Source organism: Capsicum annuum, chromosome 11 (genome assembly GCF_002878395.1).
Source record: "Capsicum annuum cultivar UCD-10X-F1 chromosome 11, UCD10Xv1.1, whole genome shotgun sequence".
Lineage (NCBI taxonomy): Eukaryota > Viridiplantae > Streptophyta > Magnoliopsida > Solanales > Solanaceae > Capsicum > Capsicum annuum.
In genome coordinates, this window is record NC_061121.1 from 223,777,749 (window position 1) to 223,849,837 (window position 72,089).

Consider the following 72,089-nt stretch of genomic DNA (forward strand, 5'->3'; position numbering starts at 1 on the left):
GTCCTTGAATAAGACTAATTAAGCTGAGGATACTGAGGAACTGAAACTATGACTGGCATGCACAACTGAAGCATAACTAAACTGATTTGCAAATGCAAGAATTATCAAGAGAGTGACTATATAAAGATGAAACTTGGAATAAAAAGAGATGATCTGAAGAAACTTGTTACCATGAACTGAATCTGAATTTGCAAAGAAGAGGTGAAGATACTTGGTACGCATGTCTGCTTCTACATCCTAAGTAGCACCCTAAAGGGACTAATTTTACCATAGAACTTTGACCAAGGGAACTTCTTTGTTTCTTAGTCTACAGGTCTGATGATCAAGAATCTCTACTGGAATTTCTTCGTATGAAAGGCTATTATGAATTCCCGTGCCTTCTAGAGGGACTACAACAGCTGAATCATCCATGCACTTCTTCAATAAGGACACATGGAACACTAGGTGAACTAAAGATAAGTCTACAGGTAGCTCAAGCTCATACGCTACCTTCCCCACACGACTCAAAATCCTATAGGGACCCACATATCAAGGAATAAGCGTACCCTTTTTGCCAAATCTCTTCACCCCCTTCATGGTTGAAACCTTCAAATACATAAGATTATCTACTACAAACTCAAGATCTATCCTTCTTACGTATGCATAAGATTTCTGATGACTCTGTGCTGCTTTCAATCTCTGTCGAATTAACTGAACTTTCTCCATGGCTTCAAACACTATATCTATCCTAACCAAAGCGGCCTAACCCACTTTGAACCAACCGATTGGTGATCTGCATCTCCGCCCATACTGAGCCTCAAACAGGGCCATCTGAATGCTAGACTGTTATTGTAGGCAAAATTGATCAACGACAAGTGGTCATCCCAACTTTATTTGAAATCAAGAACACATGCCCTCAATATATCCTCTAAGGTCTTAATGGTCCTCTCTGCCTGACCATCTGTTTGTGGATGAAAAGCTAAATTGAGATGAACTTGGGTACCAAGACCCTTTTGAAAGGCTTTCCAAAATTGAGAGGTAAATTGAGTACCCTTATCTGAGATGATGGACAAAGGAACTCCATGTAATCTAACCCACTCTCTGATATATAGCTTAGCATAATTATTAGCTGTGTAGGATGTGTGAACTGGCAAAAAATGGGATGATTTGGTCAATCTGTCTATAATAACCCAAATTGAATCATGTTGACGACACGAATGGGGTAATCCAGCCACAAAGTATATATTCACCTCTTCCCACTTCCAAGTGGGAATACCAAACTCCTGCAAAGTGCCACTAGGTGTTTGATGCTCTACCTTAACCTGTTGACAAGTCACACACTTGGCTATAAATTTTGTGATATCTTTCTTCATACCACTCCACCAATAGACTTCTCACAGATCATGGTACATTTTAGTGGCTCCTAGATGAATGAAGTAATGCGCACCATGCATTTCTGCTATAATTTTTTGCGTCAAATCATCAACACATAGAACACACAATCTACTCTGGTATCTCAACACACCATCTCCCCCTTGGAAGAAAACCTCTAGCTTTTGGTCTTTAACTGAACCCTTCAGTTTGACAAAAACTGAATCCTTATCCTGCTTCTCTTTCACTTCATAAACTAGAGAAGATTCTGAACTACTCTGAACCCAAATATTTCCTTCAGCTGAGTCAACTAACCTCACACCCAATCTAGTTAACTTGTGAACTTCTCAAACTAATTTTTTCTTATTATTCTCCACATGAGCAACACTGCCCATAGACAATCTATTAAGGGCGTCAGCTACTATATTGGCCTTGCCGGATGATACAACACACTCATATCATAATCCTTCAACAATTTTAACCACCTTCTCTGATAAAGATTCATATCCCTTTGAGTAAACACATATTGCAAGCATTTGTGAGCTATAAACACATCAACATGCACCCCATAAAGATAGTACCTCCATATTTTCAATGCAAACACCACGACAGCTAGCTCAAGGTCGTGGGTAGGGTAGTTCGTTTTGTGAGGCTTAAGATGTCTAGAGGCATAGTCTATAACCTTACCTCTATGCATTATAGAACACAACCCAATCTAATTCAAGAAACATCATAATAGACAATGAATCCATCTGTACCATCAGGTAGCACTAAAATAAGGGCCGAAGTGAGCCGAGTCTTCAACTCCTGAAAACTCTTTTCACAGGAATCTGACCACTGAAACTTAACTTTATTCTGAGTTAATCTATACAGAGGGGATTCAATAGAATAAAAACCTTCAATAAAAAATCTATAATAGATAACTAAACCCAAGAAACTTTGGATATCTGAAGGAGAGATAGGTCTAGGATATTTATTACTGCTTCTGTCTTTTGGGGATCAACCCTAATGCCATCATTGGAAACAATATGACCAAGGAAAGCTACTGATCTTAGCCAAAATTCACATTTCCTAAATTTGGTGAACAACTGGTGATTTGTAAGAGTTTGCAACACAATTCTAAGATGGTTTTCATGGTCATCCTCACTATGAGAATAGACAAGAATATCATCGATAAAGACTATGACAAACATGTCTAAGTACTGTTTGAACACTCGGTTCATTAAGTCCATGAAGACTGCTGGGGAATTTGTAAACCCAAAGGACATGACTATAAACTCAAAATGACCATACCGAGTTATGAAAGCTGTCTTTGGAATATCACATTCCCTTACTCTAAGTTGATGATAGCCGAATATAAGGTCCATCTTAGAGAAATAAATTGCACCTTGTAGATGGTTGAATAAGTCATCAATCCTAGGAAGAGGATATTTGTTTTTGACTGTGACTTTATTCAGCTGACGATAGTCAATGCATATTCACAAAGAGCCATCTTTCTTTTGCACAAATAGGATAGGAGTGCCCCATGGAAAGACACTGGTCCTTATGAAACCTTTATCTAAGAGGTCTTTAAACTGATCTTTAACTCTTTATGCTCGGCTGGAGCCATTTAATATGGAGGAATAAAGATAGACTAAGTATCTGGAAGAAGATCAATACTGAATTCTATTTCCCTATCGGGAGGTACCCTCGATAAATCCTCGGGAAAAACTTTAGCAAACTCATTGACTACACAAATTGACTAAACTTTTGGAGTCTTAACTTAGTGACTTTGACTCGAACTAGATAATAGATACACCCTTTTGATATCAACTTTCTGGCTTTAAGATAGGATATGAAATGACTCTTGAGAGACACTGAATTACCTTCCCACTCAAAGACTGGCTCATCTAGAAACTGAAACTTCACCACTTGGGTGTGATAATCTATGGATGCATAACAGGAATGAAGCCAATCTATGCCCTGAATAAGGTCAAAGTCAACTATATCCAAATCTATTAGATCAACTAATGTTATTTTATGAAGAATAGTCATAAGACACTTTTTATAGACTCGTTCGGCAACAACTGTCTCACCCATTGGGGTAGAAACCAAGAAGTGATTAGGGATATTTCCAGGTCCTATTTAAAAATATACTACAACTAGTGGGGTCACATAAGAGAAATTTAACCCAGGGTTTAACAACACAGAAATATCAAGATGAAAGACACGAAGCATACCAATGACAATATCTGGTGAACTTTCTTGCTCCTGATGGGATGGTAAAGCATAAAAATGATTCTAGAACTGACCGTCATTGGTACTGAGTGATGCACCCTGAGGAGGGACTGGGCAACCTGGAGGAGCTGGTGTGCTAGTAGCTTGAGTTTGGAGATGAACATCCCTATTTCCCTGCCTAGTATGAGGACACTCTTTGATTCCATACCCTAATTTACCACAACCATAACAACCTTTCTATCCCAAAAAATACTCACCAAGATGATTCTTAGCATACTTAGCATATAGAGGATAACTGGGTTTTCCACTCATGCTATTTTGTGATTTGGACGTAGAAGTCTTACCCCACTGCTCTTGTCTAGCTCTGAGGGTAGGAGCACTAGCTGGAGATGGCGCTGGCATAGATGAATGATTCTGGAATTGCAAATAATTTCCCCCTCCAAAGTTTATCTGGCCATACTCAAAATGACTGATTCTAGCCTTCTTATTTACCCCCTCTCTCACCTTTAACTTTTTTTGCCTTAATCTGTTGAGCATGGATCATCACACTAGCAAGATCCATATCCCCAATAAGCATGGAAGTCCTACACTCCTTTACTACCAAACCAAATACTCCAATAACAAACTTACTCATACTCTCCCTAGGGTCAGCCATCGTATCAGGGGCTTATTTAAATAACTGGTTGAACTTAAGGTGGTACTTCTTCACTGTTATTGAGCCCTACCTCAGGTTTACAAAGTCTTCTACCTTAGTTTTTCTCATTTCATGGAGAAAGAATCAATCTAGAAATGCATCCTGAAACACCTGGCAACTTATAGGAGTTGCATTCTCACCTTTACCATTCTTCCACATAACTACCCAATCATACGCCACATTCTTCAGACTATTGGATGCCAACTTTTAATGACCTGATTTACTGAACCGGAATGCTACACAGTGCTCATGACCTCAAAGGAACACAAGCTAACCCATGACTAGTATTTGTACCTGTATACTGCATAAGATAACTTAATAATGCGGAACATGCACTGAAAGGCCATAAGATTCAATACTGAACATAACTGAATAACGTAACATCTGTGTGGGGTAATAGAATACCCAAAAAAATTGAAGTCTAAAATATGATAGTCTGTATCTAGTCTGCATCTAGTCTGAAAGCCTCTACTGTCTGAAGAATCTGAATAAAGAGTTGATGGGACATATCCCCAACTAACTCCAACTAATAAGCTAATCAATGAAATAATGGAAAATCATTATGTCCTCGAAGGATGAGGACTCACTTCTACTCTGACTATTGAAACTGGAGTCTACTGCTGATCTAGAACTCATGTCTTTGAACCTATGGTGTAACATAAAAAGAAAGCACCATAGCGCAAATGCGTCAGTACAATGGAATGTACTAAGTATGCATGTGAGGTAGGCTATATGCAAGGGGTCACATGCATGATTAATCTAACTAACTGTTTAACATGAACGTGAGAGTGCATACATGAATACGTAACTATAACTGACAATATGATAACATGATACTGATATCGTGATAGCATGACTACTGAGTCTGGATACTAATAACATGACATAATTGATAACTGATATGACTGATAACATAAAATACTATATCTGAATAATACTGATAACATAGGTAACTGTACTTGATAGTCCTAAATCTGGTGAAACTATTTAAGTTTCATACTATATCTGAGTTGATTGTGCCTGACAGTCTTGATTTTGTAACATGAAACTGTGGGAAGCAGTATTTAACCGATATGCCCTATATATGCTATTATAGCTGAGCTGAGGTCCAATCTATGCCCTGATTGGAAGGGTATCAATACCCGTGCCACTGGTAAGGACAACATGTGAGTAACCCTCATATAACAGGTAACTCTAGCAAGAATAGTGGGAACCCTTATATAACAGGTTAAGCCACCTCATATACCCTCATATAATAGGCTATGATGTCTCAACCTATGTTGGCTATATAGTTCTAAAATGCAAGGATTGCTTCTAAGAATCACACCCTCATATAACAGGTGAGTTCACATCCTTGGGTTCACTCAGTGCTAATTCCTACTCCCATCTGAATAGACACTGATCATGATTTACTAAACTGAACATGGACTAAATTTACTAAATTTTTTTGACTTACAAAATACTTCTGATATCTGATAACTGACTGAGTTCATGAGATCATAGAGATTTTTCCTTAGTCATAAGACTATCTGAAGTCTAAGAGTTCATAGGTTAACTAATAGTATCATGAAAACATGACATGGATCTAGGTACACAGCTAATAGTTCGAGTACAAGTACCCCCAGGACTCCATAGAAGGAAACTGACATGACTTGATATTCTTGACTACATGATAATCACCACAATACATTTATTGAAGCATATCATCAAATATCTAATGGACATAAGCTTGTACATTTATGGGGATTTTCATGATATCATGCTAGTTAGGTAAATTTCCTTCATCTAGGCATTTAATCAAACATATGGCAGGCATAGTACATGTAAACATCATGGTATAGCAATTAAACATCAGGTTCAATTCCAATTTTATCATATAAGGTTTTAGTCATGAGATTTCATGAATCTTTATCTATACTAATCAACCCACATGGAATTTATCATCAAATTATGGAATAGAAATCAGTTCCTCATTTATCAACATGAAATAGAACATACGAAGCATGAAAACATGAAGAAAATCCATAACTTGTAGTTAAAAAGGATTCTTGGACTTCATGGATGAAAGGTGTCCATGAATGAATACTATGCATACCTAAGATCATGATTTTGTGAAGATTGATGGTGAAACCTTCCTGAATTTGAATCCCCAATAAAAACCCTAGCTTGTTCTTAAGATAAACTTGAGAGAAACTAATATATTTTGGGTGAAAAGTGGTTGAATCATATGTTAAAGGGATTATATAGGGGTAGAAAGTTGACCCTTTTAACCCTAGACACGTCATTAAATTTTTAGTAAAATTTCCTGAGTTGGGCCCTTGGCGCGATGTGGTATTATCACGTTGTGTCACTGGAAATTGACAATTGGGAAACAGCATAATGGTGCGACACGGAGCTATCGCGTTGCCACCTTGTCTACGACCTAGAAGTTTGGTGTGATGCACCAGTATCGCAGAGCAACACTGGAATTTGGCAATTTCCATTTGAGCTATCTCCGCGACGCGCTGACGGCTCAGGTCAAACACTGTCTCACTAAAAAGGCTATAAGTCTTCGGTCGGGTGTTGGATTTGGGCAAATTATATATCGATGGAAAGCTTATTCAATTTCTCACGTGATAGAAAGTGAAAATTATGAAAGTACCATATGTATAAGAATAAATTATTATTTCAAATCAAGTTCTAACATCCTTAAGAAGATTTTCAAGCTAAGAAAAAGGCATCGGTATTACACAACTCTACACTCTTCTCCTTAGTAATATGCATATTATGAGTGATATTTATTATTATATCTAAGTAAAGCTATAGGTATTCACCTACTTTTAACCTAAAGAACTTAGACGGATTCATTCTCGTCAAGTCACGAATTCTGGCTCCTACTAAATCCCCATTTTGCTGAAGTGGGATTGTCGCCTGATGGTTGCCCTAAATAGTGGCAGTCACAGCTTGGGATAACGCCTGAAAGACAGCCCAAAACTCAGCATGAGATACATTTTCAATCAGAGGATCAACGAGCTGGGGTGGCTAGTTAGTATTTCTATGTGCATTAGCTCGGTGAGGAGGCCTATTCAACTGTCACGTAAGATCATGAGTTAAAAGTAGATAGAGACACTGTAAGCTTGATAGATCATGAATAAAAGAGATGATTTCTTAAAAACATCTCATAGCCTCTTCTTTATAAGCATGATGCACTTCATACCCATGATCAAGACTCTACGTAACACAACTTGTCTGACTCCCTAGAACTCTTTGAACCTTAGTCTCTGATACCAAGTTTGTAACACCCCCAAAATGGATCTGAGATGTCACACGGTGATCAAGACTATAAGTAGCCTTAAGCTAACCCTGTAAGCCTTCTACTTAATCTAAAGATCATAATAAAGGAATATAGATATATAATAAAAGATAAAATATGAAACTCTATCTGAGCTAAGCTGAAATTATCTGAACATGATATCTAAAAATACTAGACTTAAAAGTCTGGACATTCAACACTGGACATCTGAATCATAACTAGCAGTCTGACAAGCCTCTACTACTAATAACTAGAGAGTCACTAGGACAAGCCCCCACCTGACTCAAATTGACTAAAAATACTGAATCAACTACTATGATAAGTAAGATAAAAATTGAATAACTAGGTCCCCGAACTATGAGGACTCACCAACTGTCGGGATGTAGATGGAGATGCTCAAAATCACTCATGCTGCTAAAACTAAGCACCTGAACCTACATTATGAGATAATGTAGCACATAGACGTATATATGGATCAGTACTTCTGGAATATACTGAGTATATGAGGGTTAATCCGTAAGTAAAATATATATCAACATTAGTGTAGATTTGCAAAAGAATGCATTCTAAGTATAGATGGCTCACAATAGATTAGATAACTGAAAATTGAGAATCATGATCATGAATAATAAAGCCTGTTGTATAAATCTAGTGAGTCACAACACATAGTTCTAAAAGTTGTACTTGTATTCTATCTTGAAATCATACCGTCTAAGTGTAGAAAGGACTCACTTTTATATCTGTCAACTGAAAGTTGAAATCTTAGAGCCAATGTATTATATAAAGCAATATCTAAATAAAATTGTGAGCCTTTACACTTAGCTTCTAAAACCTATTCTGTTATTCTTTTCTGCAGTCTTTTATATTAGGGATGTTCTTCTAACTGACATACACTATGTGAGCCATCATAGTGTCCAATGCCTAGTTCCCTTATAGAAAAACCTCACATTGAGGAGAGGTGTCATACTCTTGCCAAGGAGTATAACCTAATCTAAGTGATCACATCTATAACTGTCATTCATATAGAAATAGGAAAAATTTGATAGTCTGTACCTACATTGGCTCATAGTTTTGGGGCATATAAATATACCCAATGGTGCTAAATACTACCCCTTTAATCTGCATGCTCATTCTGTAGTAAATTTATTTTTAAAACTAGTATAAGGGTTTACAATAAAAACCTCTTGTGAATTTATTTACTGTAAACTATAGTTAAATTTGTAAAGTGGATTCCATATCTAAGCTGAGATCAAAAGATCAAATCTTTTTTCAAAATCTGAATATAACAAATCATATGATGCTTAAAAGCATAATCTTCATGAAATAAAAATATTCAAACTAGGGCTAATAACCCATGCATTTATTTCATGTCAAACCGTCATAAAGTTCATGCTTGATAATGAAAATATGGATGATTCAATTCTAAATCTGGAAATTACTGTAATATGCATAAAAATATGAAAGTAGACATGTAATTCAACATCTAAATCTCTCAATATCTCATAATTCTTCAAATAGTAATAAGTGGGTATGAACTCTAAACTGAAATTCATATAATTTTTAAAACTAATTTTGGGCACAAGGATGAAAAATTATCCTTGTTGAAAACCCCGCATACCTTGTTGGAATAATTGAATGTCAAAGCTTGAAATTTTGAATCTCTAATGGTGTTCTCGAAGCTTCTTCTTAAAGTTCTTGAACTCGGAAGCTTGGATTATTGACTTTCTTGAAGAAGGAGTAATAGGTTGTTCTTGATTTCTTAGAGCTAGTTTTTTTTTTAGAGAGAAATAAGATAAATAATGATGTATCTAGGCTATTTGGGGCTGAAATTATGTGTTTAGGATGGTTTTGATGTGGGACAAAAGATCTTATTATCCCCCAACACGCAGAGTCAAAAGCTGAAAAATTCAGGAGCGTGCATCACATGATCTGGAGCTACGAAATGGAGTGTGCACTGTATGCTCTATCGCATGCTTCCTAAGGGTAGACTGGAGCGTACGTCGCACGCTATTCGGACGCAACTACTGTTTTGGGCTTTTAAACATGGACTTACGCTTGTCCAAAAGCTCTGAAACTCACCCGAGATGTACTACTTACTACCACGATCAAGAATCAACTTTAAAATCAACCATACGATCTAGAAAAGGTCAGAAATAAGATCATCAAAGTTTAAGGGGTCAAAATGAGACTAAGTCTCCAACACTTAGTTTTATTTTAGGTTCTAAGTGTCTTAAGCACGCACTATGGGCTGAGTTGGGTTACGAAAGTATGGGGTATTACATTTAATTAATTCAATCTCAGCTACTCAATAATGGTACTAAGTTTTGCTTAAGGAATTGTATTTTGTTTTTATAAACAGGCTACAATAAGGTATGAAAAAAATACCTAAAAATAAAAGCTACTATGAATGTCCGAAAAGTGGGGGACTATATATATAAAGGAACTAGAATCCAACTTTGACATCCTAGTGTATAAAAAGGTGATACACATCAGTCGAGGTCAATTTAAGTCTAGCTCAACACACCCAAGTTGGGGATGACCTAATATGAGAAAATTACTCTTATCCGGACCATGATGGACGCCTGCCTTGCTCCTGAGCTATAAGCTCGGAGGTTTGATTCGGGAGTCTCTAAAATAAATAAAGCTCGCCAATAATTGCATTTTGACACTTCAAGATTCTCTCCAATATGCGACATAAAAGTTCCCACACGTAGATAATGCGCATTAGGAAATTCACACAATACGTTTCCTAGGGTTAGACTATACTTCTTCTGGTCAGTGGTCACCTATATCCCTTTTGATTTTCATCACAAGAATGACATTATTCTTTGTATTGTAACTCAAGTTCTCAAGATCTCACTTCTCAAAAGAAATTATATATATATGGACAATCACGACAGAGATAGCTTATTAAGATTCAAACTTCTGTTATTTTGGGTACACAATCTGTATATTTGCACAAACACTTCAACTTTTGTTCAAGACAATTTCAAGAACACCTATGAAGTTTTAACACCTTCAACACAAGTTAATCAATAACTATCAAAGAAGTATGTTATTTAATAGAAACAACATGAAGAAGAAATAAAGCCAAGTCCTCCTACTTCACGCAATGTCCTTAAGGAATTAATTCCCCTCAAGTATCCGAGGTTGCAAAATTTTTCCTCCCAAGATAAAATGTCTCACAATCAGACAATAGAGGTACCTTAAACCTTCTGATTCTTCGAATACACTCAACGACTGATGATCATAAAGAATTTTTTAAAAGTAGAAGAGTGTTTTCAATACTAAATTTTTTTTCATACAACCTGAGGAAAAAGTGCAGGTATTATAGCCATTAGGTACCCCTTTGAAAAGGAAGCAACGGTTCATCAGAAAGGTGTATCACTTTAGAACAGTCATGTCTATCCACTCTGAAACAGCGTGTTTTTTCTGAACAGTCACATCCGACCAAACAGTCACCCTTTTTTTTTAAATAGTGTGCTATTTCCTCGAAGAGTTTCATCCCTTTTGAGTTACATTTCTGCATGCATGTTCATGGAGAAAACATTTTTCATAGGATTTTAAATCAACTTTGTCTAAAAAATTAATCTCATTGAGCAATCATTTGACGAATCTAAATTCGAGCCTAGCAACGACGATGACACGAGGCACCTCTTGGTTCTTGCCTCACTATCCACTTGAATGAGTGTTTCTTAATAAAAATACAATAAAGTTGCTTTCTCACACCAATGTAGGAGAAATATACATTCCTTTAGTGAGTACACTTTCTTTTTAAGTGTGTGCTTACTTTCTCTCTAAGAATTCCCTCTATTTTTCATTCACACATCCTATTGAACCCAACAATCCCCACATTAATGGAGAATGACTACTTTTATAAAACTTTACGGACAAGTATGTGATCACCAATAAAGACTGGTTGCATCTGGATAAGTGGGTTTTCCTTTAAACTTTTCGTAGTGAACATGCATCGGATGCGCTTGGTCAATCGATGGATTTGATATCTTTGAACTGTTGAGCTTTAATGTACACCTAGATAACACATGTCACATAACCAACCAACCTTTTACAATTTAGGGTTCTCACAATTTTGTTTGTTTCAGTCATGAACACGTCCTGGTTTCATGAGAGCTTAAATAATAGGCCTTTACTAACATTCTCCTTGAAACGGCTTCCACTTCACCCTCACATAGGTGATTTCTAAATATTCAATTCTATAGATTAAACTATTTGGTCAAATCTGCTAAATTTAGATGATCATTAAAAGGCTTTACCCCATAAGCCTTATCCTTATTTACTAAACATTGTCTACATCATTAAATGGGTTGGGTATATTGACAATGTTGAATCTATCAGTCACAACTTTATTTGATCTTCTTGAACCTATCTCTTGGGATGTCTAATCTGCTAGGTAGAGTTACCGCCATGCTGACTTGTCCTAGGTCGTAAACCCATTCCCTTGGATATTCTCTTAACTCTCTCTCTAGTTAGACCTTTTGTAAGTAGATCCAACACATTATCATATGACTTCACATAGTCAACAGTGATAATTCTACTAGAGAGAAGTTCTCTAATGGTATTATGTCGCTATCTTAAATGATGAGATTTTTTGTTATACATCATGCTCTCTACCCTACCTATCATTGCTTGGCTATCACATATATTCATACCGATGCCAATGGTTTAGGCCAATAAGGAATATTTTCCAAGAAATTTTGGAGCCATTCAGCTTCTTCACCGGCTTTATCTAATATGATAAATTCAAATTCCATTGTAGAGCGAGCAACACATATCTACTTGGATGATTTTCAAGAGACTGCTCCTTCACCTATAGTAAATACATATCCACTCATGGATTTTACTTTATTCAATCTGGTGATCCAATTTACATCACAATATTTTTCAATTACCGTTGGATATTTATTATAATGCAAAGCATAGTCTTAAGTGTATTTAAGATACCCCAAAACTCTTTTCATTGCCATCCAATGAGTTTTATTGGGATTAATCATGTACCAACTTAGCTTACTAGCTAATAGCACATGCTATGTCTGGCCATGTACAATTCATGATATACATTAAACATCCCAACACTTTTTCGTAGTCCAACTGTGAGTCACTTTTACCTTCATTCTTTTGAAGTGCAAAGGCCACGTCCAATGTAGTCTTCGCAATACCAAATTCCAAATACTTGAACTTGTTAAGTACCTTTTTGATGTAATAATACTGTGAAAATGCCAACCTTTGTGGAGTTTTATGGATTCTTATTCCTAAGATTTCCAAGGACTTTCATATCAAAATTTCTCTCAAGCATTCGTTTTATATCATTTATGTCAAAAATGACTCTATTGATGATCAACATATCATCCACATACAAACAAATAATGACCTTATGATTTAGAATGTCTTTAATGTAAACACATTTATCACATTCATTTATCTTAAACCCGATTGCCAACATAGTTTGGTCAAACTTTCCATGCCACTATTTAGGTGCTTGTTTTAGTCTATAGAGTGACTAAACAAGTTTGTACACCTTCTTTTCTTTACTAGAAACCACAAAACCCTCGGGTTGTTTCATGTAAATTTCTTCCTCCAATTCTCTATTTAGAAATGTTGTTTCAACATCCATTTGATGAATTTCAAGATTATATACCATCACCAAGACAATTAACATCTGTAACGATGTTGTCCTTATTACAAGAGAGTATGTATCAAAGTAATCAAGGCCTTCCTTCTATTTAAAGCATTTTACTACAAGTATTGCCTTGTATTTGTCAATAGTACCACCCACTTTCATTTTCCTTTTGAAGAGTCATTTAGAACCTAAAGGTTTATTACCTGGAGGAAGATCAACCAACTCCCAAGTATGGTAGCCCAAGATTGATTCAATCTCACTATTGACTGCCTCTTTCCAAAAGGATGAGTTAGAAGATGACATCAATTCTTTAAATATTTGAGACTCATTTTCTAAGAGAAATGTTACAAAATCTGATCCAAATAAAGTTGTCATTATTTGACGTGTACTACATCTTGGATTCTCATCATTATGTACATCCTTGCTTGGTTCATCTCAAGGTCATTTAGACCCTCCATTAGACTGTTCATGTCTAGTTTTATACGGATAAATGTGTTCAAAGAACTCAGCATTATCTGATTCACTACGTGGACAAGTAATATTGGACAAAGGGGAAGAGAGTATCTTCTACCAGAAACAAATGGTCTTACAAGTTGTTTCACTACATGGTATGCCCACGAAATTAATAATAGTTAATACTATTAACTATCTCTTTGTTGCTGTCTTTCCCACTCATTCTTAAACCCCATAACTATAAATACTCACTTTCTTATTCTTCATTCTCATATCCTTTCGTCTTTCAAGAGCTTTTCCAAAATTTAGTTTCCCAAGTTTTATTTGTTTCATACATTAATCATTTACTTTACATCTCAAAATTTCTTGGAAAGAAAGTACTTATAAGGTACTTGTAAACATACATCATATGTTTGACGTCAGTTTCTGTTTCCACTACTAAAAAAAATCTTTTTTTCTCAAGATTATAGAATAGGGTTGTCCTGAAAAAGGCTACTACTCATAAGGAACAGAAGAGTCTAACAACAACAACAACTATTACTAATACTGATCCATTTTCATTGAGTAATAGTGATAGTAACTATAGAGGTTATTTATGTATGAAGGCGGTAGGAGGAGTGCTGATGGAGAAGGAGGCAGAAGTGGCAGTGAGGCTATTAAATTCTGATGGGGATGGGTTATTAGGGTTTGAGGATTTTACAAAACTAATGGAAGGTATGGAGAAAGAGAGGAATAAAAAGAGTGAGTTAATTGGAGCATTTGGAATGTATATTGGTATGGAAGGTGGTGGATACATTACTTCTAAGAGCTTGAAGAGGATGTTGAGTAGACTTGGTAAGTCAACTTCTATTAAAAATTGTAAAACTATGATTAGTAGATTTGATATAAATGGATATGGAGTTCTTAGCTTTGATGAGTTCAAAATTATGATAACAAATTAGAAGTTTAGTAGTACTCTTTTGATAATGTACATATGAAATTCTTTGGCCATGAGCTAATTCCATTCAATTATTGAAAAATTATGCAGGATATGCATCCGTTATTATAATTTCTCTGTTTGTTTTGTTACTATACACTATTTCTTTCTTTTTTTAAGAATATTTTGGCTTAGTTTTCCTTGGTTCGCAGGTTTATCAAAAGCAATTTATTTATATATGAAATAGGGGCATTAAGGTCAACGCATATTATATATCTTTCTCAAATTCCACTTTGTGAGATTATACTGGATGTGTTGTGATGGATTTTAGGCATTTTAATATTTTCATATATGTTTCACATTGATTTTTCTTAAAGTGCCATCACTTTAGAACAATGTTAATGGCAATGTTAATGACAATTACATGCTTGAAACTCCTCACACTTGAATGGCACTTTACTGCCTTGCGTTAGTAGTGGATTAATGGTTGGATGTTACAAATTCATTTCATAATGATGAATTTTGCTACTAATATTAGTGGCTGAAAATAGTCTTTATTTCCATTAAAATTATTATAGCCTACAACAATTTATTTGTCCACTATCTATCTCTTTATGCCTAGTAACTTGTGTAACTTCTAAGTCATTATTCTTTCCTCTTAATGTCCACTACTTCTTCATTTACTAAATGAAAAAAATATACACCTACATAAAGGATGTCTTCTTCATTAGTGTAGATATATGAAGAGAGATGACTTGTAGTATATTGTGATACATGAGGAGAAATGATAAGTGTTTAAATTATATTAGTGAAACAGAGAGTTGAGACAAAGAAAATATTCGAAGTCTTTAACTATATTCACTATACAAGAGAGTAAATATATATTGAAGGAAGGTGTTCTTATGGTGAAGCTTTGGACTCTTCAACTAACCCGGAGTTGTTTGAGTTGTACATCGTTGATGGGTTGTTGTATCCTGGAGGGGACAAGTCACGAGATATACTGCTGGATCGATGTAGATTATGCTGCAGTGAGCTTGATTCTCCTTAAAGAAAGAGAGATATCTGCGTCTCAACCAAGAAGAATATTATCTAATTTTTTTTCATTTTGTTCATTTTATATTTTCAACTGTAATTATTGTAATTTATGGTATATTACACTAGCAATTTTAAGGAGATTCATTTTTGTTACTGTTTGAAAAATAGCGGATATCAAGATGCATGGGGATCTCAACATCACTATTATCTTCAAGATATGAAAAGCAAGAGATAACAAGCAAAGTATCTTTCTACTTGCTCAACTCAAGGGAATAAAAGGTAAAAACTTTTCTACTTATTGTGGAGAAAAGGTAAAAAATTACCTAGTGTTTATTATGAATAAAATGATACTACTTTTCATAAACATAAAGTGGTATTTTGAATTCTCAAAATAGTGGGGGCTAATAAAGTGAAAATATCATCATGAAAAATGCGATGTTTGCACTTTTGAGAATGTGTAAAAAGAAAGTGTTACATGCAAGTGCATATTAACTTGGAAAATCACATGTTACTGTTTATATATGACTTGATGTCATTAAATATTGGCTTTAACATATTATTAAAGAGAGAATAAAAAATGTTGAGTAGACATTTGACATTAAATATTTGGGTGAGATAAATTTCATTCTTGAAATAAAAAATAACTAAACTATGTGATGAACTTTTCCTTGACATGTCACATTATGATGAAAAAGAAAAATTGTGAAATACATTTTATGAGCCATGCAACTTTTTTTTATTCAAATATGTGAAAGTGGTGTGGTAAATAAAAAAGAACTTTACTAGCCTAATCAAATATGAGATATATGGCTAGTTGCACTTGGCTGAAATTGTGTAAAAGTACTTAAACAGGTTATCACAAGAAAATCAGGTACATTTACTTAGTTAAAAAAAGTTATGGCTTGTTTTATTAAAATAAATCCTGATGTACTTAAAAATGTTTGTGAGGCAAAATGAGAAAAAAAATACTTGGTGCTATTTACTGAAATGAAGAAATAAATTATGATTTTGCTAACTCATTATGGAGGTTGAACTAACTATTTTAGCTTCAACTAGTGAAAAGGTGAATTGATCAATCACTTTATGTTGAGAAATTGATTTCTCTAATTTTGAGTTATTGTGATAGCACCAAAAATATATTGGTAGAATATAAATTATTATTATAATGATAAATTCAGATCATAAGGAGAAAACAAAATATTGTGAGATCATATTGATCAATGGTATATCAATATTAATTGTGTTAACTTTGCGATAATCTTGCAAATTCAAAACTAAGGCCTTTGCAAGAAAATGGTCTGAATCACATTGAGGGGGAAGGAACTGAAGCTCAAAAATCTAAGTCATATATGAGGAAACCCAAACTGGGGACTAGAGATCCTATAATCATGTTCAATGGGAAGAACGAATCGTATGATGACTTGTTGTGAATGCATTATTATTTTATCCCCCCCTATGGTGTGAGTGCATTGTTCCTGTAATGATTTGTGAAGGTTGAGTCAAAGAACTCTTAATGAAATTCTGTATATCGTATAAGTGGGATGTCGATATTACAGGACCATCCTTGACAGATTTTACCTATGTGAGTGTGGAAGTAGGCCGTTTCCTATGAGAATGGGGCTTATTTTCAAAAACGCTCATGAAAAATCGAAATAGCACATGGACATAACGTGCTGGCTATTAAAGCTTATTTCAACACCTTGATTGTTGTGTGTAAGCAGTAATTTCTTATTTTTCTTAAGCAGTCATAGTTCAAGTCTGAGACCACTATTGACTCTGAAGTAAAGTTTACTGTTTTACTAAGTGAAGGTTCAATGCAGAGCACACCTTCATTATGCACAATAATCTTCCTTCAATTAAATTGGTGAACTCTCTTATATTAATATTAAAATGAGTGAGAAATTGATGGATTTTAGGCATTTTAATATTGTCATATATATTTCACATTGATTTTTCTTAAAGTGCCATCACTTTGGAACAATGTTAATAGCAATGTTAATGACAATTACATGCTTGAAACTCCTCACACTTGAATGGGACTGTACTGCCTTGCGTTAGTGGTGGATTAATGGTTAGATGTTACAAATGTAATTCACAATGATGCATTTAGATACTAACATTAGTGGCTGAAAAATGGTCTTTATTTCCATTAAAATTATTATAACCTCCAATAATTTATTTGTCCACTATCTATCTCTTTATGCCTAGTAACTTGTATAACTTCTAAGGCATCATACTTTCCTCTTAATGTCCACTACTCCTTCATTTACTAAATGAAAGAAAAATACATCTATATAAAAGATGTCTTCTTCATTAGTGTAACGATATGAAGACAGATGAGTTGTAGTACATTGTGAGATATGAGGAGAAATGATAAGTGTTTAAATTATATTAGTGAAAGTTGAGACAAAGAAAATATTCCAAGTCTTTAACTATATTTACTATACAAAGAGAGTAAATATATGTTGAAGGAAGGTGTTCTTACGGCGGAGTGTTGGATTCTTTAACTAATCCGAAATTGTTTGAGTTGTACATCATTGATGGGATGTTGTATCTTGGAGGAGACAAGTCACGAGATATACTGCTGGATCGGTGTAGATTATGCCGCAGTGAGCTTGATTCTCTTAAAGAAAGCGAGATATTCGCGCCTCAACCAAGAAGAATATTATCGAATTTTTTTTCATTTTATTCATTTTATATTTTCAATTATAATTATTGTAATTTGTGATATGTTACACCGACATGTTATTTTTGTAAGTTGTCGGGTATAGCCTGGAACCATCGCGCGAGGGAAATGCGTGGCTACATAGCAAGTGGCAGACAGGTGATAAGTGAGAGACGCATGCCTTGGACATTTAAGGCCACGCAATGAGTTCCTTGGAACTTCGAAGGTGTCAGCGTTCCAGGGGGCGGACCAATAGACAAACATTTGGTGTTTCAGCATTCATTAAATTCGATGTAGATTAAGTATAATTATATAAAAAAATGTATAAAATTTGGTATAATAGAAAAGTATCCAGTACTAAGCCAAAAAAACAGCTGAGTGTTTTAGTTTCCGGATAGAATCTTAAAGCTTAGAACATCAATATGTATGTTTGAACCCTCCATGCATCCACCCCTAAATCTTGAGTTGTTACCACAACTTTCTAATATTGAGCTCCAAATTAATCACGTGATGATTCCAAGTCATAGTAGTTGGGCTCATTTGAATCAATTACTACTATAAATGTGGTACCATGTGATCACATTATATATACAAATTATTTCACCCATCAAATATCAAATAGTTTATGAATAAAGTAGCATTATACTTCCCATTTAAAAATCAGTCAAGTATGCAGCTTCCAAAAACACTAAAAGGTATCAGTACGAAGAATTCTTCATTAATTGTCGAGACCAATTAAAGTAATTAATGTCCCTTGACAAATATTCGTAAGTGTTAGTTGCTCCGCATTATCTTTATTTGTTAATTTTTTTATTTTGAGATGTTCAATAATATTTGTCCAGTTTATAAAAATTAAAACATTATTTATTGCATTTTGATAGCAAGAAATTTAATATATTCAAAGAATGATATAGTAAAATCACCATCTATTAATATTTGTCAAGTTAAAAGTGGACAAATAAATATAAACAGAGGGAGTACTAGTAATGTTAACTACAATGACATTATACGACACTTCCTTTTATTAATGTACCAATATCACTTTGTATTGATCCTTTTTTTACCTTTCCCTAGGATGGGAGGTCCCACCTTTATTTGTTCTCTTCATGAGTCAAATTTACAAATTCATAAGTTGAAAGTGAGACGATTATCATCCGAGCAATTCTCTCTTATCTGTATTGATCCCTTGAATTCGTTTTATGTCTAATTTAATATTAATCTTTCTTTATGAACCCCCCTCCCCCCTCCCCTCCAAAATAAAATAAAACAAAATAAAGTAGTCTAAATGGGAATTGCAAAAATGATAAATTCCAAACTTGAGATATGTTCCACCTAGTGTACAAAATTTTTTATTTTTTTCGAAAAATTATTTTACTTTCATGAAATACTGTCACGATCCGAATTGAGGCCCTGGCCGCGACGAGCATCTCGAACCATGAAAGCCCAGTTGCCCTTTTCTAACTGGCAATCATAAGCATAATTCATATACTATAAAAATGCGGAAAAACAAACGGAATCGTGGTGCCCCTTAGAAATGCCATTTTGGCCACTGGCGTGATGCGCCAATATCGCGTCGGGCTACTGAAAATTGATAATTGAGAAATTGGCCCTTTCCGCGACGCGCCAATATCGCATCGGCCTATTGGAATGGAACAATTGGGAATTTGGACTTCTCCGCGATGCGGGGCTATCGTGGAAGGCCACTAGAATTTGACAATTATCATTTTACCCTCCTCTGCGACGCGCCGAGTGCCCAGGTGGCACACTATCACTTAAAAACTTCATAATGCCTTTACCGAGTGTCGGATTTAGGCGAACTTGGCATTGATGGAAAGCTTATTCAGTTTTCCACACAATAGAAAGCCTAAATCTGGAAATTTCTATATGAAATAAATGTTATTCATTTTGAAAGCTATCCCTTGACATTCTAAGGACGAATTCAAGCTAGGAAAAGTACGGGGTATTACAATATCTCCCTCTTAGGAACATTCGTCCTTGAATATGGCTATTTAAGCTAAGAATACTAAGGGATCTGGGGCTATAAGCTATCATGCACAACTGAAATAAACTAAATAACTGCATCTCAAATATAATGAGCTACTGAACTGATCTGTAAGTGCATAAATTCTTATGAAAATAACTATATTGCTGAATCTAAGAATGGGAAAAGACTGAATGAAGGAAAACTATTACCTTCAGCTGAATCTGAGTTCGTGGAGAAGAGATGAGGATACTTGGTATGCATGTCTGCTTTTGTTTCCCAAGTAGTGCCCTCAACGGAATGATTTCGCCACAGAACTTTGACCAAGGAAACTTCTTTGTTCCTTAGCCTACGAATTTGATGATCAAGAATATCCACTAGTACTTCTTCATAAGAAAGGCTATTATGAATATCAGTACTTTCCAGAGGAACTATAACGGCCGAATCATCCATGCACTTCTTTAACAAGGATACATGAAATGCTAGATGAACTGAGGATAAATCTGCAGGTAGCTCAAGCCCATACGCCACCTTCCCAACACGACTCAAAATATGTAAGGGACCTACATAACGGGGACTAAGTTTCCCATTTTGCCAAACTCTTCACCCCTTTCATGGGTGAAACTTTCAAATACACAAGATCATCAACCTCAAACTCAAGGTCTCTTCTTCTCACATCGGCATAGGATTTTTGATGACTCTGGGCTGTTTTTAATCTCTCTCTGATCAACTGAACTTTCTCCATGGCCTCAAACACCATGTCTGGCCCAATCAAGGTGGCCTCACCTATTTTGAACCAACCAACTGGAAATCTACGTCTTCGCTCATAAATAGCTTCAAACGGAGCCATTTGAATACTAGTATGATAATTGTTATTATAAGTGAACTCAATCAATGGCAAATGCTCATCACAACTTTCTTTGAAATAAAAAACACATGACCTCAGCATATCCTCTAAAGTCTGAATGGTCCTTTCTGTCTGACCATCTGTCTACGGATAAAAAGATGAACTGAGATGAACTTGGGTACCAAGACCCTTCTGAAAGGCTCTCTAAAACTGAGAGGTAAATTGAATACCCCTATCGGAGATGATAGATAAAGGAACTCCATGCAATCTAACCATCTCTCGGATATACAACTTAGCATAATCTTCAGCCATATAAGATGTGTGAACTGGCAAGAAATGCACTAACTTAGTTAATCTGTCTACAATAACCCAAATCAAATCGTGTTGATGATGCGAATGGGGTAAAATAGTTACAAAATCAATATTCACCTCTTCCCACTTCCAAGTAGAAATTCCAAACTCTTGCAACGAACTACCATGTCTTTGGTGCTCTACCTTAACCTGTTGATAAATTGCACACTTGGCTACAAAATCGGATATATATCTCTTCATACCACTCCACCAATAGATTTCCTGCAAGTCACGGTACATCTTGGTAGAATCGGGATAAATACAATAATGCGCACCATGCGTTTTCGCCATAATCTGATATCTCAAATCATCAACACAAGGCACACATAATCTACTTTGGTATCTCAACACACCATCTCCCCCTTGAGAGAAAACCTCTACTTTTTGATCTTTAACCGACTCCTTCAGTTATCTTGCTTCTCTTTAACTTCTAAAACTAGGGAAGATTTGGAACTACTCTGAACCCAAACATTCCCTTCAGCAAAATCAACTAATCTAACACCCAATCTGGGTAATCGATGCACTTCTCCAGCTAAATTTTTCTTATCATTCTCCACATGAACAACACTGCCCATAGACAGTCTACTAAGGGAGTCTGCCACTACATTGGCCTTGCCCGGATAATACAACACACTTATATAATAATATTTCAATAGATCTAACCATCTTCTCTGCCGAAGATTTAATTCCCTCTGAGCAAACACATACTGCAAGCTTTTGTGATCCGTGAACACATCAACATGTACTCCATATAAATAATGTCTCCAAATTTTCAAAGCAAACACAACAACAGCTAACTTAAGATCATAGGTCGGGTAATTATTTTCATGAGGTTTAAGTTTTCTAGAGGCATAGGCTATGACCTTACCTCTCTGCATCAAAACACAACTCAAACCAACCCTAGAGGCGTCATAATAAACCACAAAACAATCTATACCATCAGGTAATGCTAAAACTGGGGCTGAAGTGAGTCGAATCTTCAACTTCTGAAAACTCTTCTCACAAGAATCTAACCACTGGAACTTAACTTTCTTTAGGGTCAATCTATACATAGGAGACTCTATGGATGAGAAAACCTCAACAAAACATCTGTAATAACCAGCTAGACCCAAGAAACTCCTAATGTCTCATGAAGAGATCGGTCTAGGATAATTCCTTACGGCTTCTATCTTTTGGGGATCAATTCTAATACCCTCACAGGAAATAATATGACCAAGGAAAGATACTGACCTTATCCAAATTTTGCACTTTCTAAATTTGGCGAACAACTGGTGATCTCTAAGGGTCTGTAACATAATGATAAGATGGTCTGTATGATCATCCTCACTACGAGAGTAGACAAAAATATCATCGATAAATACTATGACAAACATGTCCAGATACTGTTTGAACACTCTGTTCATCAAGTCCATGAAGGTTGCTGGGGAATTAGTTAGCCCAAAGGACATGACTAGAAACTCAAAATGACCGTAACGGGTTCTGAAAGCTGTCTTTGGAATGTAATATTCCCTTACTTTAAGCTGATGATAGCCGAATCTAAGGTCTATCTTTGAGAAATAACTTGCACCTTGGAGTTGATCAAATAAATCATCGATTCTAGGAAAAGAATATTTATTTTTGACTGTGACTTTATTCAACTAATGATAGTAAATGCACATACGCAAAGAACCATCTTTCTTTCACACAAATAGGATGGCAGGGCCCTATGGAGAGACACTGGGCCTTATGAAACCTTTATCTAAAAGATCTTTCAGTTGCTCTTTCAACTCTTTAAGCTCGGCAGGAGCCATATAATATGGAGGGATAGAAATAGGTTGAGTATCTGGAAGATGGTTAATACTAAATTCTATTTCTCTATCGGGAGGTACCCTTGGAAAATCTTCGAGAAAGACATTAGGAAACTCATTCACTACACTGAATGACTAAACTTTTGGAGTCTCAGGCGTAGTGTCTTTGAATTGAACTAGATGATAGATACACCCTTTGGAAATTAACTTTTTTTGGCTTTAAGATAACATATGAAATAACTCTTGGGAGACACTAAATTACCCGACCACTCAAAGACTGGATCATCAAGAATTTGAAAATTCACCATACGATTGCGACAATCCATAGAAGCATAACAGGAATGGAGCCAATCCATACCAAGAATAAGATCAAAGTCAACCATGTCTATCTTTATCAAGTCTGCTAACATGATTTTATGAAGGACAGTGATAGGCCACTTTTTATAGATTTGTTTAGCAATAAATGACTCACCTACTGGGGTAGAAATCAAGAAGGGCTTATGGATTTTTTCAGAACTTATCTCAAAATTTACAGCAACTAATGGGGTCATATAATAAAAACTCAACCCAAGGTCTAACAACACATAGATATCAAGATGAAAGACACGAAGCATACCAATAACAACATCTGGTAAATCCTCTTGCTCCTGATGGAATGGTAAAGTATAGAACCAATTCTGACGCTCACCGTCACCAGTACTGGATGATACGACCTGAGGAGGGACTGAGCGACCTATAAGAGCTGGTGCACTAGTAGTCTAAGTCTGGGGACGTTCATCTCTATTTCTCTGCTTAGCATGTGGACAATCTCTAACTCCATGACTCGACTTTCCACAACCAAAACAACCCTTTTGTCCAGCCTAGCACTGACTAGGATAATTCCTACCACACTTAGCATAAGAAGAATAACGACGCCTTCCACTTCTACTATTTTGAGATCTGGACATAGAAGACTTACCCCACTGCTCCTGCCTACCTTTAGGAGTGGGAGCACTAGCTGAAGATGGTGCTGGCATAGATGAATGATTCTGGAAATATAGATGATTTCCTCATTGAGACCTAGCTGGCCATACTTAAATTGTCCTGTTCTAGCCTTTTTACTTCCTCTCTCTCTTCCCTTCAACTTCTCTACCTCAATCTACTGAGCATGCATCATCAATCTAGAAAGATCCATACCTCCAATAAGCATGGCAGTCCTACACTCCTTGAATACCAAGCTAGACACTTCAGTAACAAACTTACTCATACTTACCCTAGGATTAGCCAACATATCTGGGGCATACTTAGCCAACCGGTTGGACTTAAGGAAGTACTCCTTGTCATCGAGCCCTACCTCAAATTCACAAAATCCTCTATCTTAGCTTTCCTCATCATACTGAAATACCTGCCAACTCATAGGAATTGCATTCTCACTTCTACTATTTCTCCACATAACCACCCAATCATAAGTTATATCCTTCAATATATAGGATTCTAACTCTACACTATCCTCCTAAAAAACATGCATAATTTGGGTGATCTTCTTCACCTCATCTAAGAAAAGTTGTGGGTCCTCACCGATTTTTCACCCAAAGAACTCTAGTGGATTCATTCTCATAAAGTCTCTGATTCGAGCTGCTGCTAAGTCACTATTCTGCTGAAGTGGGACTGCAGCCTGATTTTGATAGTTGCCCTGAACATTGGCAGTCACAGCTTGGGCCAATGCCTGAAATGCGGCTCTAAACTCAACATGGGATACATTCATATCCAAAGAATCTGTGGGATGGGGTCGTTGGTTACTATTTTTATGGGCATTAGCTGGACGAGGAGGCATATTTAACTGTCACATAAGAGCATGAGTTAAAAGCAGATAGAGATATTGTAAGCACAATAGATCATGAAAGAAAGAGATGATTTCCTAAGGACGTTCCGTAGCCTCTTGTTCATAAATGTGCCGCGCTTCACACCCATGAGCAATACTCTACGTAACGCGACTTATTTGACTCTCTAGGACTCTTAAAAACCTTAGGCTCTGATACCATGTTTATAATGCCCCAAAACCTGGTCCCGAGATGTCACACAGTGCTCAAGACTAGGAGTAGCCTTAAGCTAACCCTGTCTGCATACTACTGAGCCTAAAACTCATAATGATGGAAATATAGATATAAAATTCATGCTAGAATGCAAAAACTATCTATAATATTTGAGAATAATATCTGAAACATCAATACTGAATAATCTGAATCAAAACTGGCAGTTTGACAAGCCTCTACTACTAATACTAGAGAGTCACTGGGACAAACCCCCAGCTAACTCAAATTGTCTGAAAGGAATGCTAAAATCTCATAATCTGATAAACTGCAAAATCTGAGTAATAAGTTATCGAACTATGAGGACTCACCAACTGTTGGATGTAGATGGAGATGCTCGAACTACTCACTTTGCTGATACTGAGCACCTAAACCTACATTATGAGACAATGTAGCACATAGACGTATATGTGGATCGGTACTTTGAGGATGTACTGAGTATATTAGGGTGAATGCATAAGTAAGACATCATCTCATAATCGTCATTTATAAAACAATGCATGCTAAATGTAAATGACTCACATAAGCTGGAATATCTAAAGTACTGAAATATGTAGCAATAGGGAGTAAAACACACTTTATAAATCTCGTGAGCCATAACATTTAGTTCTTAAAGCTGTACTTATATTCTCTCTTTAAATCATACTTTCTAAGTGTAGAAAGGACTCACTCTTAAATCTGAGATCTGAGAGCTGAAAATTGTAGCTAAAGTCTTTCTGTAAATCATAGTTTGAATAAATTTATGAGCCTTCACACATAGTTTTCTGAAAGCTTTTCTGCTATTCTTTCTATTAGAGAAAATACTATATCTTAAGTGAGGTTCTTCTAACCGATATAAACCATGTGACCTACATGGAGTCCAACGCTCGTCTTCCTAAGAAAGAAATCTCATGTTGGGGAAAGGTGTCATAATCTTGCCCGGGAGTATAACCTTATCTCAAGTGATCACATATCATCCCACTAAGGGCACTTAATCTCAATTCTATGGTGGCACATAGTTCTGGGAATGAGACATTGGAATCATACCCAACTCGGTGCTAAATACTACTCCCTTTTTATTTTCTACGTTCATCTTATTGGAAATCCACTTTAAAACAAGCATAAAGGTTTATACTGAAACCAGTTATGCATTTATCTGAATCAATCTGTAAATGAAGCTATTTTTCCTTCTATAATCTGTAATAAATCTATAAAGTGGATTCCAAAACTTATGTGAGGATTAAAAGATTAAAACTTTATTGTAAATCTGATATAATCAGCTCATAAAATGCTTAAAGCATCATCTTTCTCAAAATCTCAACACATTAACTTGGGGATTAATAACCCATGTATCAAACTTATGTCAAAACATCACAATAATCATGCTTGATAATGAAAACAATGATAATTCATCTCAAAATTGTTAATTTACTGCAATAGGCATGAAAAATATAAAAATAGGCATGCAATTCATCTTCAAAATATCTCAAAAACTCATAACTTCGCAAATAGCAATAATGGGTATGAACCCTAATTTAAAACTCATGTAATATCATTCAAAATCATATGAATTTAATGTAAAAGCTTGGTTTTGGGCACAAGGATGGAAGAAGATCCTTGTTCATAAACCCCACATACCTTGATTGATGATTAGATGGAGATTCTTGAATTATTGATTTCTATTTGAGTTCTTAGGGATGAGTTCTTGATTATCTTGCCTTGGGAAAGCTCAATTTAGAGCTTTCTTGGAGAATCTATGGAGGATTTTAATTTCTCGGAGCTTTAGGGTTTTGCTTTGGAAGAGAATGGATAAAATTGGGCATAAAGTCCTTAGAATGGGTTTAATTCCTTGTTTTGGATGAATTGGGGCCGTAAAAATTGACCAAATTGCCCTCTTTTAACTTCTGGATAGAACTAAAAATGTAACATTTATTCGATTTGGGTGGCCACCGCGATGCGCCTCTATCGCGGTGGCTTACTGGAAAATAGACGAGTGGGTACTGGATATTCTCCGCGACGCACCACCATCGCGGTGCCCCTTAGAAATGCCATTTTGGCCACTGGCACGATGCGCCAATATCTCGTTGGGCTACTGGAAATCGACAATTGGTAAATTGGCGCTCTCCGTAATGCACCAATATCGCGTCGGCCTACTGGAATGGGACAATTGGGAATTTAGGCTTCTTCGCGATGCGGGGCTATCGTGGAGGGCCACTAGAATTTGACAATTATCATTTTACCCTTCTCCGTGATGCTCTGAGTGCCCAGGTGGCACTATCAACTTAAAAATGTCATAACTCCTTCACCGCGTGTCGAATTTAGGCGAACTTGGTATTGATGGAAAGCTTATTCAATTTTCCACATAGTAGAAAGCCTAAATTTTGAAATTTCTATATGAAGTAAATTTTATTCATTTTGGAAGCTACCCCTTAACATTCTAAGAATGAATTCAAGCTAGGAAAAGTACAGGGTATTAAAGAGCACTTCATAAAACATGTCATCATAAAACATTTTAAGTACATGGGCAATTCCAATAGACTTAAAAACATTTCTATAAATCTCAACTCTTTGCCTTACTTCTGAGCTAGGTGGTACACCCTACATTTCTACGACCCCATGGGCTATATGGAGTCCGCCCTTAACTCGGCGGCCAAGCCCTCAACCCAAGTTTGCCGCAAGAGTTTGAGTTTCAAGTTCTGATATGCCAAAAGGCAAAAGTCCAGCATATAATTCCCTATTTGGGACATAGTAAAACCCGTATCGAAAAAACATGATTTTGGGCAATGAGTATCTAAACTCATGCCTTCTTCGGATAACTGCCTAACTCTTTTTAAGCCCAGTTTTAACCTTTTCTAAACATGCATAATTCTAAACTCAAAATTTGAAAATCTAAAAATCTATATTCTGGTCTGTTCTGAGTTTATTATGGCATTATCTGTTTTGGTATCATCATACCAAGACTTGCAAGTCATACATCAAAGCCATATAATGTTCTGCTTTAGATTTTTCAATCAACTCAATCATTTGACCACCAAAAACATTATATCATTGAAAAGGATTCATAATGCATATTATTTAAATTATTCTCAAAACCCTTCATGAATATATGATTTCATAACTTCAAAACTTACTAAAAATAAATAAACTATGCCCATGAAGTTTAGGATAGCCCCACGTACCTTAAGTTCCTTAATTTGAAGAATTAAACCCTAATCTTGAGTCTTTCTTGAAAGTCTTGAACTTGGAAGGATTAGATTCTTGATTTCTTGTTCTTGGGGAAAAGATAGGGTTTGCTTGAGAGAAAAATGGGAGAAGATGGGCAAATAATACCCTGACTGGTGATTTAAGTCGTGGATTTATGAAGTGGATTGAGGGGAAAAGACACAATTGACCCTTAGGCAATTTTAAACTCGTAATTGCATTTTTCAGGCTCACCGTGATGTAGTCTTATCGCGGTAGCTTACTGGATTATAACTTTTTGCTCGGGTATCGAATTAAGGCAAAATTGGTATTGTTGGAAAGTTAATTCAATTATCTACAATTTGTTGGGTCTTGAGATGAAAATTCCACATATATAAAAAGTTATACACGTTCAAAGTTGACCCTTATGGAATCGAATACCAAACTTTAGACAAATCAAAGGCTCTTTGCTCAACTTTGCCCTAAGTGATTTCTATGAACGTTTTTCACCTAATAAGCATTTTCGACACTACGATAAAGATCGTGACACATGCATTTAACTTATAAATCAAGAACTGGATGAAAACACCTTCATCGTGATGCGGTGAACTCCTTATTGCTATACTCACCGCGACACGATGCAATCGTGGTGAGGTTACGCGACCTAATCCTTATTCGAAAAATCCAAAACTTCCCCAAGACATGCCTTTTAAATACCTGAACATGAATCAACTCAAAAATCTACGTCTCGAAGTTGGAAAGATGAAATTAAAAATCATCGAAGTTGAGAGGTCTAAAATATGTCCAAGTCTCCCAACACTTAGAAAAATTTTAGGTGCTACACTTTCCATGTATGCAACTAAGAGTTAAATCAAGCCAAGAATTATACGGGGTGTTACATTATCTCTCCCTTGGGATCATTCATCCCCGAATGATGGGTAGGGACTTGTTGAAGCTCCAAATATATGTAATAAAGGACGTAACCTTACTCTAAGAATTTTCTCTAAAAGAAACATACATAGACCTCAAGAAGAGCATTCATGATGTCACCAAGTAAATCGTGTAAGCACGAAGCGTGAGAGGATAAGAATTGACATAGAGATGATCTTGCACATGAATTCTATCTATTATAATCATCACAACATAATACATGAGTTAATTTGGTGATAATAGACCTGATTTACGTCAGTAAAATCATGAGATGAGATTTCGTGGGAGATAGGGATAGAAGAATTCTCTACCTTACATGATACAATGAATAGACTTAAACTTAAAGACACTTCTTAGCTATGCCCCAATATTAAATAACATGCTTCATCATATCCAACTTACAATTCTTCCATCACAAATCTAACCACAAGAGATCGAGTCTCGCCTTATGATACATCTATGTTGAAGCCTAACTCGGAGAAAAGAGGTGCTAGCTTAAGCTATGGGAATCCATACTCTACATCCCTTTAAGAATATTACTTCACCTTATCACTACTATTAAAAAATCTAAGATTTTAATTCAGGGAGTACTAACAACATAGTACATGGGTTATGTTTTCGTCAATCACAATATTCAAGCATATCATTACTACATCCACTTCATGGATCTCCCCACTAAGACCAACAATTTCAATCACTCTCACTAATATTTTTGCTACATACCTCCTTCCCAACTATTTCACATAACAAAAGTCCATCTCCTTCTTTCTCCCATCACCTATAACCTTAGTTAAGGAAATCACATCAAATTTTCACATTCGTGAACATCTACTCCCCCTTCCTAAGTTACTACTACTCTTCCATAACTACTATCATACTATTATTCGGAGAGTCATTGAGAGACTCGACCATGAGCATGAAAGGGAGTAACACTATTCAATTATAACTCATACTTGTTGCACTACTCAACATGGGACATAAGGTGAAGATACGACACAATAGACACAAAGTTCTTCATATATCAAGTGTCTGGATCATAAGTAGAGAGTCTTTCATCATAAACACAACACAAGTTCTTAGGAATGGGCACAGTGAGAAACATGTGAGCATATATCATGAACGATATAGCATGAAGGTGTAACTCAAGGGGTCAACGACTGAGACAAGGATTATCACTTGAAGCTATTGCTTCTTATTTCAGAGCTGAGATAGTCATGAGTTTGCATTAACTTTATCACTTTGGCTAAACCCGACATAGAATAATTCGGTGACATATAAAAATATATTTTCTTAGGTCCAAGCATGATGTGAGACATGGATTTTTATGGATCATGAGCAACATAACATAGTGCTTGAATACTTGAAAGATTAGGTTACTGAGACATCATCGCTTCTAGTTTGGAGGTCAGATCATAACATAAGTTGCATAAAAACTCGGACCTTGGGCATGGGCATGACTTCAATACACAAGAAATTAGTAGAATGTCCTCATTAAATTGAAGTAGGAGGAGTTTGCTTGAATAGGAATAGATTTTATTATGACTTTTTCTTGAAACTTGACACCTCAAGAAAATTGGGGAACTACCTTAATACATTATCTCCCCCTTAGATTAAAGTCACAATCCTAGACTTGAGGACATATATTCTCATTAAGTCTATAAGCACAACCCTCAACACAATAGGGTATCACCATACACATAAACGCTAAACTCTCCCTAATAAACTATACTCTGAAAATGTTGTTTTCCAAAAATTCTACTCATAACTTTCGCTAGACTCTATAGCCATCACCCTATCACTCCCACTCTCATGAGCATACACATCCACACTCTTTATCACATAATAAATCATCCTCCACTACTTAATACGCCAACATTAGACCTCTACTCATATACTTACAATCTTAACAAAATTGGTAAAACTATTCCAAAGGTGCATATTGCCTACCTAAATTTCCTCAGTTTAACTATAAAGAACACTATACAACAACTCCCCAAACTTCTCCATACTGCAAAATTCAAGAACGTGAACTACGTACACATGACACTCATACATATAAAACCTTATCTATCAACATGCTACCTAGGGGGTGAACTTATCATTATATACCTACACCCTTATTCTCTTAATAACTTAACCACAATTCATCATCTTACTCTTGTTCTCATGTCTATATATACACATCACAATTGTCCACTCATTATTCCACAAGTTTCCAACCACAATTCATCATCTTACTCTTGTTCTCATGTCTATATATATACATCACAATTGTCCACTCATTATTCCACAAGTTTCCAATCTAGGCTATTGCACACATCAAACCAAGCCTACTACTTACTCCCACAAGACATGCATCATTAATCTTAAGCTACTATTTTTATCACCACCATCCACATCTAAAGCTCAAGCCTATAGTCTAGCATCTATCATGTACCACCAATGAAGCATGCCAAATATTATATTAGTCCATCGAATTGGGAAAATCAACCCAAATACCTCATTTTATTTAACTACAACCTACAATCACATCCCTTCCATGACATTACTACTATATCTCAAAATAAACTACATACCTTCTCATATGTAGTACTAGTTTACAACTACTAATGAAAAGAAAGTCAAGGGAGTAAAGTCACATAATAGACGTAGTCGACCTTAATCTTATATTATAACCCATTACGGTCTTATCTACACATTCTACTTTCTCACATCATATTTACTTACCCAAGCATATATTTAGACTACCTTCAAATTCCACTTATGTCAATGAATCTATACCCATAACTTGTTGACTAATCTACCCCTTTCCATTCACAACCTTTAAATAATTTCTACGACCATCACAACTATCCATTCTGAGATCTTTCCCTATTTTGAATAAATAATAATCATAGCCAGACACTTCCTCCACAGACTACCATACACTCTAAAAATTTTGCTAAAATATTGGTCAATCACCATAAGAGAGCAACCTACCCATCAGTCAAGGGTTATACAACTCAAACTACTTATTTACGCAAAATCCACCCTCACCCTAATTTTTAACCTTGTGACTTAATATCACTAACTTTGGAATCATATAACTACCAATAGGGTATGACACCTTAACACATACTACTACTCGGGTGAAATATTGTTCCCACATTCTATCATATATCACTACCCTTAAGCATGACATCTGGAATAAGAATTTTAAAAGGGACTGAATACACTTCATACCTCAGGCTCAAACACACGGTTGATGTAGATAGAGGTATAATCTTAAATCAATACACTTTACAACACTTATGGACTCATCTGAAGTCCTTGTGCAATTTCATAATCTTTTATGATTCAATTAGAAGGGACCACCTTATTTAGCTCTAAGATTCTACACCTGAATCGACTCAACAATGAGATATGTTAATAAAATTAGAGTAAAGAAGGAATTTGGATAACTTCCAAATGGACAACAATGGCACAATCTAGAACATGAAGAAAAGTGAAACATTCTTAAACGCCTGGTAGATTCCTCCTTATAAGTGTGGCGTGCTACACACCCATAAAAAGGACTCTACCCGATGTGATTTTGCAGACACCTTCAGACCATAAACCGTGTTCTGATGCCAACTTTGTCATGATTCGAACCGAGGCCCTGGCCGCGATGAGCATCCCAAACCATGAAGGCCCGAGAGCCCTTTTCTAACTGGTAATCATAAGCATAGTTCATATACTATAAAATGCGGAAAAACAAAATGGAATCATGGTCATATTAATATATCATTTAAACAATACGGACATAAGTTCAATAAGACGAAAAACCATCTAACATAAGTCTGCAAAATCTCTACTAAACTGAAAATATTATCTGTCTAAAATCGGGAGAAGGCCCTCAGTCAGACCATGAACTAAAACCAAATGAAAACACCATGTAAAACAAAGCCTTCCGAAATAAGAGAAGTTTACCAACTCCAAATTTCTGACAACAATCTACTGCTTAGCGAAACCCTAGGACTGAGCCTCAGATCCTGAAATATAAGGAGTCAATACAAATGTACTGGTATGTAGGACAATCCAAAAATAAAATATATCTTTATACAACATAGGTGAGAGAACTTCATAAAATATGTCATCATAAAACATTTTAAATACATGGGCAGTTTCAATAGACTTCAAAACATTTCTGTAAATCTCAACTCTTTGCCTTACTTCTGAGCTAGGTGGTACACCTTACATTTCTACGACCCCACGGGCTATATGGAGTCCGCCCTTGACTCGGTAGCCAATCCCCCAACCCAAGTATATCGCAAGAGTTAGAGTTTCTAGTTCTCATATGCCTAAGGGCCTAAGGCCAGACATAATAAAATCCGTATTGGCAAAACACAATTTCGGGCAATGAGTATCTGAAATCATACCTTCTTCGGGTAACCACCTAACTCTCTTTAAGCCCAGTTTTAACCTTTTCTAAACATGCATCTTTCTGAACTCAAAATCTGAAAATCTAAAAACTGTATTCTGATCTATTCTGAGTTTATCATGGCATTATCTATTTTGGTATCGACATACCAAGACTTGAAAGTCATACATCTAAGCCATATAATGTTCTGCTTTGGATTTTTCAATCAAATCAATTATTTGACCTCCAAAAATATTTAACAATGCAGGGGAGTTCTTATTTCAAAACATGTGCAATCTTATGCAAAAATCCTCCCTTTTCAACATTTCAACGCATGATGGTCAATTTCTCAAAACAATTCATGCAATTCTTTCAATTATCGCATAAAATACTTGAAAATAAGAAAACACCCTCTCTTTGGTTCATAAATAATATCAAGTTCGTAAACAATATTAAAACATTCATATCAAGTTTCCGATCATGCAATTTAACAACCCATAACGTGTAAATCAAGAGAAACATAACGAGAGAGGGAAATTCATTATGCATGCTCTCAATTCTTATTGCAAAACCAAAAATACATATACATACTCAAACATAATTCAATTCCATGAAAAAGGGCCTCAAGACCAAAACATTATATCATTGAAAAGGATTCATAATGCATATTATTTAAATTATTCTCAAAACCCTTCATGAATATATGATTTCATAACTTCAAAACTTACTAAAAATAAATAAACTATGCCCATGAAGTTTAGGATAGCCCCACGTACCTTAAGTTCCTTAATTTGAAGAATTAAACCCTAATCTTGACTCTTTCTTGAAAGTCTTAAACTTGGAAGGATTAGATTCTTGATTTCTTGTTCTTGGGGAAGAGATAGGGTTTGCTTGAGAGAAAAATGGGAGAAGACGGGCAATTAATGCCCTAACTAGTGATTTAAGTCATGGATTTACGAAGTGATTTGAGGAAAAAAGACATAATTGCCCCTCAGGCAGTTTTAAACTCGTAATTGCATTTTTCAGGATCACCGCGATGCGGTCTTATCGTGGTAGCTTACTGGTTCTAACGAAAATGATCATAACTTTTCCCTCGGGTATCGAATTAAGGCAAAATTGGTATTGTTGGAAAGCTAATTCAATTATCTACAATTTGCTGGTTCTTGAGCTGAAAATTTTCACATATATAAAATGTTATACACATTCAAAGTTGACCCTTGTAGAATTGAATACCAAACTTTGGACGAATCAAAGGCTCTTAGCTCAACTTTGCTCTAAGTGATTTCTATGAACATTTTCACCTAATAAGCACTTCACACACTAGGATAAAGATCGAGACACATGAATTCAAATTATAAATCAAGAACTAGATGAAAACACCTTCATTGCAACACGGTGAACTCTCCATCGCTATACTCACCGCGACGCGATGCAATTGCGGTGAGGTTACGGAATTGAAATCCAAACGCGACCCAATCCTGGTCTGAAAAATCCAAAACTTCCCTGAGATATGTCCTTTACACCCCTGAACATGAATCAACTCAAAAATTTACGTCTCAGGTTTGGGAAGACCAAATTTAAAATCATCGAAGTTGAGAGGTCTAAAATATACCCAAGTCTCCCAACACTTAGAAAAATTTAAGGTACTACACTTCCCATGCATGCAACTAAGAGTTAAATCAAGCCAAGAATTATACGGGATGTTACAAATACACCCTTGTGGTAGGGCCCTTCCTCGGGCACCACGTATAGCGGTAGCTTTAGTGCACCGGTCTGCCATTTCTTGTTTTACTTTCGTGAAAATTGAGGTGTTTTGCCATGAGAATTCCAAATCAATTTTAATTTTATTTATTGTTACAAATGACCCCATTTTTTTTATTTTTACAAAAAACATCCTATTAATTTCGACCAATAATTGAAGTTAAATGCCTAACTCCCACATTACTCACCTCTTCCTTTCATCGATAAAGATCTCAGAATTGAAGGCAACTTCAACTTTTTTCTTCTTTCTCAAAATCTCCTCATGATACAACGGATACTTAATCCGTCCATTCTTATGACTTTTTATGCAATACCAACAACAAAAACAACATTATTGTCTATTCTCACCTTTGGTTGTATCTTGTAGGTAAATTAGTTAAGTTAGGTAATTTTGATAGTTTTTAAAAATTAAGAGTATAAAATTATATTTTAAAAACTCCAAAAAAAACTAGTTTTCATAGCTAAATGCCTGCATAGAACACCTTTAATTTAACTATAGCCTATGATTATGTCAAACACACACCTAAACTATCCCTTATTTTTGAGTTTCACACCCAAACTATTATTAAAGTGTAAAACACACACCTAAACTATCACCTTTTAATTTGAAAAACACACTAAAGTCCCTATCTAAACCAAATCTGGGGATTTTATTTCATAGGTAAAATTGTTTGTTAAAAAGTAACGTTATTTGTATATATTTAATAGTATAGTATTATATCCTAAGGGCAACTGCGGTGCACTAAAGCTTAAGCTATACACGAGGTATAGGGAAGGCCTCTATTATTGGTGTCCGTGATGGAACTACACTGGGTTTGTTGTAGTTGTTGTAATCATGGTGTCTGTACCATCTTGCACTCGCCTCAACTAACTTTGTGTTTTCTCCTAGCAGCATGCCTCCAAGATAAAATTAGCATGCTAAAATTTAGTTTCATTTATATTGTTATTTTCCAAATGCCTGCAACACTTAGGAAAAGCTTTAATTGTTCTGTTAGTTTCATTCGACTTTTTTAATGTTGATATATGGTATATACATAAATCCAAGGCCAATATGAAATCTGATGCGTATCATGTGTGGTTCTTGTTGATAATGTATATATTTATGCTTCCATCCATACTAGTAGTTGTAGATTGCTCCTATAGTAGGATCCTTCAATTTCTGTTATTATGTGTTGTCGTGTACTTCGATTATCATATTATTTTGTTGAAGTTACTGTCATGTTACTATCCGATTTTTTGTTCCAATATGCTATTTCTTCTACTTCTATTACTTCGATTATGGATTGCTTTGGATTATCTTTTCTTTAGCTGAGGTTCTATCAGAAACGGTCTCTCTAACGCTAAAGTAAAGGTAAGGTCTACGTACACTCTACCCTCCTTAGTCCCAACTATATGGAATTATACTTGGTATGATGATGATGTTGTTGTGATGTACATCATTATGATAACAAACACTATATTGCTTTACGTGGTTGTAGTTGTTAAATCCAAACTTAATCTCAGTGTCCACTATGTTTTTTGAGTTATCTAGTCCAAATTAAGGCACTATGATACAAATTCATTGCTATTCTTTCCTTGTTCTTTCCTTTTAACAAGGTTGAGAAGGGCAAATCTAAAAAGCAAGTCAGGATCATCGACAGCTAGAGAATCTAGCAGAAAGATGATCGACTTGCTTAAAATGGGAAAGAGCATCCGATAGAAAATGGGAACGAAGATGTACAAGATGGAAAAGACAACTATGAAGGCGAGGAAGGATGATAGAATTAGGAAGTTGGCCTATATTCATTTTATGTCCTGCTCAATCTGTTAGCCGCATTGAAATTAATCTGGAATACTGTCTTCGGTAGATGTTGGGTGGTAGTTGAGTTATGACTTATGACGGAGCAAAAATGAAAATAGTCATGAATCATCTCTAGGTTGGCAAAGGAAAATGGAACAATACCTACAGTTATTTCAATTTCATGTCCATATTTATATCTTCTTTTTGCAATATATGCTTTTAACATTTTTTTCATTTGCGTCTTTATTCACTCAACCACACCCTTCAATTTGCGCTCGCTAACACTTGCGCTCTTCTGCTTTTTGCCTTTTACACTGACATGCAATACTGCCTATCCTAGTTGATATGTAATATGACTCTATGAACATTTTATGGGAACAAAATCGTCTTCGACAAAATGGAAAGCACCTTTCCACTCCTGTGAAAATTGATATATATATATGTCTGTTGCAAGTTATCAGTTAGCAATTATAGAAATGGTTAAGTATGGAGGCAGATATGATGCTGGCATGAGCCTAAACGAGGAAAAGGAAAAACGGACACCTTTACTCAATTCTTTGAATTCTTCTTTCTACACTTACTCGGTACATCATTAACATCAGCGTATATCAGTTGATTTGATGAGTGTCTCAGCTTCAGGAATGCTTTAGAGACCAAACTAACTGTGATATGACAGCAAGGAATTGGAAGCTTCCCAGTATGTTTCTCGTAGGCTCTCCAACAGTTGCAAGGTGCAAAGAGAGGAGGAAAGAGCGGCTCAAGACGCCTACATCAAGGTGATATTCAGTTGTACTTAGTGACTACCTATAATCAAGTGTGTTCTTTTGGTCTTATCACATAATTGGAGCGTGGTGATTTAATGATGTGTTCTATTTAGATGCCTGATCTTTCTCATTCCCGTCTTTATTTTGAGTATCATTGCCTATCTTGCCAATTAGTTTTAATTCGTTCGTTCCTTCTATTGCATGATCATCAAATATCAACGAGGGTGTTTATCAATTACTCCATCTGTCCTGTGAGACATTTTCATTTTTAGTCTGTCCAATTGTATCTCTCTCTATTTTGAAACAATTTGGAATTAACATCTGTATTTTACCCTTAGTAACAGTTAATGATCTATTTGATTTTTCTCTCGTTCCTTTTCTTGAAGTTAATCATCAATAAAGACCATGATGATAATGTTTTTGACAAAACTTGCTGGAGTGGTCTTGTATTAGTATATATATAACTAATACATGTATTAATTATACATAGCTTGAAAACACTATGAAAACTAGGGATAAAATATTGCTAAAGCTAATACATATATTATTTTCTTTAGTATGTCCTACCAAACTACGTCTAATTTCTTTCCTTCCCAACAACCATGATGTCCACACACACATGCACCCCACCCCCCTTCCCATTGTTTTTATTAGGTCTGGATGTTTAGTTATGAGGGTATTGATTGTTGACAATTGAACTGGATCAATTACTTTTGGCACAACTTGTGTTAAATTGGCCTTCTGTGGTCCCTTTCCACTACTTTTCAATAACACAACAATCAAGATAGGGAATAGAGCACATGGTTGCAGAACTGAGGTATATAAGTTCTAACAGATCTGTTTTGCTGAATCTTAACTTAATAACCCTACTGAGTTAAAATATAAATAGACATTGGTAGTTCCTGCAAACACACTATTAAGGCCACCGCTAATTTAATTTCACCATTATTGCAAGAAAATAATTTACTAGAATAGTTTGTTACAAGAATGTAGAGTATCATTCTAGCTTCAACAATAATTTAAGGGGTAGTTTGGTATGTTGAACAAGCATAAATAGTCCTGAAATAAAAATAAACCTTCAATATGATAATTCGATATCTACCATATCATGCCCATCGCATCGCAGGCATAACACTATTATGAGATGTGAAAAGATGAACTTATTATTTTATTTTTCAGTCTCCCACTTGGTCCCTCCCTTTTTACACTCCAAGTACCCTTCCACTCTTGCCTCTCAATTATTCAACTGAGAAAGTAATGAATAGTCTTTGTCTTCTTGTTGGGTGAAAAGTCATACTTTTGCTTCTTTTTTAGTTAATAGTAGCAAACATAGTTGTACCAATTACTCTTAGCAATTACTCTTAGTTGCAGATTACTCTTAGCATTCAACAGGTAAAGTAAAAGTTGTTTGTAATTGAAGATAGAAATAATTTATTTTCTCAAAACCACTTCCTGTTTTTTTTGTTTTGCTTTGCAGATTACATAAATGGAGATTGGCTTAGCAGTTGGTGGTGCATTTCTTTCTTCAGCTTTGAATGTTCTCTTTGATAGGCTTGCTCCTCAGGGTGATCTACTCAACATGTTTCAGAAGCATAAGTATGATGTTCGTCTCTTAAAGAAGCTGAGAATGACTTTGCTTGGCCTTCAGGCTGTGCTAAGTGATGAAGAGAATAAGCAGACATCAAATCGACACCTGAGCCAGTGGCTTATTGAGCTTCGCGATGCTGTGGACGGTGCTGAAAACTTAATAGAAGTCAATTATGAAGCTTTGAGACTTAAGGTAGAAGGCCAAAAACAAAATCTTGCAGAAACAAACAACCATCAAGTGATACAAGACAAACAAGAGAAAACTAGGAATCACAGACCAAAACAGTCCACAAGTTAAGAAACCGAGGACTATCTTGGTGACCACACTCGGATTCGCTAGTGATAACAATAATGGAGAGAATATCACGTGTTTAACACAATAATCAGCCAGCCCCAACTAAGATTAACAACAATATATGAAGCACAAGATGAACATAACAATGTGAAGAACACAACAAGACAAACGGCTCACAATACAAGATACCAAACCGTGACAAGATTACAAAAATGTAAATGATAGAAAGATAGACATACACTACTACAAAGTCTAAGAACCTAATGTGTTCTCAAACACAAAGACCCTAAACAATGAAAGTAGCAACACCTACACTCTTCAAAGAACACAAGAGGGAACTCAATCCTTCAAGCATCCAAGGTTCCAAGCAAACAAACAACAAGAGTGAATTCACACTCTAATTGTTACCTAGTTTCGGCCAAGCCCTTTTTGGGAGAGAACTTGTGTGTTTCAAGAGTGAGATCAATATTCAATATCCAAAAACTAAGTGAATAAACCCTAACATGTTCCTTATATATTACAAAACAAATAGAAGTTAAAATGACCCAAAAGGCCCTTCAAGAATGGGCTGCCCCTCTAGTGTATGGAGTGGGCTGTTTTGGTGTGTATTTGGGCCTTTAATTACACTTCTCTTTCACATACACTTGGTAGCTTTCAATTCAAACCCACATAAGTCTATTTCCGTGATTATTCTCGTATCAAGAGATAAGAGAGTTACAATCAGTAATAGATAATATAACAATCTGCTTCATTCCATGAAGTTGTGATGTAAACAGCTCAGCGTCATAAAAAAGAACCCCAACCTTAGGAGAACCAGTAACGTAAAACTCTTTTAAACTTGAAAGTTGGAGGGGTGTCTCCAAACTGAGTTCAGGGTATTTTGAAATTGTAAGGTTCTGAAGTGTGGGAAACTCTCCATTCCCTGGTATATGCCACTGCTTCCACTCCGGCATCTCAGCAAATTCAACTTCCTCGAGAGAGTTAAAGGGCTTTTTGGAGGACAAGCTACCATATAATTATTTCGTTACCTCAGTTATTCGATGCATCCCTCTAATGGAAAGGAATTTCAAAGAAGGAAGTTGTCCTAGTACTACAAGGAAAAACAGTTCTTTCAGGTTCTAAGAGACAAGTGTACTAGCAGCTTAAGAAACGAATGATCAGCTAGCCAATTTGGAAATTTTGTCCCTCTAAATCTGGTGATTTGGAGTTTTTTATGTCTGTGTGCGGGCGTAGCTCATCAAGTATGTCTCTTTTCAGTTTGTGAATTGTCCTCAGCACTTTCACTCCACTCCAATGATAGTTTTTCAACATGATTCTTCTCCCTTATGTTTGCCTTCAAAGATTCCCTTCTGTTAACCACATTTTGCAACTCTAGAATTGATAGAGATCCATACAAGTTATGTAGTTCACCCAAATATTCCATTCTCAAACCACCTAAAAGAAACTTGGCTCCCACTAGCACTTGGAGGCTTTTCAACTTGCTCAGATGTAGCGGCATCTTCAAGCGAGAAGTGTTGTTTATGTCAAGATAACGCAAGTTGATTAGCTTTTTCATCTGCAGCGGTAGCTCATCAAGATATCTACAAGATATAGGAGAAGTGTCTCTAAGTTATATAATACACAAATGGAATTTGGTAACATTTTAATCATTGTCCAAGAAAGGTCAAAAAATCTCAGGAGCTTTAATTTGATAAAAAAGTCATCCGGCAACTCCTTAATCTTGTAATGAGACAATGATAATGCCCTTAAGGATCTTAGTGTTGGAAGCATTTTATGCAGCACCCTCTTGCTTAGAGGAATTCCATTATAGTGTTGGATATTTATTGGAAGCAATGTCCTCAACTGCTCCAATTTGTAGAGGGGTGTCAATTTCTCAAAATCACCAGCATAACCCATTGAATATGATAAATGTCGACTTTTTTCCAACATATGAAATCCTTGGCTCTCTTCCAACCCAATACAATGTTTTGAAGATGCAATTTGGGCTAAGTCATTGACAAGGTCATGCATTAAGAATTTCTCTATGTTCCCTTGAGAAGGTTTCAAGACTCTTTCGAATAATGATCTTGATCTCAACTCGAGAAAGTATTGGTTCCCTATATCTTGAATTGTTTCATCTTCCTGTGGTATAAGACCATTCGCAATCCACAAATGAATAACTTGTTCTATGCTAAATGGATAATCTTTGGGAAATATTGCACAATAGGAAAAACATCGCTTTAAATGTGTGGGAAGATCATTGTAACTCAACATCAATGCTGGCAATATGTCATTGTCTGGTAGCTCCCATATTTCACTTCTCAAAATACGTTGCCATCCTTCAACCTCTGATTTAGAGCGTAACATGCCAGCGAGCGTCTTTAGAGCTAAGGGTAGTCCTTTGCACTTAGCTGCAATTTGTTTTCCGACCTCTTCAAGTTCCGGATGTCCCATAGGATCCGTGTTTTTAAATGCATGCCTTTTGAATAAAGATCAAGAGACTTCAATAGACAAATTGTTCATGCTAATTTTCTTATTTTCTATCATCAAGGCAAGACTCTCTTTACGTGTTGTTACAATGATATTACTTCCTATATTTCCTTGTACAAAAAGATTTCTCAAGTCATCCCACTCATTATAGTTATCATTCCACACGTCATCAAGGACAACAAGAAACCTTTTTCCCTTTAGGCTTTGCTTCAGTTTGACTTGTTGCTGATTAAAATTGTCATCAACCACTAAACCGATTTCTTGAAGTAACCCTTTTATTATTCTGAGAGCATCATATTTCTCAGACACACAAAACCAGGCTTTCAAATCAAAATGGTCTTTCACCGTATCATCATTGTAAACTGCTTTTGCAAGTGTTTTCTTGCCCAGGCCGCCCATTCCAACAATAGGAACTACAGTCAGACTTTCTCCATTTGCATCCTTAGACAATAAACGGTCAATCAAGTCTTCTATTTCATTCTGCCTACCAAAGACATCAGATTCATCCACCAAAGAAGTTGAAGGTCTTCTAGTTTCTTGTTTACTCAAATCAAAATGCTCCTTTAAGCCAAGACGGCCAATTTGATTTTCCAACTCCTCCAATGTTTCAATGGCATCTTCCAACTTCTCCTCTATGTTAAGAAAGAAATCATCAATCAAGAGCAGGTTGAGGTCACTTACTTGCTGATACAAGACAAACAAGGAAGTATCAAAACATACTCCAAAAACGTCCACAAATCTTAAGGACCCGAGGACCTTTTTGGAGACTACTCTCGGATTCACTATTAACAGCAAGAATACAAGATATAATGCAGTATTTGACACCAAATCAGCCACCACAAACTAACAAAGATATTAACAAGATGAACATTAACTCAATGGAAACAACAATACACGGTTTTGACTAGAACAACACAAACTAGTACATGATATGTAAAGATAGGAAGTGAGACATACACTATTACAAGATTAAGAACCCAAAGACGTATTAAATCTAAGGAACCCTAAGACTTACAATAGCAACACCACACTCTTACGTGACACGAGAGGGATTCCACCGCTCATGCCCCAATGTTTCCAAGCAATACACAATCACAACTGAATCCACACTTGTTCATATCCTAGTTTCGGCCTAGAGACCCTCTCTCTCAAGAGATGTGTTCTTCAATAATATTCAATAACTAAGGAACTAAAACCCTATATTGTTCTATTTATAGTACTTTACAAATAAAAAGATAAAATCTCAAAAAAGCCCTTTAATGACCAAGTAGGCAAATAGGCACCCATAGAGTGTTTTTAGGGGCGGTTTGAAGCCCTTTTTAACACTTCACTCGTACACCTCCGAGGTTACATCCAAAATACTCAAAAACGTTCATCTTCATGATCATGCTTGTATCACCTCCTTACCTATTAGCATTCTGCCCAACACCTTGAACAGAATAATGGTATCTCGTTGCCAGAAATTGAAATTGGAGATGCCGGTTGGTTATTGTAACATGTTTCTAGAGGAATTGAGACTCGATGAATACGATTCTATAGATGATACATCATCACCTGCGTATGAGTTGGTCCCAAGAGCACGCATATTGTGGGTAGAGTATTGCCACAACCTTACTAAGTTATTGATTCCTACTGGGACTGAAAGACTCTTTATTGGGGATTGTGACAATCTTGAAATACTTTCGGTGGCAGGTGGGACTCAGATAATTTCATTGTATAATGGGGATTGTGAGAAGCTGAAGCGGCTGCGAGAACATATGCACGAACTCCTTCCATCTCTTAAGATCCTAAAACAGGAGAATTGTCCAAAAATAGAGTCCTTTCTTAAAGGAGGATTGCCCTTCAATTTACAGGTTGTTTGGATGGTGGTTTTCTATGGTATGGTATAGTATGATTTTCAAGGAAACCATGTCTGTTTTGATTATTTTTTAAAAGGTATAGTATGGTATGGTAATCCTTCATACTTTGGGAACCATGGAATAGTACAATTTTTAGAACCACCAATTTGGTGGTTTTCCATGATTTTCTTATTTATTTTTTCAACTATACCCTCACATAATATTTTCTATTCTTATTTTACCCTTTATCCCATTTTACTTATAACCTTAATATGTTATAATTTTTAAGCATAATTATTTCCCAAGCAAAAAAAATTATTATTAAACAGTAGTGAATGATATACTCTATCCAAATATAGTACCGTACCATATCATATCATACTGTACCGTATATTATCAAACCAGGCAAACCACCGTCCAAACAAAGTGTTAGAAGTCCTTCAGATTTTCAATTGCAAGAAACTGGTGAATGGTTGAAAGGATTGGCATTTACAGAGACTCCCCTGTCTCAGACTGTTACATATTGAACATGATGGCAGGGACGAAGAGATTCTTGCTAAAGAGAATTGGGAGTTGCCTTGCTCTATTCAAACTCTTCGCATATCCAATCTGAAAACACTAAGCAGTCAAATTCTTAAATGCCTCACCTCTCTTGAATCTCTACATATTGGTAATTTACCTCAAATTCAGTCACTGCTGGAACAAGGGCTTCCCTCCTCTCTCTCCGTGCTGTCTGTACGGAATTGCCCTAATCTCCAAGCCCTTCCAGTAAAACGGTTACCCTCTTCCCTCTCTACACTATTTATTCACGGCTGCCCATTGCTCAAACCACTCCGAGAATTTGACAAGGGGGAGTACTGGCCAAAAATTGCTCATCTTTCTGAAATATATATTGATGGGGAATGCCTGTGATGATTAAAACGAAATGCGTTCTGAAATGTAAGTTAGTCTTTTTCACCAGTAGCTTTTTATTTTTGCATTCTTCCCCTTGCTTGTTTTTTAATTGTTTTCCTTTATAAAATCTTTGAGCAGTGCAAAGTGTCTATTGCCGGTGTGAAGCCAAGGAATAATCTTCATTAGATTTGCCCATGGATTCTCAAATATTTTTGTGAAATCAGATTTAGGTGAAGTTTGTTATTGAAGTTTCAAGGTGTGATTGCCATAGTTTTTGGGAAACATATTTCCATCTATTAGAACTAGTTATGAAGATCCATCGATTCCAAAACATTAATAACAACAACGGTAGTAACTAGCTATTCTTTAACATAATTTTTTCATATTCTACGAACAATCTCTTTGATAAAAATGCATTTAATGATGGACATTTTTTATAAAATATAAAAGTTTGGGGTAATTTTTACGATTTTAAAACCCAAAATATTAGATTTTGGCCTAAAAACCACTTTTTTCTAGTTTTTGGGATGTTGGTATTTTTGCCAAAAATTCTCCTTGCTTGTTTCAGTTCGTTAATCCATTTATTATTGCAGGAGTTGTTCAATCAATTTGCAGAATCATTAAGAAGTGCACAAATGCTTGAAAAATGAAATCTCCATTATCTCACCCCTTTTTTCGCTCGAGGGTGGAGTCGAAGGATTTTTCTAATTAAAGTGACAGTTTTGAACAGGGATTAATTTATTTACAGAGTCGTCACTTTAAATTGAGTTATAGTGTTCCAAATCACCTTATTGAATCCCTAATTAAAAGGAAATGACTCTTATTATGGTCTACAAAAATAGAAGACCAGGTACGGAGTTCTGTTGATCGAGGGGAAGGTGTGAGGCACCCCTCGAGTCCCTTGGTTCTAGCACGGTCGCTTTCATTGACTTATCTTGATTTAAAATATTTTGAATAAATTATGTTAAAGCCAAAATTCACTCATTTTAATGTACCAAGAATATCTGTCTATACTTCTCGCATTAAGCCGATAGAAATTAATTTTAGAAAATCTTTGCCAAGGTGCGTAACTGCATCCTTAAATTATTTTTAAACGTCTCGGAAAGATTTGTACGCCGTATTTTTAATCGAGACCAAATATTTTAAAACGCCTAAAAATTATATAATGTTAAAAGGCATTCGTTTGTCTCTTATAAATTCGAGACAATTTTTCTTATCAATTTTTCACTCTTTTCTTCTTTTCTTACAAATTTGCAACGAGTCTAGAATTAATTTGCAACTCGATTTGCTCCCTTAAAAATGGGTATTTCCTCTCTTCTCCTTTGTTTATTATGATGTGTTTGAATAAATTCGTAACCAACTCACTCAACCTCACTCTAGCTAATTAATCTTTGAGATCTTTAAACACAATCTAGACCGAAAGGATGAAAGTAGTATCCAGGACTCTCATGTTCATCAAGCAACCCAAACAATGACTAACCCGAATGACAAGAAATTCATATTATCACCATAAAGAGAAATTATGCACAAGACAAGCCAAACGTAATTGAAATAAAACAATTATTTTATCTTATTCCAAAATAATTCTAATATGTCATTGTAACATCAAATTAGTATCTCCTAAAAGAATCAGTTTAACATAGTGTTATTATATCAACAAATGTTGTTAAAATCTTTCAATTAATTAACATCATACTTGTAAACTTTTAAAAACTATATATATATATATATATATATGAATGTTTAAAGAAATTCATGATTTCTTTTATATATTTTGCCTTTTAATAACAAGTGACAATTGAATTTTTTTTTAAAATAAATAAATAAATAAATGATTTTGCATGAAATTCATGCATGGATTCTTAGTATAAATTAATGCAACTTGTCATTCAAACTTTAGTTGCTTTCAAAACGTTTAAAGAAAGTAAACTGAAACTTGAATTCGGCAACAAGAATACATTAAACTCCAAATCCATCTAAGTACGTGGTAACTTAACTATACAATTCATTGATATAAAGAGGCACATAATTAATCAATGCACACTAAATAACATACAAAAATATTTAAATAATTTTATTCATAATTTGACTCACAAAAAAAACTTATAAAATAAAAGTACAAATTCGATAAGAACCTGTATGATGAACTAATCCAAAAGAAACAGTCGTCGACGGAAACTCAAACCGAACCCAAACTCGTCTCTCTTTTCCTTTCTTTTTTCTCTCTTTGGATTTTCTTTTCCTTGTTTCATTTGTTCCTTACTCTTTCTCTTATATCCCTTTTTGATTTTTTCTCTTTTGCCTTTTTCTCCCAATTTTCTCAATTTTTCTCTTCTCCTCCTTTTGTTTTCATTTTTGTTATTTTTGTTTCATTTTCTTTTCTTTTTTATGTTCGTGTGTTTTTGTGTAATATATAGGGTGTAGGGGGGTTGAGAAGTTGAGGGATTTGGAGGAAAATTAGGGGGTGGTTGGGTTAGGTTAGGATAGGATAAGATTTTAATTTTTTTTAAAATAATAATAATAATAATAAAAAATAATAAATAAATAAAATAATAATAATAACTAATTAATTTTTATATTTAATAAAATATAATAAAATTTTAAAAATAGCCAAAAATAAATATTATTAAGATAGTACTAAAACTACTAACTTATTTATTTTAAAAGAAACATACTTTATTTTTTAATTTTTGTATTATTATTTTTTTTAAAATTAGAATAAAATAAAACAATATCCTAAAATTAACTTCATTTAGATGTTTACCTTTTAAAGGAAAATTTATTAAAATAAAATAAGAATTTAAATGATATTATATCAAATATAAATATTTAATATTGAAAAATATATATATTAAACTCGGGAGGGTCAAAATCACGTGTCTACATTTTGCCCCTCTTGTTTGAAATTTCACGGAGTTTTCATACAAGGAAGTAGACAAAGAGATGACTTTTGACCCTCCAAATAATCTAAAAGTAAAGATAAAATAAAATAAAATAAAAGATGTGATCGAGTCCTGGTTTTGGACCGCCTACATAGCCCAGGTTTTAAGAAAATCAGGTCACACTTAATTCAGAGGTAAAAAGTGAGAAGAAACGATAAAGATCGAGTGAGATTCCGTCGAGTTTTCGGTTAATGACTTTTGCTTTTTACATTCAAACAAAAATAGAAAAAGAAGAAACAAATAGACGATCCTATCTATACAACTTTCTAGAATGTTGACGTGAATCTTCATGACTTCTCAAGTAACGAGATTCATATTCTTTAGACTTTCTACTGCTTTAGACTTGCGAATCTTCACCCTATTCTTTAGGAGGGCTCCTGAGCTTACAACTGATTATGTTCACCCTGTTCTTTAGGCGGGCTCCTGAGCTTGCAACTGATTAGGTTCACCCTGTTCTTTAGGCGGGCTCCTGAACTTCCTTTTCTTTACCCTGTTCTTCAGGAGGGTTCCTGAACTTTCTTTTTTTTATTTTTCAACTATTTTCCTGAACTCAAAATAAAAAGTGAAATAGAAAAAAAAAACATCCCATTCTTCAGGAGAGTCCTGAGCAAAAAATAAATTCCCATTATTCAGGAGGGTTGTCCTGAACAAAAAGTAAATTTCCATTCTTCAGGAGGGTCCTGTCCCATTCTTCAGGAGGGTCCCGAACAAAATGTCAATTCTCAATAAACACGAATAAAATTTTTGCCCCAGTTAGCACTAGAAAATTTTGTGAGAGTCATCAGATCACAACTTTTAAAAAGTACAGTAAAAAAGGTAAATCAAGTCCATGCTAAAGAAATGCATTTTTTCAAAGTAAAACTAATGACCAAAATTAGGAAATTCGTCTCCTAACACATGAAATTTAAATTATCCAGACAAGGAAGTGTGTCTCCTAGTGGTTAAATGAAATGACTCAACCAAAAAGTGAATTTTCTAGGAGTGAAGGTTCCAGTTAGGAAATGCATCACCTAATAAATTAAACATGAATTATCCAGACTAGGAAGTGCGTCTCCTAGGGTTCAATGGAAGAACTAGACAAGACAATGCGTCTTTTAGGAGTAATGGTTCAAGCTAAGAAGTGGGTTACCTAACACATGAAAACTGACATACCCTGATTAGGAAGTGCGTCTCCTAGGAGTCAAATGAAATGACTCGACTAGAAAGTGCGTCTTCTAGGAGTGAATGTTCAAGTTAGGAAGTGTGTTACCTAACAAATAAAAACTAACTTATTCAGACTAGGAAGTGTGTCTCCTAGGGGTTGAATGAAATGACTCAACTAGAAAGTGCGTTTTCTAGGAGTAATGATTCAAGTTAGAAAGTGCTTCACGTAACAAATGAAAGATGACTTATTCAGACTAGGAAGTGCGTCTCCTAGGGGTTAAATGAAATGACTCGATTAGAAAGTGCGTCTTCTAGAAGTGAATGTTCAAGTTAGGAAGTGCATTACCTAACAAATGAAAACTAACATACCCTGACTAGTAAGTGCGTCTCCTAGGGGTTAAATGAAATGACTCTACTAGAAAGTGCATCTTCTAGGAGTAATGATTCAAGTTAGGAAGTGCGTCACCTAACAAATGAAAACTGACTTATTCAGACTAGGAAGTGCGTCTCCTAGGGGTTAAATGAAATGACTCGACTAGAAAGTACGTCTTCTAGGAGTGAATGTTCAAGTTAGGAAGTGTGTTACCTAATAAATAAAAACTTACTTATTCAGACTAGGAAGTGCGTCTCCTAAGGATTAAATGAAATGACTCGACTAGAAAGTTCGTCTTCTAAGAATGATGGTTCAAGTTAGGAAGTGCATCACCTAACACATGAAAAATGACTTACCCAAACAAGGAAATGCATATCCTAGGGGTATAGGATGATGATTTTTCAATATAATTGTGATTACTAAATATGTGTAGCAATATTGCCTCTTGCATTTGCAAGATGAGGAATTGCATCTTTTGATATTTAGGCTTTGAAGTCCTTGATTTGAAGGTAACATATTTTTGTTTCATATAAGAAGACTTTTTAATTTAAAAACACTATGATTGATTTGTGGCATTTGGCCATTAAGGCAATCTCTTGCACTTGTCATACTCAGCTCCAATGCAAAACATTGATAGGTATTGTTGACTTGCTGTAGTATTGACCACAAATTCTGACTACTAAAACATTTTGACTCAAATCATATTTCTATTGCATGATGCCTCTAGGTTCAACTTCAAATTCACCTCTTATACTTTTGTGAGTCCAAAAATTGTCGGGTGATAAGCATTCTTGAATATCTTACTTTATTTTGAAGCATGTTAACTTGGTGCAACAGCCATTTGTCATGCTTTATGCAATTGAGGGAGTTGGTAACAAGTTTTGAAGTTCTTTCTCCCTTGTCTTAACATAAATTTGACTCAAAATACATGAAAGATGACGATATTAATTTTTCATTCGATGACAAAGACATAAAATCAAAAAGAAAAATAATAATACAAAGAAAAGAAAAGGACAATAAACATCTCTTTTCAAAAACGACAAAAATGAAAACTTATCTGGATGTGGCAGGTGATTCCAGTGATTATGACATGCATTTTGAATTACATAATCTGATCTACCCAAACTAATCACTATCAAATTTTGCCCACTCATTGAATTTGAAATGGAGCCATTCTTGAACATGCTCCCTCTAGATTACAATCCTCCTTCAACTAGTGACACCTCAATGGGTTTTGCCAATAAGCCGATCTCATTCTTATTTATTTCTCAGCTCACTGTTGCCTTATGGTGTCCATGAGGATTTTCACCAATAAGACTCTCATTTTTTATTGTTCTCACAACTCACTGTCGCCTTATGGTGTCCACAATATGAAACCTCATATACTCATACATGTTTAGTCTTGACATTCTCTAAGATTGATCTGAAGGTATTTCTTCGATTGTCTTGGCTTATGGATAGGGTAAGAAAGAAAGGATGGCATAAGGCTCAAAAATATACATGACATTAGGTGAAGCATACAATTTTTGAAATCAACTCTTAAGGAAATAAATTTTTGCCCCAGTTTTATTTCATACTAGGTAGATTAAATTTTTACTTGGTTGGACCGGACCCCAGAATAGGGCTGCCTACGTATCTTGTCATAGCAAGAATCAGGTCAAACGTAGTTCAGACAAGTCATTCTCTCTTTTTTCTTAAATGAACTTGGGCTCTCATTTCTTTTCTTTGATTCTTTTTTTTTCAGTTCCATTTTTTTTTCTTGAAATTTTTTTCTCTGACTCCATTTTCTTCTTGATGCACATTTTTTTATTTATTTATTTTGACTTCATTTTTTCTTGACATTTTTCTGACTCCATTTTTCTTGACACCTTCTTTTTTATTTTTTTCAAACTCTATTTTGATTTCAAAAGAGGGGTATGAAATAAAATAAAATTAAAGCTCAAAAGGGGTAACAAAGGATGACACAATATTTGAATAGCAGAATGAAATGCCTTCGTCATATCAATCCTTAAAAATGCTAACATTTAACATGTAATCTGCGAGTGAGCATAAAGATCATGTATATTTTTTTTCAATATTGACCTTGACTGAATATGTATGTCACTACTTCGCATGCACTTGTCAAATAGAAAGGTCCAAATATATTCACATTCCTCCTATTAAAGGACCCATGCGTTCTTAAGCTAACTTCCTTTTGCTTGTCCTGACAATGGAGATTATATATCTTCTGATCGCTCTCATGTAAAGTGTTTGAGATTGACCTTCTCATTGATGAACAAGTCATTTTTCATTCACAAAGTGATTGTTTCAATCCATTCAAGTGAGGCTTTAACTCAATCAACAAACATCTCATCATTTTACTTATTTCCTTACATGATTTTTCCTATCAACTCTATTTTCCTGGTCAAGTGTTTCAGGATTATATTAGGTTTTAAGATTTGGTGAAAATTCATCATGCATATCGTATCATTAGAATCACCATAAAAGAATTGTGTAAAGAAAGAAAAGACGAACAAATAAAATATATATATTAAAATAAAGTAAAATAAAATACAATAAATAAATAAATAAATAAATAAAAGGAATACTACATTTTGTTAAAAGAAAAGATGACCGAGTTTCAACATAAACGACATATAGAAAAGACAAGATAGACTCTAAACTACAATCTTGAAAATAAACTTTTTTAAATCCTTCTAGGAAGGGAAGGAGTGACTTCTCAATTGTTGAGCTTGATATCTTCTGCAGTTCGCACATCAACATGACTAGATCCTTCACCACTGTCAACGTCCTCCACCATAATCAATTTATCTTGAATCATTCTTTCTATTTCTCTCTTCAAAGCACGATAATCTTCTGTACTATGACCCTGAACATCAGAATGATATACATATCGTACATTAGGATCAAATTTCCTTGAATATGGTTCAGGGGTGTACCCAAGAAGAGGAGTGATCATGTCCTTTTGTCTTAATTTCTAAAATAAGCTAGTATATGATTCTCCAATTGGTGTAAAATTTTCCCTTAGCTTCTGTTTCTTTTCATTGTTTGGCTTGGAGCGAAAATCGAATATAAAGGATCTTGGGTATGTTGGTGGAGTTGGAAGATGATTCTAAGGGGTTAATGCACGCCATTGTGAGTAAGAAGGGGTTCGGGCATATGGTTGTGCATTATAACTAGGATACTGAGGGGATGAAATGAAATATAATGGATTTTGTGCATATGGTTAACGCGCACATCTCCAATTTTGTCATGGACCTGGCACAATAGTTTTTACATCCTCTTTTCTTTTATTTTCACCAAAGCTTCCTGAACCACTTTGAATTGCCTGTGTTGTTGCTTTCAAAGCGGCCTGGCTGATAATCTTTCCTGACTTAATTCCATTCTCTACCATCTCTCCAACTTTAATAACTTCAGCAAATGTGCTTTCAATAGTAGAAACAAAATAATGGAAATAATCAGGTTCTTGTGCTTGCAGAAAGATATCGATCATTTCAAATTCCTTTATCGATGGTCTAACTCTTGAAGCTTGTTCTCTCCATCTGACAGCATATTCTCAAAAACTTTCAGTTGTCTTTTTTCTAATATTGGCAAGCGTAGTGCGATCTGGAACTATCTCAATGTTACATTGAAATTGTTGAACGAATTCTCGAGCCATGTCATCCCATACGTGCCAACGGGAAATGTCTTGGTCAATAAACCATTCAGAAGTTATTTCTGTCAGGATTTCTCCAAAGTAAGCCATCAATAATTCTTATTTTTCTCTTGCACCCCTTAATTAATTACAGAACTTCTTCAAATGAGCCACAGGGTCGCCATGACCTTCGTATTTGTCAAACTTTGGCATTTTGAACCCTAGCGGCAAATGGACGTTAGGAGACATACATATATCTTTGTATGAAACGCTTTTTGGTCCTCTTAATCCTTGCATATTTCTCATACTCTTCTCCAAGCTTCTTACTTTCCTAGCCATCTCCTCTTATTTCTCATTTTTAACAATCTTCTCAATCACGATTGGAGAATCATGTTGATGAGCATAATAATGTGGATTTTGGGATTTGAAAATCATTTTAGTAGGATACAATAGATCACGACTTGGTTCCCCCATATTCTTTAGTGTTGTCGATTGATAGCTCGCGATAGTTGGTGCTACAGAAGTGAAAAACGGGTTATTTTTTACAGACGGATTTGGTGGGGGCATGGTAGAAGTACCAGCAACCCAGACATATTAGCAAATGGGCCGAATCCAGGTGGGTATAATGGATCGCTAGTTTGATCTTGAGAGAGATTCGGATCATTCGTAGTCGAAAGTCCAAGGATTGATGATGGCGGGGCTTGTCCATTCAACTAAGCTCAATACATCTCTGTCATCTGTTATTTCAATAACTTAATCTCTTCTATTGATGCTAGTTCTTGCGAAATCACCTGATTTTGCTCCTCATCACTGTCAAACCCTACACCCTCTTTGCGGGTCATTTTTATCTTTTATTTGAACCTCTGTTACATGGATGAGAAGCCAACTTAGCCACAAACCAACCACCTTAATACTATTTTGATTTTGGAGAAAATTAATGTGTCAGAGTTTAATTTTTTTTAGATCACCGAATCCATTAAGGACTGTCTACGTTTCTCATTAATATGAGAATCAGGTGTGCGTAGTTCTCGAAATATATGTCGTACAAAACTTAGCATCAAGACCCCTAAAGGTTCAAGGATGTAAAGATTTATATAAATATATTTTATTTTTTTTGTAAAAACTTAGCCTCATTATCCCTAAAGATTCAGGGCTGTTAAGATTTATACATTTTTATTTATTTTGTAAAAACTTAGCCTCATGATCCCTAAAGATTCCGGGCTATTGAAACATAAATATTTATAAAAAAAAAAACCTTAGCCTCATGATCCCTAAAGATTCAGGACTATTAAGATATATATAAAAATTGGACTTAAGAATTAGAAAAATAATTATGAAAGTAATCATATTTTTAAACTATTTCCCAATAAATCTATGAATAATTGTTCAAAAGATCGAGTCCTATCCTGGGAAGGACTTCCTGTGTATCCCACTAATATGTGAGCATCAGACCCTCGTAGTTCATGAAAACCGTCAATGTATGTTATTATAAATTTAAATTTTCCTTTTTTTGTTTTTTTAAATAAAAATAAAATTTTCCTTTTAAAAATAATTCACTAAATTTGAGGATAATATAATCTCTTGCATTTTAAAGTTCCTTTAAAAACGGTCAGCAATCAGATAGTCTTCCAAACAAATGTCAAAGACCTCGTAGGATACACATGTTGGTCTTTATAAAGTAGGTCACCTGTCCTAGACAGACCCGACCCCTGTGCCGAGTCCCGCTAAGTCAAATGCATATGATTCAAATAAAGCGGCACGTAATAGGGATAACCAAATTCTGAGTTTTCAGCTCTTCTAAGTTTAAGCCTAATAGGGATAGGTGTCTAGACTAGCTTACCCGAGCGGACACTCGAGCCGGGAAGGGACAACTTGGTCGGTAGCAGGGCAACACTGTCTTCGTTGTCGATCCGAACCCCGCCTAACATGTGTGACTATAATCCTTCACCAGGTGCCTTGACACTCCGACTATCTCAAAAAGAAAGTAGGATGCATGCATTGCATTTCTTCTATCCTATTTCAGAGACTCAGAGGGGGTGCGCAAGAGAAGACAGTCTATAATACAGTTCAATCAATATCAAAGCGGTAAATAAGCGACAAGTAACTCATAAGGCCAACAAACACAATATCAACAATAATTAAAGCAAGTAAAGTCAATATAAAAGGCTCGAATTCTTATTATTTCCCAGTAGAGTCGCCAGAGATGTCACACCTCTTTTTTCGCTCGAGGGTCGAGTCAAAGGGTTTTTTCAATTAAAGTGACAATTTTGAATAGGGATTAATTTATTTACACAGTCGCCACTTGAAATTAAGTTATGGTGTTCCAAGTCACCTTATTGAATCCCTAATTAAAAGGAAATGACTCTTATTATGGTCTACGAAAATAGAAGACCAGGTAAGAAGTTCTGTTGACCGAGGGAAAGGTGTGAGGCACCCCTCGAGTTCCGTGGTTCTAGCAAGGTCACTTTCATTAACTTATCTTGATTTAAACTATTTTGAATAAATTGTGTTAAGGCCAAAATTCACTCATTTTAATATACTCAGAATATCTGTCTATACCTCTCGCATTAAGCCGATAGTAATTAATTTTAGAAAATCTTTGCCAAGGTGCATAACTGTATCCTTGAATTATTTTTAAACGTCTCAAGAAGATGCTTACGCAGCATTCTTAACCGAGACCAAATATTTTAAAACGCCTAAAAATTATATAATGTTAAAAGGCATTCGTTTGTCTCTTATAAATTCGAGACAATTTCCTTATCAATTTTTCACTCTTTTCTTTTTTTCTTACAAATTTGCAACGAGTCTTGAATTAATTTGCAACTCGATTTGCTCCCTTAAAAATGGGTATTTCCTCTCTTCTCCTTTGTTTATTATGGTGTGTTTGAATAAATTCGTAACCAACTCACTCAATCTCACTCTAGCTAATTAATCATTCGAGATCTTTAAACACAATCTAGACCGTAAGGATGAAAGTAGTATCCAGGACTCTCATGTTCATCAAGCAACCCAAACAATGACTAACCTGAATGACAAGAAATTCATATTATCACCATAAAGAGAAATTATGCACAAGACAAGCCAAACGTAATTGAAATAAAACAATTATTTTATCTTATTCCAAAATAATTCTAGTATGTCATTGTAACATCAAATTAGTATCTCTTAAAAGAACCAATTTAACATAGTGTTATTATATCAACAAATTTTGTTAAAATCTTTCAATTTATTAACATCATACTTGTAAACTTTTAAAAACTAAATATATATATACATACATACATATATATATATATATATATATATGAATGTTTAAAGAAATTCATGATTTATTTTGTATATTTTTTCTTTTAATAACAAGTGACAATTGAATTTTTTTTACAAATAAAATAAAATAAATAAATGATTTTGCATGAAAGTCATGCATGGATTCTTAGTATAAATTAATGCAATTTGTCATTCAAACTTTAGTTGCTTTCAAAACGTTTAAAGAAAATAAACTGAAACTTGAATTCGGCAACAAGAATACATTAAACTCCAAATCCATCTAAGTACGTGGTAACTTAACTATACAATTCATTGATATAAAGAGGCACATAATTAATCAATACACACTAAATAACATACAAAATTATTGAAAAAAATTTATTCATAATTTGACTCACAAAAAAAACTTATAAAATAAAAGTACAAATTCGATAAGAACCTGTATGATGAACTAAACCAAAAGAAACAGCCATCGACAGAAACTCAAACCGAACCCAAACTCGTCACTCTTTTCCTTTCTTTTTTCTTTCTCTCGGGATTTTCTTTTCCTTGTTTCATTTGTTCCTTGCTCTTTCTCTTATATCCCTTTTTGATTTTCTCTCTTTTGCCTTTTTCTCCCAATTTTCTCACTTTTTCTCTTCTCCTCCTTTTGTTTTCATTTTTGTTGTTTCTGTTTCATTTTTTTTTTTTTATGTCCGTGTGTTTTTGTGTAATATATAGGGTGTAGGGGGTTGAGAAGTTGAGGAGTTGGAGGAAAATTAGGGGGTAGTTGGTGTAGGTTAGGATAGGATAAGATTTTAATTTCTTTTTAAATAATAATAATAACAAAAAATAATAAATAAATAAATAAAATAATAATAATAATAATAATAATAATAATAACTAATTAATTTTTATATTTAATAAAATACAATAAACGTTTAAAAATAGCCAAAAATAAATATAATTAAGATAGTACTAAAATTACTAACTTATTTATTTTAAAAGAAACATATTTTATTTTTTAATTTTTGTATTATTTTTTTTAAAATTAGAATAAAATAAAATAATATCCTAAAATTAACTTCATTTAGATATTTACCTTTTAACGAAAAATTTATTAAAATAAAATAAGAATTTAAATAATATTACATCAACTATAAATATTTAATATTAAAAAATATATATATTAAACTCGGGAGGGTGAAAATCACGTGTCTACGTAATTTCACAATCAGGTAGTATGATTTGCTTATTCCCTGTCATGACTACCTCAAGCTTGAAAAGCTAAGACTTTGAAGGAAATTTTTCATACTCACTTCTTTTTCGTTCGGAGGTGCTTTGTTCATTCTGCTTTGATCCATTGTCATTGTAGGAATTCTTCAATATCTGTAATTGCGTATTTATCATTGACGTAGTCTCCAAGTGCCTCCAGAACCCTCAGACTGCCCTCTTCCATGTCTGAACTATTTATTTCCAACTAACTGCCTGTTGCTCGAACCATGTCTAGAATTTGAGAAGGGGGATTACTTGCCATAAATTGATTGTATTTCCTACATCATCTCTAATGTGGTCCGTCAACAAAATGAAGTGAAGAGAAGTGTTTCTCTTTTGTATGGAATTTGGCAGTACTACCTCTCTTTGATCAGAATATCTGGACTACAATCTATCTTGAACCTTTCGGTAGACTCTGCAGGATCAACAACCATAGCTGCACGGAGTGTGGTAGAATTCCTCGGCAAGGTCATTCATGAATCATGTGGTGCAGCGAAAGGTTTCCTGTTGGGGTTTCCGACCCTCCAGGTCTCCACATACTTGTGGAATAGGGGTTTCCTTGATATTAAGGTGTCAAAGCGGTCGAAGGTCACAAGTGGTAGCAACCAATGCTTTGGTCATTCGATTTGCCAGTCTGTGCTTGTTGTCATGCTGGCGAAAGCCAAAATTATTCAGATCAAATCTTCGATGCAATCACTTTGATCCGGCCACCCAAAATTCTGTAAGTTTGAACTGAAGTATTAGTCATTTTCTAGTATAGTATCAATTACATGGTTCAGTGGTACTATCTATCAGAACTGATATGTTTTCCAAATCACATTAGATAATCACTTCAGAAGACAACAATCCAATGTTTTAGGAATTAATTTATCTTGTTCGTTAGGAATTGACTGCAATAATATCTCCAATGTTGTCTCAGTTAGAGTGCTTGATGAAAATGTGAGTGTACTTTTGACTACATCATATCAAAAGACTCCGTCCTTTTACACCATTCATGTAATGCTGACATTTTTCATTGTTTTACATTTGTCTCTTTACTTTTCGCCTAAGCTTAGGATGTGTATGAAACTTGTCATCTGAGACTTGATAAGCACAAACTCCGACTACAATGCTGATAAGTAGACACATCATGATGTTGTTAAAACTATGTCAGGTGTCTGAATGATAATATAGTTGAGGGACCGGGAATAATATTTCGTGCAAGTACAAGTGTCTAATTGTCTGTTATGCCTTAAATCTATGCTAGACATTGAACAATAGAGAAACCTTCAGTTCTTGATTAATTGTTAAACCACTGAAAACATAGATGAATTGGCAGCGTTAGCCCAATGGTTAAAACATGAGTTTCTTGTTTTGGATATTCAGAGATATGGACTGGTAACTTTAGAGATTATGAAGTTCCGTTGATCAAATTGTTTCCATTCTCAACCTCGAGTGGCACCTCAGAAGTGAGAACTAGGGGAAAGGCAATGAAGTTTATCCCTTTCGGAATGAATTCAAGATTAAGGGCAGCCCGATGCACTAAAGCTCCAGCTATTCCCGCTGTCAGGGAAGGGTCGGATAACAAGGGTCTATTGTACACAACCTTACCCTGTATTTCTGTTGGAGGCTCTTTCCATGGTTTGATTAGATAACAAAAAAGGATTTATGTACGTTTCAGTTACCAAGATGCTTATATGTGTGGTGGTAGACCTTTTGGCTTGGTATTGTTAATCTTATATTCTGTTTAATTGTTTTTAGTTGTGATTTATACATTCGTAGATTCACTTCATCCCCATATCCTTAAAATTTCTTGTCTTTCAATAGATTTCACAACAAAAAGAAGAAGTACCAATATCAATTATTCATACTCTACTTACATTTCAAACTTTCTTGAAAATTCGCCAAGGAAAAAACACTCTATACTTAATTGTAAGCATGTGTATGGCATCAGTTTTTGTTTCCACAACTGAGAAAGAATCTTTTTTTTCTCAAGATTACAAATAAATATGTTTAGGGTACTCCTAGAAAGCAATATGAGGGTCTAACAACTACTATTACTACTATTACTAGTACTACAACGTAACTATCAACTTCCATTGATAAATGCAAGGTTATGATTTGGAGATTTGATCTCAATAGAGAGATGGAGTTCTTAGCCTTGATGAGTTCAGAGTTATGATGACTAATTAGAAGAATTCAAAGAGAAATATTTGTGTACATAATGTATATGATTATTGAGCTCAAATATTTCCTAATTAATGTTTATCATTGAGATTTTTTATTCTATAGGGTAGCCCGATGTACTAAGCTTCTACTATGTTTGGGATCGGGGAAAAAATTGAATCACAAAAATCTACTATACACAGTTTTACCCTGCATTTATGTTGTTTTTATAGCTCGAACTCATGATCTCTTGATCACATGAAAATAATTTTACCAGTTAAGCCAACGCTTTCACCATATTTTCATTCTATGGATTCATAATTGTAAAGCCAAGGGGAAGTCCAGCCCTGTATCATCTAATTTTCAAAGTTTTATATTTAACTTTGTAGTTCAATCTCATCTATTCAATGGTGCCAAGTTTGCTTAAGGAATATGATTGCAATTTTTCATAAACTTAGCTACAACCAAATCGAGGTAATATTCAAATTGTTATCACAATGAATGAAAGTCAAATGCCAACATATATTTCCAACACAAAAGGAAAAAGATAGCATTCTCTCAGTTATATATATACATATATACATATATATATATATATATATATATATTTGACACTGTTTGTTTGGCATAAAGTAGGGGTGAACAAAGTCGAACCGCAAATTGCATCAAACTGTAAATTTAGTCAAATTATATAAAAAAAATTACTGAGTAATAATTTTGTTGACTTGGTTTGGTGTTGAAAAAAATATCCGACTATAATTGGTTGATTTGGTTTAAACTTAAAAAAAGGTCAAACCAAATCAAAGCAACCCAATATTACATTTCTACAATTTTTTAAAATATTTAATACATAAAAATATTTACTATTATGACAATAATATTGAATATCTATTCTTTAGTTTTGTATGAAAACATAACCTAAAATTATTTTTTTATTTAATCAAGTGTTTTTTTAAGGAACACCCAAGATAATTGTATCTTGCTAGGATTAAAGAAATATTTGAAGCACAAGTTAATTATATGTTTGTATGAAGACTTTATCGGAAAATTCAAAAACATCCAAAGTTGAGAAACTCAAATTTTATGGTTTGGTTTGATTTGATTTATAGATTTAAAAATCCAACGCGGATAATTTGGTTTGGTATTTAAAAAATTCGAACAAATCTGATCATGTACACCCCAGCATAAAGATTTAAAAAGAAAGGATTCTTTTTGAAATTTATAATTTAAAACAAAAATTACACACTTATGTGATTATATATCATTTCGGGTAAAAATAAATTGAAAGTTATATTATCTTCAATTATGAAAGACGATATTTTTTTAAATGGACTAAAAGAGAATTAATGTGCTTAGTAAAATGAGACAAAGGAAGTAGCATATACACATCAAATGAAATTTATTCAATCAAAAGATGACACGTGTCTAAAGCATTTATTGAAAGGAAGCGCACGTGAATCTCTGGTTGATTTGTCCTTCCCCCTCATTTCTTCGTATCACTTCATTAGTTTTAAAAGTCCTTTTAACACCCTTTCGCATAAAAAATAGAAGATATTTTTTCACATTTTGAGAATAGATCAATGAATTCTGAAAAGTGGGAGGCTGTACATGTAGGAATAAGAATCCAATTTTGACATTCTAATGTATAGGAGGGCTATACATGTCAGTCGAGGTCCAGTCATGTCTAGCTCAACAACATGCAAGTCGAACATGACCTCAAGCTCCACAAAAAGACTATTCTTTTCCGTCCAAGTTCTGAAATCATGAAAGATATCTTCCTAGCTACGAAGTTATAAGTCGTAAGGTGTAATTTGCGAGTCTCTGAAATAGATAAAGCACACCACCAATTGCATGCTTTCTGAGAATCTGAGATTCTCTCCAATAAGCTAATATAACAATTTCAACGGTAGATAATACTCATTATAAGGGGTGAAATTCACTCAGTAGATTTCCTAGGGTTAGACTATAAATATATCATTTTTCTTCATCCTATTTGATTTTCATCACTAAAACAACATTACTCACTGAATTTGTACGTAACTTAAATTCTCAAGCTTTTACTTTCTAGTGACATTGCTAGACAATCATGCCGGAAATAGCTTAATAAGATCCGTACTTTTTTTTTACTTACCATTTTAATATTTATTATTCTCACTTATCCTCTCACATATATTTACTACTGCACAATCAACTCGCGTCAAAAACATATTATTTGATCATTATAATCTGTGTATCCTTAATTTTTAAAAAATAAACTCAATTATTATTCTCAATCTCGAATTTAGGGAAAAACAAAAAATTTTAATTTATAAAAGAAAGAACACTATTTTGGATATGCCATAAAAGGTAAGATTATATGAAAAAGAAAAGTAATAAGGCATAACTATTCCCTCATTCTTTGACCAAAATTTCAACTACGTAATTTACGTTTGAGGGTTTTTATCACCCCCTAAATTTTTTAAAACTAGAACTAATTCCCTCTTGAGTAATTAGTTGGCAGTGTGTGTTATACGTTCTGTTTGAGAGAGTAACAAGCCTCTAACTTTTTTGTTTTTATTTTTTTCTTTTTATTTATCATTTATCTTTTTTTCTTCTCATTTATCATTTTATTCATTATTTTCATTTCAGCTTTTTCATTATGTCATAGCTACATCATTCTCCTCCACCGAACCACCATTATTTCTGGCAACTATTACTTACTATTTTTATTAATTTTATTTTTTATTTAAAATTAAAAACATCATAATATCGAAAAGATACAATACACGAATTATTAAAATTTTGCGATAATCATTATCTTCCTCTTCAACTCAGATAAATTCTTAATATTTTTTCTAATTTCATTTCCTCTCTCTATCTGTCCAATTTTTTAAGCAAAATTACTATGTAAGAGAAAAATGAAAGTCCAATTTAATAATGTGAAAAATTCAACAATTTAATTAATTAGCCCAAACTTAAAAGTCAATTTTAATAATGTAAAAATTCATGATTTAATTAATTAGCCCAAATAATTTAATTATTTATATTGTGTTGTAATTATTTATTGACAAATCTATCAAAAGCTAGCAACTTTGAATTATTTTGACAATTTTGTAATGTGTGAAGTCATTATTAACTTCAATGCTTATGTACTGATGGTGCTTATTGTAGGTATAGATAGGGTAGATTATATTTAAGCAATGTGAAAGAAAGTCTGAAATTATAGAATAGAAGAGTGATAAAAGAGAAGAAAGGAAAAAGCAAAAAAGAAAAAAAATACATGTGTTATATTTTAATAGGTATGTGTAATTCACATCTTACTTGAGATTTAAATGTATTAGCATTTTAAAATAAAATTAATTTCACTTTTTAAAAATTCAGGAGATAATAAATTTTTTGTAAGAAAAAAATGTGTAATTGAAATTTTGATAATAGAATAAGAGGTACTTATGCATTTTGCCAAAAGAAACAAAAAGAGAAAATACATCATTTCCCTTTGCACTTGTCCACTCAATTTACTTTAACACTTAAATTGAACCTTCATTTATTTACCCCCTTAACATCTTTAAAATGTATTAATTTCAACCTTAATGCTGACAAGACATTTTCAAGAAAAAAAAAGGCATGTATATTTGTAAAAAAGAAATAATTTCACTAATATTATATTTAAAATATAATAGAAATTTTCTTTAAAAAAAAATGGACACCTTCTTCCTCTTCTTTCTTCTCCAAGACATCAACAACAGCAACTCTCAAATTCCCCCATTAACAACCTCAAATACATTCTTCACCAACACTCCAATTTTTTTCATTTTCCTTCATTTTCAATTTTTTTCATTTTCCTCCATTTTTAATTTTTTCATTTTCTTCCATTAACACCATCAAAGAACAACCATGAACACACTAAATTCAAAATTTCCCCTCATTAAATACCATCTCAACCTTCAAAAAAATTTAGTAATATTTTTCCTCCATTAAACACCATCTCAACCTATTGTTCTTAATATTAAAACTACATACTAGTATTTTTCCTGATTCAAAGTTTATACCATTTTATATCATAAAATAAAGTTTAGATGCTTGTTAATTAACACTCTTCTCCTCGATAATATGTATTTTATTTATATATCCTCAAAATTGAAATCTACCTGCATAAATACAAACGTCATTTCCTTTTTTCAGGATATAAATATATAATTGGAGCATTCAATAATTTTTTATTTTATTTGTCCTCTTTTAGGATGCTTTGAATAGTAGTCGTGTTTTGTCTATTAGGAGTATTTGAGCTTTGCACCAATACAACATTCTCAATTCTTGAGGTACAATTTGTAATTATTTAGATACAACTAAAGTATGTGGTGTAATTTTTAGAATTAGATAGAACTTTCTTGATGTTTCTGCTAAACTTTCTTGATCAGAATGAGAAGAGGGGGGGGGGGGGGGTAGGGGGGGGGGGAAGGGGGGAAAAGGGGGTGGTGGAGGGGGGGGGGGGGGGGGGGGTTTTTAGGGGGGGGGGGGGGGAGGGGGGGAGCCGAAAGAAGTTGGGTTGGGGTGTTGAAGAAGATAGAAAATGAGGGGGGTTGTATTTTCTTTTTCAAATATATATATATATATATATATATATTTATATATATTTTATGTATATTTAATAAATATTTTGCTTGTGTGGCTCTAATGTGGCATTGACGTGATGCTGATGTATGGACGAGTTTAATACACTTTTCGTTGTGAGAGTGATATTATATATTCAGGAGTGAAACTAATACATTTTAAAGACGTTAAAGGAATAAATAAATAAAAAATTAATTCAAATACTAAAATAAATTGAGCTAATAAATTCGGGGTGAAAATATGTGTTTTATCAAATAAGAAACAAATTTAAGCTAAAGGTAAATATGTGCATTAATTTGGCATGACATTCTAGATGACAATATAGTATCAGATCCCAAATCCCCACTCTACCCCACATACACACACCAAACACGTAGTTTTCAAGATAAGACTTTATCCCACACAGAACCAAACATTAGGTCTCCTAGCTCACTTCTGCCTCTTTACTTTTCAAAGGTTTGAAAACTTGTTTTTGTTTTTACTATTTTTCTACTAGAAATAAAAGGTCATACAAGTTGTTTCAATACGTGGTATGCCCACGGAACTAATACCATTAACTACTTTTCTGCTCTCTTTCCCTACTCATTATTCAACCCCACAAACTATACATATCCCATTCTTCTTCCTTCATTCTCATATCCTTTAATTTCCTGTCTAATTCAAGAGCTTTTTTTCCAAAAGTTTACTTTCTTTCAGCTTTACATCAACTCCTTTTCACTTTTTAATCATCTACTTTACATCTCAAACTTTCTTGGATAAAAAAAGTATTACACATAAAAACTTACTTATAAGCATGTGTATGGCGTCAGTGTCTGTTTCCATGGCTGAAAAAGAATCTTTTTTTTCAAGATTACGAAATATATTTCCGTTCAAGAAGGGTACTCAAAAACAACAACAAGGTCTAACAACAACTTTTACTACTAGTGCTACTATTGATCATCATCTTCCAGTGAGTAGTAGTAGTAGTAGTAACGTCGAGTTAGAGAAGGTATTTATGTACTTTAATGAAAATGGAGATGGAAAAGTGTCACCAGCGGACAGAGGCGGATTCAGGATCCGAACTCATCGGGTGCCAAGTAATTCAATCGGATTATTCATCTTTTCGATCTATAGGACAATTAACAAATCAATCAATAATAAAAGAACAATAATAAAATGACCAAACTTAAAACTTTTAATAATATTACTAATATCATAATATCTATAATTCATTACAATTGCCCACGATGAGTTTTCATATTCTGAAAACGATCAACGATGACATCATTACTTACATTTGCAAATACATCACGCTCTATGTAACATACTAAACAATCATTTAAATATTGATCACCAATACTATTTCGCACTTCATTTTTTATGTGCTTCATGGAAGAGAATGCTCTTTCAACAGTTGCCGTAACGACGGGTAAAATCAAAGTCAACTTCACAAATAAATAAACAAGTGAATAAGTCTCCACAAGTTTTGCCTCAACTAATGCCTTTGCCAAATCACGAATTCCTTGTAAGTTGGAGAACTTGGAATTACCACCTCGCATATGAATTATGAAGGTATCAAGTTGGTAAGATATCTCGAAGCTTTCCATCATCAAACTCATTTGGATAACACTTTGCTAAAGTCATGATTCTACCTTTGTCAAAGTTAGAAAAAGAATTGACAGGATTCAAGATACCATCCCAAGAAGCAAATCACTACTCACTACATCAAAATGCTCATTAAGCTCTTGAAGTTGCACATCAATGATCGGACAAAGGATTTCAACACGCAAGTGGTGCTAATAACAAACATCTAAACACTTACGCTTTGACTTTCCGGGAAAATAAGACTCATCTAATTTGGGAATCAAGATATCATGTGAATCACAAAATGAAGAAACATCATTCAAAAAAGATTCTCACCCATTCACTCTAATATCTTGCAATCTTTTCTTTGAGATGTTAAGAAACTTCACGGCATTAACAATATCTTGATCTTTTTTTTTGTAAAATCTTGCTCAACTCATTTGACATGGCCAACACTTTCAACATCAAGTGAAGCATAAAAACAAATTTGAATGTTCTAACCTTTGTCAAAAGATATTCCGCTTGATTTCTATCACTTGAAGTAGAACCTTCAATTTCAATCACTTCAAGCACATGAACAATGGATGAGAAAATAACAAGAAAGTTATCCAATGTTTTGAAATGTGATCCCCAATGAGTATCACCCGGTCTTTGAAGCTCACACTCTTGATGTAATCCTTGTCCGGTATGAGCTTCATCGGACTCAAGTAATTGCTTCAAATTTTTGGCTTGGTGATGACGAAGTAAATCTTGACGTTTAAAAGATCCTCCAACAACAGTCAACACATTAGTAACATGATTAAAAAAATCTTCAACATCCATATATTTTTTAGCAATAGCAATAAGTGTTAGTCGCAATTGATGTGCAAAACAATGAATATAGTACGCCGAAGGACTATCTTTCATAATTAAAGTTTTGAGACCATTTATCTCTCCCTTCATATTACTAGCTCCATAATAACCTTTTTACGTATTTTGGATGGACTTAGTGAATGATCGGAAAGCAAAGAATAAATTTCTTTCTTCAATGAGCATGCTGATGTATCACTAACATGGACAAGACCGATAAATCGTTCCACTACTTCACCCTTTTTTATCAACATATCTCAAAACAAGAGTCATTTGTTCTTTATTTGAGATGTCTTTGGATTCATCAACTAATATACGAAAATAATCTCTATTCAAGTCCGCAAATATAACTTTCAATGTTTCTTTAGCACAAACATTGACAATATCCTTTTGAATCATAGGACAAGTTAAAGTATCATTTTGTGTAGATTTTTCTAATATCACTTTTCCTATATCTGGATGGTTGTCTCTATGCCACAGCAAAAATTCTAAAAAGTAGCCTTGATTACTTAAAGATTCACTTTTGTCATGACCTCGAAAAGGCAATCCATAATACAAAAGAAGTCTTGCCACATTAATTGTAGCTTCCAAAGGCATTCGGTACTCACTTCTTGACTTTTCAGAATATTTGTCAAGAACAACTTGAATTGATTGACGATGATTTGATAAATCTAGCATCTTATTGTAACATTTGTGGTGAACACTATTAACTTTACCGACATGCAAACAAATCTTTCAATAGCCTTATTCCAACCCCTAAAATCCTGCATAAAAATCACCCGTTGTTTCATGAACAAATTCATTTTTGAATAAATAACAACAAAGACAATATGCAGCATCTTTCTCCACACTATACTCCAATCAAGTCGAATGTGAACCTTTAAACCAACTTGAAGTAAATTGACGCATTCTACCTCCTATTTCACTTGAAGGATATGGTTTCAAGACAAGTTGACAAGGCCCTTTTATAATATAATATTTCCTCACTTCATCTCGTATTTGAGGATCATAATCAGAAATAGGTTTTCTTTCTCCCCGATCGGCTTTAAGTGAACCCAAATCGAAGTCAGTTATAAGACGAACGATTGACATTACTAGAACTAGATTGAGAATAATTAACCTTCTTGAAAAAATTCTCCATCTCAATTCACAAAATTAGAACACTTTCTCCTAAATCAAGATACTTTCAAATTTGAATTTCTAGGTTCAAGAAAGAGAAACAAAATAATTTTTCAAAATAACTTACAAAGAGAGCAAGCAACAAGCAAGAGTGCAAAGAGAAAGAGCAACCAGCAGCAGCAAAGCTCAAGAACATAGATGTTTTGATTTGGTCCTTTCCTTTGAAAATAGGATTTTGGTTTTAATTTTAATGAAAGATATGTACCTTTTAAACAAATAAATAAAAAAAGGTCCAAAAATAAGATTACTTTTATACAAAATTGGTAATAGTTTGTGGCTTTGTGCGGATATGCCCTGTTTAGTTGAAAATTATTACGCCTGTTGGTTGTTGGCTTGCTGCCAAAATGATTTTTAAAAAACAAATGTATGTTGCTAGCCAAGTTCGAACACACAACCTTGGGCCTACAAGAGCAGCACTTTGCCAACTGCACTAGACAACACTCTATTATTTTGGGTGCCATATTTAATATTTAACTATATCTGTATATATATACAACTATATAGAGAGAGTTTTCATTGAAGTTTGCGGGTGGCGTGCCACCCCCACGGGCCTTAATAGATCCTCCCCTGCCAGCGGAGCTAAGGAGGTGCACGAAGGCGGTAGGAGGCGCGCTGATGGAGGAGGAGGCAGAGATGGCAGTGAGGCTATCAGATTCTAATGGGGATGGGTTGTTAGGGTTGGAGGATTTTACAAAGTTGATGGAAGGTACGGAGGAAGACAGGAATAAAGAGAGTGAGTTAATTGGAGCATTTGGTATGTATGAAGATATATATATATATGGAAGGTAGTGGAGGATACATTACTCCTAGGAGCTTAAAGAGGATGTTGAGTACACTTGGTGAATCAACTTGAAAATTAAAAATTGTAAAACTCTAATTAGTAGATTTGACATAAATCTGGAGTTCTCAGCTTTGATGAGTTCAAAGTTATGATGACAACTTAGAAGAGTTCAAGGAAAGAGATATTTGTGTACATAATATATGATTCTGATTAGTGTTATTCAATTGAGAATTTCTTGGTTTCCCAATTATTGATGCCAAGAAAGACCTGCCTTGTAATCCAATGTTCAAAGTTCTTGATTTTAACTTCTAGTTTAACTAGTTTATATATGAAGAAATTAGAATTCAACTTTGACATCCTAGCTAGTGTATCAAAGGGTGATAAACAGTCAGTCGAGGTCAAGTTAAGTCTAGCTCAGCAACACTCAAGTCGGTCATGACCTAGTATATATGAACTATATTATTCGTTATATTGTAACTCAAGTTCTTAAGCTCTCGCTTCCCGGGGGACATTATATATGGACAATCATGACAGATAGGTAGCTTAACAAGATTCAAACTTCCTCTATTATTTATCGGAGTCAATTCCTCATTTTATCACTCAATTTAAGAAAATGTCCCATTAAAGTCACTTATCTTTTTTTGTTCAAATGATGTCATTCAACTTTGTACATTTCTTTATGAACTAACAATTGCTAAAATAGTCCTTGTTCTTTGAGAGAAAAATAGCCCCTTAAGTTAAACCGTGACTTTAAATAGTCTTTATTTTTTTATATGAAATATTAATATACCTCCAAATACATTTCAACTTTTTACTTCATTACGTACTCTCTCTGTCCCATTTTAGTTGGGCACATTGCATTTTACACGTTGATTAAAAAATCATAAATTTAATATTTCACCCTTTAGCAATATTAATTATATTCATTGAGCATAGGAATGAACATCGGAATTGAAATTGTTCACATTTAATGTATACTATGAATTGTAGGGATATCATGAAAAAAAATAATTAATTATATTTTGATTTAGTAAGTGATCAACTAATATGAGACATTTATTTTTAATAAGATGACCAACTAAAATGGGACGGAAGGAGTAATGTAATTTAAAAAGACATATCATAATATTAGAAAGAAAAAAAAAGTGAGATGTATTTAATTTTTAAAGTCAAGTTGAAGAGAAAATATAATTTTTCCCCAAATAATATCACAATATTGACAAAAATAATATTTGAAAACTTTAACATTTTAAAATTACATAATGGTTACTTGAAATTTTATAATTTTATGTAACGCCCCGAAAGTTCATCCTGGGCGCCACACGGTGCTTATGGTCCCGAGGGACCACAAACTAACCCATGAGCTGGTACCTACTGTGAGCACTGAATAATATAATCATAAATGCGGAAGAATAACTGATAAGCCCTAAGGTTTTAACAACGGAAACAATATTGAATTATGAATCTGGAGAAAACAACTGTCTGAATCTAATAAAACAAGATAAACTGAATGACTAACTGACATGTCCGAAAGCCTCTAACTGACTGAATACGAGTTGATGGGACAGGCCCCAACTAACTCTATCTAACTACTGGTCTATGCGCGATCCGGAAACTGGATATCCAAACCTATGATATGATACATCATAGTGTAAGAAAAGAATATGCGATCAGTACTTTGAATGTACTAGTATGCTAAATGAGGTAGGCTGATATGCATGATTTCATGAACATAAATAAATAATAGTCTGAATATATATGTATAACATAAGGTACTAAATAGAGTGCATGAGATCTGTAGATACTGAGATTGCATAACCAAGCATATAATATGGACTGAATATAATCTATAAATACTGATAACTGAATCACTGGTGTCTGTATGCTATGGTCAAGCAATTGAAACGGAATTATTGAACTGATTACTGGACTGAAACTGTAACTGAGACTATAATTGAGACTGTAGGAGGTATCATCTAACCGACATATCCTAATCTGAGCTAATTGGGGTCTAACCTGTAACCCCACTTGGAAGGGTGTTAATACCGTGCGACGGGTACTAACGCTGGTTGTGTGGATCCACTGTACTGATGTACTATCTCGAAGGAATAAGGGTGTCAAGCCTAATCTGACGGGTGACCCCTGGGGAGGTAGTCAAGCCTAGACTGACGGGTGACTCCTCATATCCTACGCTGGCTACGTAGTTCTGGAGTATAGGGACTGCTACAAACGACTCTGCCTATCTGAAGGGGAAACCATCATCCCTGCACTCACTCGGTGCTAAATCCTACTCCCAACTGAATGACACTGGATTACAAAACTGTTCTGAGTTTAACTGACTGATCTGATAATGCTCATAATATATTTTGAAGCTATTCTGAAGATAATGAGACTAAACTAAGTAAACAGCTATGGTTTTTGAGTATTCAAAACCCCCATGACTCAAAAGCAATAGTAGTAAAATAATATTAAGCTTAGAGGACATAGCGTGAAAGCCTTTCTCAGATATTCCTTCTTGTAAGCATTTTATCAAATACTTGTAGTTCATAGTTTAATCTAATCATGGGAATGATATGGAACTTGAAGTAGTAGCATGAATTCAATAACTATCACACTAAATCATGATTCAATTCTATGAATAATAACATTAAAACATGTGAGATTTGATAACAACAATGATTTTATTTAAACATAGTGTAGAATCAAAGTTCATGGAGATTCATGGTTGAAATCATAATTTAAAATCAAGATAACTTGAAAAGATCATAATTTTACAATTAAAATTGGATACTTAGACTACATGGGTGAAAGGAACTCATGGATGAACACTTAACATACCTTAACATACCTGAGAAGAAGAGTTCTTGAAGGTTCTTAGTGAGATTCTTGAGAATTACTCTTGATTTTTGGAGCTAGGGTTTTGTTAATTTGAGAGAGAATGATATTTAATTTGGGGAAAAGTGAGTAATGATGGCCTAATTTTATTTTTTAGGGATTAAATCCTGTACCTGAACTGATTAAGTTTATGAAAAAAACTTATTTTCCCCTGAATGACACTTTTAATTTCCATTGAAATTTCTGATTTGGGCCCTTAGCGCGACGCGGCACTATCGCGACACGTCAGTGAAAATTGACAATTGGGAACTGGGTCATCAATGCGACGCGGTGTCACACTGGAAAATTACAATTGGAAAAATGGCTAGTGTTGCGATGCACCGT

At 34.5% G+C, this 72,089-nt stretch overlaps 3 pseudogenes; 2 read left to right on the top strand and 1 right to left on the bottom strand.

Moving 5' to 3' along the window:
• The first annotated feature begins 13,771 nt into the window (after positions 1–13,771).
• On the top strand, positions 13,772–14,585 carry LOC124888981 (annotated as a pseudogene).
• Positions 14,586–39,481: 24,896 nt separating this feature from the next.
• On the bottom strand, positions 39,482–43,806 carry LOC107848290 (annotated as a pseudogene).
• Positions 43,807–65,121: 21,315 nt separating this feature from the next.
• LOC107847061 lies at positions 65,122–69,033 on the top strand (annotated as a pseudogene).
• The last annotated feature ends 3,056 nt before the right edge of the window (positions 69,034–72,089 follow it).